This window comes from Labrus bergylta, chromosome 12 (assembly GCF_963930695.1).
Source record: "Labrus bergylta chromosome 12, fLabBer1.1, whole genome shotgun sequence".
Classification (NCBI taxonomy): domain Eukaryota; kingdom Metazoa; phylum Chordata; class Actinopteri; order Labriformes; family Labridae; genus Labrus; species Labrus bergylta.
In genome coordinates this window covers 26,049,335-26,106,498 of record NC_089206.1, presented here as the reverse complement: position 1 = coordinate 26,106,498, position 57,164 = coordinate 26,049,335, and the positions used below count along the sequence as shown (strand labels likewise).

The 57,164-nt window shown below is 41.0% G+C and overlaps 2 protein-coding genes across 2 annotated transcripts; both read left to right on the top strand.

The window, feature by feature from the left end:
* Positions 1-223: 223 nt before the first annotated feature.
* pard6b (par-6 partitioning defective 6 homolog beta (C. elegans)) lies at positions 224-23,840 on the top strand. The gene is made up of 3 exons (XM_020635372.3): positions 224-593; positions 2,896-3,118; positions 20,144-23,840. The coding sequence occupies exons 1-3, from the start codon at positions 531-533 to the stop codon at positions 21,100-21,102; spliced, it is 1,245 nt and encodes a 414-aa protein (XP_020491028.2). The 5' UTR covers positions 224-530; the 3' UTR covers positions 21,103-23,840.
* A 1,246-nt stretch (positions 23,841-25,086) lies between these two features.
* On the top strand, positions 25,087-53,931 carry arfgef2 (ADP-ribosylation factor guanine nucleotide-exchange factor 2 (brefeldin A-inhibited)). The gene is made up of 39 exons (XM_020635333.3): positions 25,087-25,412; positions 27,188-27,218; positions 27,683-27,806; positions 28,839-28,985; positions 30,868-31,047; positions 31,415-31,724; positions 31,846-32,004; positions 32,122-32,249; positions 32,731-32,864; positions 34,153-34,387; positions 34,532-34,631; positions 36,297-36,436; positions 36,712-36,820; positions 36,957-37,143; positions 37,236-37,347; positions 37,446-37,651; positions 37,798-37,882; positions 39,348-39,519; positions 39,735-39,886; positions 39,975-40,103; positions 40,297-40,455; positions 41,194-41,341; positions 41,533-41,629; positions 41,765-41,805; positions 41,961-42,130; positions 43,302-43,453; positions 43,675-43,847; positions 44,080-44,240; positions 44,364-44,494; positions 45,535-45,664; positions 45,813-45,948; positions 47,032-47,170; positions 47,362-47,419; positions 47,616-47,724; positions 48,495-48,634; positions 48,890-49,067; positions 49,819-49,957; positions 51,063-51,180; positions 52,279-53,931. Exons 1-39 carry the CDS (start codon positions 25,238-25,240, stop codon positions 52,441-52,443), a joined length of 5,559 nt encoding a protein of 1,852 aa, XP_020490989.1. The 5' UTR covers positions 25,087-25,237; the 3' UTR covers positions 52,444-53,931.
* The last annotated feature ends 3,233 nt before the right edge of the window (positions 53,932-57,164 follow it).

Below are 57,164 nucleotides of genomic sequence, written 5' to 3'. Positions count from 1 at the left end.
TTCAATAAAAGTACATCTTAATCTTAAATCTTATTTTGAAGGCAAGGGGGCGACAGAAAGACAGAGGTTGAATCTTATTTTGAAGGGTCGTGTCGCCTCTCTCTCCAGGCAGACACGCACGCACGCACGCACGCGCACACGCACACACGCACGCACGCACGCACGCACACACACACACACACACACACACACACACACACACACACACACACACACACACACACACACAGGGAGTCATGGGAAGAGGTAGACCGACAGTCACAGTACTCTGTAGTGGTGTAGAGAGAGACGCAGGCAGCGGTCAGTATGAGAGGAGATAAGTTTACAGGGTGAGCTCGGCTGGTTGGCAGCCGTTGTCGTATTCTTGGAGAGACAACCGTAAACCCGGTGGACGTCGAGGAGTCGTGGGACAGTCTGTGTTTAACGGGACGGAGGAAACAAATAGAGAATACGGACACCGAGCGGCGGCGGCGGCGGCAGGAGCAGGGCGAGTGTGAGGGCTTTGGCGGCGGTCCCGCTGCTAGCGAAACATGAACAAAAACCACCGAGTGCCGAGCAACCGATCTCTGAGTGCCGTGGAGGTGAAGAGCAAGGTACTTATTGAGACTTCTTTATGTTTGTAAGCCTTTACTCTCTACAAGACGACTACTCAGGCTAATTTAAGTTAGCCTGCTAAGTGGCTCGATAGCAACTTATGATGTCGCACAAATTACACAACTAACGTAAAAAAACAACACAGGTTATGTTTCACTGACTAACATCGCTGATGGCTTAACATATTTAAAACATTTATTCAAATTGAGGTGTAGTTAGATTGTAACTTGATATAATAGTAAGTTTGAAGGTAGTTATTATTGTCAGCTGACGCCGCAGTGAGGCAGTGTCACCTGTCACAGCCTCATCCGCCGCTCCCTCTGCTCATTTCACCAAACATGACGAAAAAGTTCAAGTCAAGTGTTTCTTACAGCTCAACCACATGTGAAGTGGACAACATGTTCAAGATATTGGCTTGAGATTTGGCCCGTTATGTCGTGTTGTTGTGATCTGCCTTTTGTGAGGGCGTACTCCTGTGCTTACAGGTGTCATACGGTTCATGGCTCCTTCCGCCACATGCTGCCCGCCTCCTGTCTGTGACACTGTGACACACACACACACACACACACACACACACACACACACACACACACACACACACACACACACACACACACACACACACACACACACACACTTTACCTAACTACATATGTTTACACAAACTGTGACCTTTCTGTTAGTGACACTAGCTCCTGAGTGAACAGTAACAATACAAGTTTTGCAGAAAGTTATAATATGCTCTTAAGACTGAGCAGTCCAGGGTCCTTTAGGATGTATTGTATTTTTGTATCCTTGTGAAATGTACCTATTTGAGACTATCCCTGGACCTAAACCTGTTATTGCTATAATTCTGCTCTTCACTAATGGACAAAGCTGATGAGAGTCCAGGCTGGCAGTGAATTGCAGATCATCTTTTGTCAGCACTGGGCAACAGTAACCACAACACTTGGTACTTTTAATCAACACCACCAATGGGACATAATGCTCTGTCTCAGCTAAACAGTTGTCTGAGGACTAGGCATTTGCAGCCATTCATCCAGACACACCACACTTTGTTACTCGAATGCCAGCAAAATGTTTGGTGGCAGTGCATATGTGCTGAAATTGAGCCTTTATTAACAACAGAAATAACTCTCTGTATGGTATCTCCAGGCACATGTAAAATGTATTCATGACGGCCGGATTTTGTGCTTATAAGGCAGAGATTATTTCCCAAAAGGGGAACTCGCTCGACTAGAAGTGTTTCCGTTTGGCAGTAACTGACGTGAAGCAAACTAGTGTCTGCTGAAAAACCTGTCTAAAGTCTGTACTTTGAGCAGCACTACGACTTAATTATACCAACATCTCAAAAAGAGGCACACAGCCAACACAGAAATGTGTGTGACACTGCAGGTTTTACTAGACAGCAAGCTGTAAACATCTGTTAAAATCAGCCAATGACAGCTTAATATCAGATTGTTAAGCAATTATTTTTGGTCATATTGCCCAGCACTAATGCCAATTTTGAAGTTTATGTGACAGTCTAAAATGTATCCTTGATCTACTGATCAATCAGTCAACAGGTAGAGCAATTTTTTTTCAGAATTTCTCAATTTCTTCTTGGCTGATGTGTGTCTCGAGAAAGTTAGGGAGCCTGTTCTTGGAAAAAATTATACATTTGTAACATTATTCAGTACCCGTCCGGGCATATCAAGGGTCAGTTACTGAGTCACTTTCATGCCAACTTAAACGTGTCTTTTTCTGTTCCAAACAGTTTGGTTTTATGTAAATTATTCTTATTCATTCACTTTTTTCTGCTTCACATTTCAATGCCATACTTTCTATCCTAAATTCCAACAAAAGGGACTTCTTTGAAATTTCATTTATTTATCTGCTTGTTTATTCATTTATTTAGTTCTATTATTTATGTTATTAATTATTCTGTTATTTTACAGGTTTTGGGAGGGGTTTAGCTGGACTGTTGTTGTTATAACCCTGGAAACACTTAAAATTAGAAAATAAATATTGTTTTTTTTTTTTTTTTAAGAAAAGAGTGTATAAACATCACAAAGTCCTCATTAATACTTCATCACATACAGTGTGTTAGCTGTTTTGAAACTTGATAAACTACTGGGACACTGCGTGCTTGTCTGCTACATCCCCAAATCTTCTTAATATTTCATACATATCTAATACATCTTAGCTCTCTCATGGTTTGTTTGGCTCTGAAATAAGTCGTTTCTGAGATCCCCACATAAGCATATTTGTTTTCACCATTATTCGCTCATGAGTAATGTTTGCATATCTACTCCTCTTCAGTTTGGTGCAGAGTTTCGTCGATTCTCTCTGGATCGATCGAAGCCAGGCCGCTTTGACGAGTTCTATGGCCTCCTGCAGCACGTACATCGCATCCCCAATGTGGAGTTGTTGGTCGGCTACGCCGACGTGCATGGCGACCTGCTGCCCATCAATAATGACGACAACTACCACAAAGCCATCTCCACAGCTAGCCCTCTACTCAGGCTGTTTCTGCAGAGGAAAGGTAAGCACAGAGGAAGTGTTTGAACTAAGAGTTCTGGTTTGTCCACCTGGTTGTTAGGTCGGATCCGCTTTCCACTGGAAATATAAACAAAGCATTAGCATTAGCTTTAAAGTGTACAGCATTGACAAATTGGATAGGCTGTTGTACAGTAGAGTGTGCTATTAAGCTTTGTTTATTCTGTCTTAATTAAAAAAGAAAAACAAGGTATCACCTCACCTTTTTAGTTTAGAAGGTTGTATATTGCCTAACTCCTTATTGAGTTGTCATTGCAAACAAGCTACTCAACAGCTGTGTCCTCTAGCTATATCCTTTGGTGTCCCTCTATAACCACACAGCTAAAGGTCAGGGACCTTGCTCTGACACAGTTTTGTGTATGGACAAAACTGATGAGGTCAAGATGTAGGACAGTGTAAGTTCAGACAGCACAAAAAGCTGTTGTTGTTGGAGGTTGCAGGGACTCGTATAGTTAGATGTGCACGTCCCATTTTTGTGATTGTGCTAAAAAGATGTGACTTTTCTTTACTCCTGGTCTTCACATGTTGGTGTTCATAAAACTGAGACACTTTTCCTGAAATCAGATATTTATTTTCTTTCTGTATTGGAATATATCGTAACATATCCTATGATATTTTGTTTCCTTATTTTTTAACCCATGTCCAGATTCACACTCATACACAGCATATTATTGTTCTGCTGATACAGAATTTGGTATCACTGAGGATCTGTTCATCTCTTCATTGGCTGAGGGAGGTAGTTAGTTTTACAACCTGGAACTGTTGGCTTAATTACCGTAATGTTTTGATTAACATGTTTTCTCATGAGTCAGGATTACTGTAAACTTATTGTCAGCTGACTTGTATAAAATTCTGATTTTTTTAAGTGCGTCCTTCACTAATGATTTGCAGAGTATGACCTGTTGCATTAGGGGGTCCAGAGGGTCTGCTGGTCAGGACAGGCCGGACAGCGGGGTCTGTTGTGTTTAAGCTGTCTCGCCGTGCCATATGACCCTATAGAAGCTAAGCCACTTTGTCAGGGGGAGATTAGTGGGGGTCACTGTGTAGCGCTGCATGGGACCATGTTTCAATTACACACTCCAGACACCAGCCCCTCACTGGGCTCACTGATGGTCACACACACACACACACACACACACACACACACACACACACACACACACACACACACACACACACACACACACACACACACACACACACACACAGGAAAACATCCAGGCAAGCAGGCATCACACATCAGTCACGCACAGCCTTTAGAAAAGATAGAACAAAGACAGGAGACACACACACAAGCTACAACCCCCTGCAGACCACGCCGCCCGCACCCCCCCTCCCATTCACCTTACTGCTTAGCACCAGTTGATCCCCGCTAAAAAAGCTTTGCAGTGTGCAGATGCAGCAAATTAGCAGCTTTTAGAGAAATTATTATGTATTCTCAGGCACTTGTAAATATTTCTACTGATTGCTATACATTGAGTTGTTCGCTGCTGGAATGAAGTGAACTTCAGACATATATATATATATATATATATATATATATATATATATATATACACGCCAAAGTCACTGGTATGACATTGTAGTATTAGAGTTTCTTACTCTACTGAATAAGATGTATATCGTGGTTGATGTGAATATGAAAGGTTAGTTAGAGGGCTGCCGCCTTATCAGTAACATAATTGAATTATATTCAGTGTTATTATACATTGTCAACCAATCAAAGCAAATATGCAGGTACCACATTTTGGGCTACTACAAGCCCAAATTGAAAGATAACATGGGCCATCTCATATATCGGACGGAATAATTGATACAATATGAAATGATTTTTAATAGAATTTGTTTTTATTATTATAAGACCTTTTTTGCCTCATTTATCATGTTGTTTGTATCCCCACAAACGGCCCTACACTAAAAGAAGATGGTCCATTAAGAAAAGCCTATTTTAAAGAAAAGATAAGATATACTTTATTCATCCCAGCAGGGAAATTTAGGTGTTCCAGCAGCCAGCATACATACAAACACACAACACAACACATATATACATACATATCCCACCCATACAAAAAACATGAGCCCACAAAACATAGCCAGGATAAAAAAAAAGTGGTATGGATGGTCCATGTGTATAAGTAGCTGATACTCATAGATAACAGTACAAAACACTAGCTCTGCCAGTGTATAGTATGACAGATAAATAAAGAATTGTTATAAAAAAGCAGTCAAGTGTGCAAATATACAGGTGCAAAATACAGTTTGATATATGCAGCTCAGGTTAAAGTTTAAAAGTTTAAATGTCTTCTGTCCTTACTTAAAGGGGAGTCGTTATAAAGTGCAATTGCAGTAGGTAAAAAAGTATTTTTAAATCTGTCCTTTTTGCAGCTTAGTTGCTGTAGCCTCCCACTAAAAACACTCTTGTTCACACACGAGATTGTGTAAGGGATGCATGTTATTACGCTGTTATGTTATCCTGTTATCCATGTTGTCATGTTACGCTACATTTTTGTTATCAGCAATGAAGAATGAAGGTCATAGTAGGAGTGTCATATTTTGTCATACCTGAACAACCCTACCATCGCCATCAGCCCCTCACAGCTGAGTAATTGCACAATCTCTGCTTATTTTTTAGAGCACCATGTTGTTTCATTCCAGTATTTATAAGCTACAATTAAAAGCTGCCTTTTAATTTTTTAGACCAATACTTCTGAATGTCCTTTAAAACTGTAACTCTGTAAGGTCAGCTATGATCTGATGGCCATTACTGCATAAGAGCAGGACTTTAGACTAGACCACAGTGTACACTCACAGTTGTTACAACACTTGGCCTTCATAGAAAAGTGCTGTGACACAGTTATCTTTGTGTTTGTATCTTAAAAACAACACTTGATCTGTGTCCTCAGTGAGTGTTAGCAGGTTTTGTTTGATGGGTTGATACTAGAGGGAGGGATGTAAGGCTGTGAGTTGTATTGTTGTGGTCTGCTTCTTGAATAATGCCCACATTGTTGTTGTTTCGGCATTAACGCTACACCACTGACCGGCCATTACTGACGTATTGTTCGCTGCTGAAAAAAAGTGGTCTAAGTGGTTGTGACTGTGTGTGGACTCAGTCTATGCCGGCCATTTTTTAAACTGATTCATTCATCACACACCAACACAAGTCCACTGCACTGGGTATTTCCTACATCTCTCAACTCTCCCCCGATCCTTGAACAATGTGGTGATGGCGATCGAGCTGGCAGTGAGGTGTCCACTGTTTACTGGTTGTCATGGCAGCAGTGAAGAGGCCCCGTTCATAGGTGGCTTAACAGTTATTGAGTCTCATTAAGGCTTAGGGAGGATGCAGAACAGGCCACGAGCAGTGTTGCAAACATTTAAAGAAATGCTCTGAATGTCTGTTTATTCTGTTGTTCTATAACTTTAGTTCATAGTAGGATATGTCTGATACTCTAATGTTGTTGCAGTTCATTTTGTGTTTGTGTCAGAGGTAAACCATCTGATTAATAATGACTAAAACCTCCTCCAGGCAGCACATTCAGGGATTCACTGATAGAAACAAAAGTGAGGACTAGACAAATGTTTTGAACAATCCTTTTCTATACTTAATGTAAATTTAGGAGAATTGTAGTGTTTGGTAAGCTAAGACAAAACCAGCCATTGAGTTATATGGATATAACCCCAGTATGGTGACTATTGTTTATTTTTAGATGTTGGTGAAGTGCACCTCGGCCTACCGCTTGTTGGATCAAATCTCCTCTACTTAGCTTGAGTTGGAGGTAATCAGATGTGATATTTGTTTTTGAAGTGATGATCATAAAGACTCAGAGCCTTTAAAAAATACTTGATCCTGAGAATCCAGGAAATTAAATACAATGATGTCAATGATGAAGCTTTTACGAAATGGTGCCTTGAAAAGAACAGAGTCAACAGTGATTGATTAGCACAAGTTACATTGCTGCTCATGATGTGATATTTTAGTTGGTCATAGGTCATACAGACCTTCTTGAAAGTTGCATCCCGGATATTGTTTCTGATCAAAGCACGACTGGTATTGGAGAAACTGTGAGTCATGCACAGGTGTATCTTGTGTTGCTTGCAAAAGCAGTTGTCAGATGATATTTTCTTGGTTAGAGTGACACCATGTTTGTCCTCGTTAGTCATCTAGAACATTCTTTGTGTATTCACACAAACTCTACAGGGTTTCCAGGTTGTCGTCCATGTAGCGGTGGCACCTTTTCAACCTTTCAGGGTGTGGGTTTGTTTGGTGACGTTGCTCATTGCTCGCTTAGTTTCAGCCCTGAATGGGTCTTTACTTATCAGCTGTAAGGTGGAGGGTAAAGGTATGGAGAGGGACAGGAATGCTTTTATTTGCTTATCCCAGCAGGGACTGGGTGAGTAATCAGTAACCAGTACATGAGTCATCCAACAAGAGAAAAGAAAACATACAGTGTGAAAGTACAGCATGGACAAAGTCTACACACCCAAGCAAGTATCAGAGCAGGAGTTAGGGAGCAATGATCTGAGTCTGTGAAATAATGAAAAAATAATGTAGCTTTAGAGAGATGGGCAAATAATGTGACAGAAGAGACACAATATACAAGTCAGAATGTGCCAGGGTGATAGAACATGTAAGAAAAAACAATTTCTATCGTGAGCTGAGATCTGCAAGATGAAAGGATTAGATCGAGAGAGACAAAGAGCTGGCAGGTGTAATAAATATCATTTTCCCCAAGGAGCGCAGGGGACAAGTTTTAGAGCACAATCTGATCTGAAAATCATACAAAATCAGCTGCTCCTGCTTTGAATTTCTTTATTTCCACAGAGCATGAATTATTCCCCTGCATGCTGCATGTAATTATGAGAGGGAACGACGGCTTCGTAGCACCAGAGTAGGAATGCATGGAGGAGGAACATATTTGTGTCTAATAATAAGAGATGGAAGGATGAAAAGGACAGAGTATTTAAGAGAGGACAAGGGAAAAGGCATTGTTTATGAAAGGCATCTAATTAAGGAAGAGTGGAACAGGGAGAGTGCAGTGTTAGTGTGATAGTAGTTCAACAAGAGAGGGAGAGGGAGAGAGGACAAAAAGTGGGAATATAGTATTAGTGAGGGAGGAATGCAGAGTGAGGCCCAAGCTGGGGAGGGTGAGAGAGAGAGAGAGAGAAATAAAAGAGAGAGCGCAAGAGATGGAGGTCGAAGGGAGTGAGGGAGTTGGCATTTTGGGTGGAATGTGGCCAGCCTCTGATCAAGTCTGCTGGCTAGATTAGACAGGACAGCAGGCCAGACTGGACCCCAGGCAGCAGAGCACTGGCTCGTTTAACACGGTGTGTTAATGGACAGGGAAAGAGATGGTGAACGTTAGGGGAGGAGAAGGAGAAAAGGCTTAATAAAGCAGAGAGCATTTAAGGAAAGAGAGCAAGAGAGAGAGCACAGCCTGGTTAAAAACTTGATCTTGAAAAACCTGGTTGGATGAGACTTTGTGCAGGCTGAACAAAGATGGAGGGAGGGCGGTGGAAGAAAAGTAAGGAGAAGACAGTGGGAATCCAGGCTCTTTGTTATAGAGACTGTCAGGATTTCTCAGCTAGGAGTCAGTTAGGAAGGATGAATGGATAGAGTTCATGGGGGGGGCTGTGGGCGCTTCTGTAAAAATAATAGTGAATGAGAAACACAGAGGAGGGATAAGCACTTTTGACCAATGTGGAAAGAGAAAGCAAAGAGGGGCAGGGGAGAAACTGAAATGTTGACTAGTAGCCATGGGTAATATATCTCAGTACATAATTCAACTAATGTTAGTTATTAATGTAAGACAATAATGTTACAGTGTGTACAACTAAAAGAGAAAGGGAGATAAAGTGCTGGCAGATGCAGCTCTAGATATTCTCTTCTTTTTTTTAAAAAACTAGGATATATAATAATATCTTGACATCAACAGGATTTTCCTCAAAGTGGGAGTAATATCAGAAAGATATCAATAAAAATGTAAAAAGAAAACATTACTGACCATGATCATATTTTTTCCATATCACCCAGCCCTTACACTTTTAGCAATAAAGAGAGAAGCTGAGAAATCACAGAAGATGTTTGGGGATGGAGGGAGGGAAAAGTGGGCCGTATTAAGCGAGCTGTACTTTGGACAAAGGCAACAAAGGAAAATGAAGCAGTGTATACCGATAGTGTCAGGTAGGTCATGTTTTATTGGATTTTTGATCTCTGTCAGCTATGCACTCAGAAACATGCCATAAATGCCAACCGATTTATTGCAGCTGTCGTCATTTTTTTCTTTAAGCATATGCCATTTGAGTTCTTGTCACTGGCTTTCAAAGGGCTGCTCTATGGGTGGTAGATTTCTCTGAACAAAGACACGAGTGTGCAGTCATTCATTTGTATCTGACAAATGAAAGTTGTGTATGTGTGAGCAGAAAGGTGTTCAAACAGATCAAATCATCAAAGAGTTGAATTGGTTTCTACCCAAAATAAAATATACATTATAATCTTTTGCTAATCAGAAATATTGTTTTGTTGTGGCTTGCATGTGGACAGGTGTTTCTTGCACATTTGTAATTAAAAAGCATACTTTCAGTCCCCCAGGCTTAGTGGAATAGTGTTATTCATGTGAAGCATGATAACTGATACGCTTATCTTAGAATTTCTTTCAGCACACCATTCCTTCATATTTACTCTCCTTGGCCCTGCTCAGACATGCCGCTCCTTTAACTGGCTCTGTTTATAACATGTATGCTCCTCATTCTTCCTCTAATCAGAGTCTTTTATGAAGCTATATAAAATCTCAATGATAAAGGATGCTCACATTAAAAAGGTTGATGTGGAAAGTGTTTTCTTTGTATATAGGCACTGGCAGTATAGACATGCCCTCATTACATGATTACAATACAAGTGATATGGAACAAAATCCACAGCCTTCATTATGGGAAAACAAAATATTTCACTATTTATCCTGAAGCTACTGTAATATGAGGCTTCATAAGGCAGAGAGATTGATAATTCTAAGATACTGCCTTTTTAGTTAAAGATTCCTGCAATGTACAGTTGCAAGAAAAAATATGTGAACCCTTTGGAATTTCCTAATTTTCTGCATAAATTGGCCATAAAATGTGTTCTGATCTTCATCGAAGTCTCAACAATAGACAAACACAGTCTGCTTAAACTAATACAACACAACCAATTATATGTTTTCATTGAACACAACATGTAAACATTCACAGTGCAGGGTGGAAAAAGTATGTGAACGCTTGGATTTAATAACTGGTTGACCCTCCTTTGGCAGCAAAAACCTCAACCAAACGTTTCCTGTAGTTGCAGATCAGACCTGCACAACGGTCAGGAGGAATTTTGGACCATTCCTCTTTACAAAACTTTCTCAGTTCAGCAATATTCTTGTGATGTCTGGTTTGAATCGCTCTCTTGAGGTCATGCCACAGCATCTCTATCGGGTTGAGGTCAGGACTCTGACTGGGCCACTCCAGAAGGTGTATTTTCTTCTGTTGAAGCCGTTCTGTTGTTGATTTACTTCTGTGCTTTGGGTCGTTGTCTTGTTGCATCACCCATCTTCTGTTGAGCTTCAATTGGTGGACAGATGGCCTGAGGTTTTCCTGCAAAATGTCTTGATAAACTTGGGAATTCATTTTTCCGTCGATGATAGCAATCTGTCCAGGCCCTGATGCAGTAAAGCAGCCCCAAACCATGATGCCCCCTCCACCATACTTCACAGTTGGGATGAGGTTTTGATGTTGGTGTGCTGTGCCTTTTTTTCTCCACACATAGTGTTTTGTGTTCCTTCCAAACAACTCACCTTTGGTTTCATCTGTCCACAGGATGTTTTGCCAGTAGTGCTGTGGAACATCCAGGTGCTCTTTGGCAAACTTCAAACGTGCAGCTGTTTTTTTAGACAGCAGTGGCTTTCTCCGTGGTGTCCTCCCATGAACTCCATTCTTGTTTAGTGTTTTACGTATCGTAGATTCGTCAACAGAGATGTTAGCATGTGCCAGAGATTTGTGTAAGTCTTTAGCTGACACTCTAGGATTCTTCTTCACCTCATTGAGCATTCTGCGCTGTGCTCTTGCAGTCATCTTCACAGGACGGCCACTTCTAGGGAGAGTAGCAACAGTGCTGAACTTTCTCCATTTATAGACAATTTGTCTTACCGTGGACTGATGAACATCAAGGCTTTTAGAGAGTCTTTTGTCACCCTTTCCAGCTTTATGCAAGACAACAATTCTAAATCGTAGGTCTTCTGAGAGCTCTTTTGTGCGAGGCGTGGTTTACATCAGGCAATGCTTCTTGAGAGTAGCAAACTCAAAACTGAAGTGTGTTTTTTATAGGGCAGGGCAGCTTTAACCAACACCTCCAATCTGGTCTCATTGATTGGACTCCAGGTTGGCTGACTCCTGACTCCAATTAGCTCTGAGAAGTCATTAGCCTAGGGGTTCACATACTTTTTCCACCCTGCACTGTGAACAAAAACATGAAAACATAATTGTTTGTGTGGTATTAGTTTAAGCAGACTGTGTTTGTCTATTGTTGAGACTTAGATGAAGATCAGAACACATTTTATGACCAATTTAATCAGAAAACTAAGAAATTCCAAAGGGTTCACATACTTCTTCTTGCAACTGTATCTAATCCTCTGCCAGCTAAACAAGAAAAGCTGTTTGCAGAAGTGTGAAGGAAATTTAGCTATAAAAAGGCTGGGGATGTTTCTATGAAGTCTTGAGTTGATCTCATCAGTTTAGAAGCCCCGGACTCCACTCACAATTTCTCTGTCAATTCTGTGTACTTTAAGCAGCTTCACTTTACACAAAGTGTTAGGCGCAACAGCATGGTGGCTCTAAACCACAAAACAAAGAGTATCCAAATGATGCCACTGTTTTTTGTCAAAACATTTTATTTTACCGGGATATTTTCAACAGAAGTTTCCTCCTCTCTAAATCACACCAGGTTACCTTAATTACACTGAAAGAAGCAATTAATTCTGTGTCCCTTTTTAAATTGGCCTTTGGGTGCAGCGAGTCAAGGTGGCACTAGCTTCGGTTCATCTTGATTTTCTGAGAACTTAACGATTCAGTTGTCCAGAAACTGGAACTTCGTTGGTGTTAAGTGACGTAAGCTCTATTAAGACTGTTTCAAGCACAGTATTTATTACTCCTCTGTGACTGTCACAGAGGCGTAATGGGGGATGAAGTAATCTCCCCTCTGTACCACCTTCAGAGGTACCTTTAAGAGAGTCTAGCTGTTGGGAAGGCAGCTAGCATGCATGATAAACATTGGATTTTTAAAGGTTTGTATAGGAGTAAAGGATAGTGCTGAACTGAAAAAGAAGGAATAAAAAGTCAAAGATTTAAATTGAATAGCCAGCTGACTTAAGTTCTGAGTAGGGTACAGCTCTTCAAAACACTGTTGATTAAACACTTTATCTTATGAAGCCTAATAATCTTGATATACATTTTTAGAGTATGAATTATCTTTGTATCTAATCTTACCTTTCATTTAAGATTTGGGTAAGTCATGGTTTGTACAATTTAATGTTCTGCAGTTGGTAATGCTTTTTAGTCTTTCATTGCTTTAGTGTCAATGCAATTTGCTAAAAGTTTATCTTGGCATTGATGGATTTGCTTGAGTGGTCAGATCTAATTACAGGTTGGCTGTGTTGTATCCAGAGGCAGATGCTGAAGGCAGGACAGAGTCAGAAGCACAGAGTCCCTCTAATCGACCCTCCCCTTTTAAGTCCCTATTTCGACACATGGGGGACAGGCTTGGGAGGTTGGACCTGGGTCCTCCAAGCCCACACAGAGGCTCCTCCCTCCCTCCTTCTCCTCCTCCATCCTCCCCAACAACTTGTCCTTCCTCTCCCGACTCCTCTTGGAAACTAAACGTTGCAGGGCTGCGTAGAAGACTCGGTTTATCAGACCCAGGTTTAGTCACCTCACCCCAAACCCAACCCCCTATAATGAAACCTTCATCCCCAAATGACATGTGGCTTTCCCTTACCCCACCATGTCCCAAGCTCAAATCCAGCCTCAGCCCCAGGGACATCCCTGCTCCTAGCTACTCTGAGAGCTTGACCAAGTACAAGCACCAGAAGTAGTTCCTCTACAAGCCCATACTACACGCCATGTGCTTATGCTTCTCATCAGCAGAATACTTCTCTTCTCAGTCCCACTCACTGTCCCAGACAGAGGGGATTTGTTTTCCCACTCAGGCCTCAAAGGACCAGTGAGTCCTGTGCTAGATTTACCTGTAATAGCAGGGGGTTCAAAAATCACAGCATTGAGAGGATGAACAGAGAGAGGAGAACTGAAAGGAAAGAGAGTGATTAAGGAGGCAGAAAGAAGAGAATCTGAAAGAGGTGGAGGCGTCTACTGAGTGATGGACGACTGACTGAGAGACAGATGAAGGGCACAGGAGAGGAAAATGTGTGGATAGGGAGGAGAGGAGATGTAACAGGAAGGGAAGAAATGTCTATGTCGGCACATTCAAAAATTGATGGAATTGCTTTAGTGCAGACTAGCAAATATAATGTGTTACAGGTACTAAGCCTCCGTTTAAGCTGTGTTGACTGTACGTTACATTAAAGCTGGTTTCTTCTACAGTGTAGATTTTGGTTTGGGTGTTTTTTGATAAGTAGCTCGTGTCAGGCCAGCCTAATAAAGCAAGAATGATGAGTGTAATACAGAATTCATGAGTGAGATTATTTGAGGAGACCTAAAGGCAGGGTAATGTTCATTACTGGGGTCTTTTGAATTATTCATTTAATAAGTAATTCCTCAAATTGTCATGTTAATCACACATTGAGGCTTTGTCTTTGCTCCAGTTTACCTCACACCTCTGCAGGTCTGTGCAGCATCTTACTTTCCCAAGCAGCACTCTCATATCAGTGCATCGTGTAGCGTAGCCTGCTGTTTTCTTTCTGCTCCTCTTCTTTTCCTCTAAGCAATTTGACCTCCCTCCTTCCCTTTTTTTTTTTTTCTCCGTCTTATCAGCAGCATTAAAGCACTTTTATCTAGGCTGTGCCAGGGAGGTATGCTAACCAAGCCAGGAATAGTAACACTCCGGGAATTTACTCCTTTAAAGTTTTTTCTATCACCCCCTCCTCCTCCTCCTCCTCCTCCTCCTCCTCCTCCTCCTCCTCCTCCTCCTCTCTCTTCTTTTCTTCTCTATGCCCTGTGTGTATATTTGGTAAATATCAGTCCCTCCTGTCTGTTTCACTTCTCTTTTTTTTGTACACCACCCCTGTTTTTTCTCCTCCACACAAGCTGTGTGTCGTCTCCCCCCTCTTATTGTTCTGTGTCAGGAGCACCATGACTCCGACTCTGGGGTAAATTTCCCGGCTTGTCATCACAGAACCTGAGTGTTTCCAGAACACCACAACCATCAACCGCTTCACTTTTTTTCAGTTTTTTTTTTTTTTTAAGCTCAGATCCTTGAGACATTTTATTTTTGGACTCTCATGACTGAAGGTTTTATGGGCAACAGTTTTATTTACTATAAAAAGGTCCTTGCTTTCAGCTACAGCACTACACATGCATATTTTGGTACATTTACTCATAGTATTTATTTACAGATTAATATACAGCATCTGCTCTGACCACTCCAGTAGTTGTAATAATACAAGTCTTGTACAAGATATTGAGCCTCATAATTAAAGATTATTCTACTTTTTATTAGGGGCCGAACGCTACGGGAGTTCTGTGGCTGATGCGGATATCGATATTAGGAAGAGAAAAATCTGATACCGATAAATCAGCCGATAATATCTTTCTTTGATCTATGTTTGATCTTTAGAAATTGATAGATGTAGATACACATTTATTACATGTATTTATCAAATGCAGTTATCAAACACTTGTGGAAAAGATATCCAGTAATCTATAGAGCACACTCTGCTGGTGACAGCCAGAAATCTTTATTGCTAGTGTCATACAATGATACTTAGATTAAATGCATTTTGACTGATGAATAAATCTAGTAATATCAGTGCATATCTGCGATAAAATTAGACGTTACCGATAGTAACTTAATATGCTAATATCGGCCTATATTATCGGCTGGCCGATAAATCGGTTAGGCTCTACTTTTTATACATTATATCACTTCAAATGCATTCATACCTGAAATATTGATGAATAAGTAGTAGTATATGTAATAATTAAAGTTGTAGCACTTCCTCAAAGTATAGTGGTACTTATACAGTTGTTATGTTCCTCCTTTCGATCTTGTTGTTTCACCTGCTCATGGTATCAGGTTTCCCTGACACAGCTCCCAGTGCAAGTACCAGGAAGTAATGGATTGTTGGTGTGTTACTGTCATCAGGGATCATTATGTTACAAGAAAAACTCAGTCATTGTCGTCCTACGCCATTGTAATAGTAATGATGCATAACCATTAGATGAGCTGTGACTGAGGAAGTATGTGTTGAGAGTCCCACAGCAGGAACATGCAGAAGTGTGACTAGAGAAGGGAGTACATAAAAGTCCAAATGTATGCATAAATCAATACATGCAATGCTCTGACAAAAAGAAGAAGACTACGGTTTTTGTTTGTGTCAATGTCGAAGGCCTGCAATAATCCCTTCCAATAACATTTGGCCAGCATGAAATGCTCATAGGTTGTCATCTGTATGTCTGCTTGTGCACACTCATTGCTCCTGCACTCATTGGGCATAGAGACCTCTGTGAGATAAAGCTATAAAGCAGTCACACATGAATGGAAGAGAATTTCTGTTTGATTCTGATAGTGTTGACAATGCTGCACTGTGCTGCTCTTCCCATCCCTCTCTTGTGGACTTGTCCTCCACTTAACACATATTCTGACACTTAATGGGAATTTAATATTTGAATAAGTAAGTCAATAAGTTCTTCTGGAGCCTTCTTCTCTGGCCTTCGTTGGTGATAAACCGTCAATCCTGCCATCATCTTCTTTAAACTGAAACTGTGAATTTAGAGTTAAAATGCTGTCATTGCTAATATTGTACGGATGTTTTGGTGTAAACATGAACCAAGTCCACTTAAGAGACAGTGAGTCGTACAGTTTCTAGTCATTTGGGTCGCTTTAAAAATCCAGATAATTTATCGTGCTCTTTCTCCAAAGTTCACCTAAACTTAAATGTCCCCTGAGTAAGAAATGATCATGTTAGCATGAGATTTGTGCCAACATGATAATGAGATGAGACATGTTTTACCAAGCATCAATTAATGGTTTTACTTAGTGTATCCTTTATGCCTCTGTATCCCACTTACTGTGAGCCATTAACATTGGCTCTTTAAAAGCCGAGATGGATCATAATGCATCCAGCGTGTGTAAAGAAGAGCGCTCTGAGGAAGATGATGTGTTCACTGTTCACCAGTTTGCACAAGCGGTTTCCTCTCCTTAGGCACAGTTGTCTTAGTCCGTATAACGGCAGGGTAGAGATGCATTAGTGTGTGTGTGTGTGTGTGTGTGTGTGTGTGTGTGTGTGTGTGTGTGTGTGTGTGTGTGTGTGTGTGTGTGTGTGTGTGTGTGTGTGTGTGTGTGTGTGTGTGTGTGTGTGTGTGTGTGTGTGTGTGTGTGTGTGTGTGTGTGTGTGTGTGTGTGTGTGTGTCATACTACAGGCAGGAATGACCAAGCATCACGGCATGTGTCCTCACTTGTGACGATGTGTGTTGGGTTGTCATTTTCTCCTCCATTGCTTCGCTTCCTTTGCCTCCTCACTGACTCCATTCAAATTGTGGGAAATCAAAGCAACCACTGCATAGTTTGAATACCTGACCTGTACAGTGCCATGACAAGTGCATGGTTATTATTTTTTTATTCAGGGTTACGCTTTTACAACCCTTTTTTAGAGCAGGTGTATTTTTTGAAAACCAGTATAGGTGGAGATTTTGGTTCAGAACATTTTAATTAGACCCTCTCTGTCTGATAGAGGCTCACATCTTAAGACTGAAGACTTTAAAGTTTTTCTTTATGCCTTAGCTGTAATCTGTTTTTGCAAGAATTTGAACTCATCCATTTCACTCTGAATTACACTGTGTTGAAAACAAGATGCTAATATATCAGATTGAACTTATGTCCTACGCTAGACTGTCCCTGTACTGCTCTAAATTTGATTTCTGTAAGTTTACCAGCAAGCAGGGTGGGATATTAACTTTATGGTGCAGAAATATGTCAGTCACTGACAGATTAACCAGAAGTGGATAAGAAAAACATGCTTGGGACTATTTATGATTCGTACCAAAATAGGCTGCACAATATGGCAGGCATAGTGTAAAGTGGTTGCATTTTCTCATAGGTTCTTTGGGACGATTTGAATGAACTAAGTGACTTTTTTTTTTGTAGTTGTGCCCAAATTGTACTCTCTGCACTAATTCCACTCCCCTTGTCCCCCCTCCAGTCCACATGGTGGCAGTAATGCATCTCTTTGCTGGTGCAAACACTAAAAAAAGAATCCCCATCTTAAATATTTACAAGGAGAACCAGAAAGTCATTACAAATGTGTGAAGGGCTTAGACGAACTGAGACACTATCAGGGGTTAATTGAAAGTACATTTCAAGCCAGATCCTTGAAATAAGCTCTGACAATTTGGTGTTTAGTAAGTCTAGTCCATCAATAATAAAATGTAATATCATAAAGATTTCTTAATTTGTATCCAATTAAAATCTTACCTTATCTATCTATCAATTCATTCAGAATCTTTTATATTGTATCTATTACCACACAAAATGAAGCACAGCTACACAATTTAACGCATCCACTAACTGTCACTGGGATTATTTGGCTTGTAATATTATTTTTCCCTTTATGTAAATAAAAAAGCAGAAACAAAGAATGTTATGTCTCTTCCACAAAAGAGGAAATGTGTGCACATGTGCGTGTGCATGTGTCTCATATCATGCATTGCCTATAGGCCTTTGTAACCAATTAGACTGAGAGCTTTGCTTCTGTGCTATAATGAGCTGTAATGTAGCTATGTTTTGTTTTCATGGTATTGGGTTACTCAGAGCTGCAGTTCATTAGAACTCAGGCATCACCACTAACCAGAGATCTTAAACATCCATGACGTGCACTGCTGTATGTGTTTTAATTAACGCCTGCTTGTGTGTGCTTGCAAATGTCTCTGTGTGTGACTGTAGGCTTACATGTGCAGCGGTAAGGAAGTTGCATGCATAAACAATTTTCAGCCGGAACAGCATCTCTTTGCCGTGTGTGTGCCTGAGAGTTGCCCTGAGGGACTGTCTTACTCTCTCTCCTCAACTATAACTCTATTGTTAGCTCTGTCTCTTCCTACACTGGAGATAGAGGGATGGTTGAGAGAAAGAAGTCTAGATTGAATGGCAGAGATGAGATGTGGAGCATCGCCTACTTCTATGCATGACTGCACTGCATGAACAACTCTTGTGTCAGGGGATGGACAGAGGTGTGTGTGTTGTTGCTTTTTAAATATCCATCTGTATGCTATTTTGCATAATGCTCCTCTTTATTGCAGCATTAAAAAAGCTGATAGGAAAAGCAGGTAAAGCTCTAACAGAATTCATGTGTCACCTATTTTGTACTCGCACACTCGTAAGAAGCCATTTCTGCCGTTTATTTTGAACTTCTCATGAAGAGTTGGCCCATTAGATAAGTAAAGTGAAGTTATTGTAGTGTCCATACACACTACCCTCGTGCCTCATGGGAACTGAAACGTGAGACTGTCGCTCTTTCTCGGGACAGTTGATCCTTTGTTTTGGTTTTAGGGATGGAGAGGGTGGGGTACGTACCTGAACATGAGAGCCGGAATCTTTGTCAGCCACATGAATTGATATTTTAGCGGGCTACAGACACAAATACTCACTCACAAGGAGACAAACAGTGAGGGGGGGGGGGGGGGGTACTCAGTCTAAAATTGTCAGAGCTTTATTTATAGAGCACTTTCATCTAAAAACAGAGTGCTCTAAAAACAACAAAAAGTGAGGAATATGGTAGAGGTGAAAAGTTTAGGCATATTTATAAATGGAAGTTTAAAAATAACACCAGAACTATAAAGTGTAACTGAAGAAGAGTAGATAATCAAAGTCATAGAGTTAAAGTTTAGCTGCTTGTGGTTTTTTTTTTTGGTTAACTATTAGAGAGCCAAGGTCCAGTTTGTCCCTCCTTTACCTGGCTGGCCCTGGTTCTAGAGTTATCATCAGCCATGTCGGGTTAAAGTCCATAGTGTCATGATGGTGATCACTTCCTCCTTTAGGTGAACACATAAATGGGCAGGGTTTAATGGCATCCTGGTGACTCATGCAGCTAAATCTGGACCACTTTGTAACTGATGGTTGGACATTTTATGACACGTGAGTTTGTGAATATGTATGTAAAATATGAAGCAACAGCCCAGAGACACTTAACCCAGCTTTGATGAACTTAAAGCAGTCTGACACTGATTCATCTGCATACCAGTAACTCATGAACAAACTGTTTTTTTAATCCATACCATTCATTCGTTGCATGCTTCTTGATTTTAATGTCAGACTTGGGATTTAAGGATTGACATTGGCAAGCTGTGACACAAATTTAGTGCTAATCTTTCTGTGAAACCCCATTTCTGATCACCATACTGATCACCATACTGATCGCCCTCCGCTGCCTCTCACAGAGACGGGTCGCAGCATGATGGCTGTAAAAGCCTGATAACATGCTGTAAATTGGACTTAAAGCTCCCTTGGCTAGTGTGGCGTTTTGCATCAGTCTGACTTGAGGGGAGATCTGGGGATCGATGGTGTGTGTGTGTGCGTGTGCGTGTGCGTGTGCGTGTGCGTGCTCAGAACAGACACCCTGCAGGGATGCCTCAGGCGTAGAGCTGCTCCATTGCAAAGAATAATTCTTTCTTCCAAAAGTACATGATGCAACAGAATGTCATCCTGAATAACAGCTTCATGTGTAATGAGGGTGATGATAATGAAGATTTATCAGCTTTTCTTAACGTATTTCCTCTTTATTTCTCTCTTCCCTTTTCCCTTTTGTCCTCTCTTCCTCTTCTCTACTTCCTGCAGAGGAGGCTGATTACTCGACGTTTGGCACCGACTCGCTGACGAGAAAGAAAAACACAGTGCTTTCCGCGGTTCTTCTGCGGCCTGACGCCGCCAGGAAAAAAGCTCCGGTGATCATCAGCCTCCCTCGAGACTTCCGGCCCGTCTCCTCCATCATCGACGTGGACATCCTCCCCGAGACGCACCGACGCGTTCGCCTTTACAAGCACGGCCAGGAAAAACCGCTGGGCTTCTACATCCGTGACGGCTCCAGCGTGCGGGTCACACCACAGGGTCTCGAGAAGGTCCCGGGGATCTTCATCTCCCGCATGGTGCCTGGCGGATTGGCGGAGAGCACTGGTCTCTTGGCGGTCAATGACGAGGTGCTGGAGGTGAACGGTATCGAGGTGGTTGGGAAGTCTCTGGACCAGGTGACGGACATGATGATCGCCAACAGCCACAACCTCATCATCACAGTCAAACCTGCTAACCAGCGAAATAATATTGTTCGTGGTGGTGGAGGAGGAGGAGGAGGAGGAGGAGGAGGAGGGGGGACGGCATCCGGCAGCTCAGGACGCTCGTCAGACAGCGGCGCCAGCTACTACGGATACTCATCACACGGCGGGGTAGGTGCTGCTGCCTCCATGCCAACACACATCATTCAAAACTTTCCTGTTGGGGATCTGGACAGCGATGAGGATGATGAAGATCTGGTGATCGACGCAAGAGGCGAGGCTGAGCCAATCAGACGAGCCGCCTCCAACTACAGCATGCCCTCGCTGCCTCGCTACGAGCCGCACTTAAACCTCCGGGCTGCTACCAGCTCCACTTCCGCCCTCTCCATCAATGCCAATGGGACCCTGCCAGCCAGCGGCAGCAGTGGATCGCTAAGCAACACCAATGCTACTTCGAGTACGCCCTCTCCTGACAGAGCAACAGAGAGGAGGAGTCTGGAGGAAGATGGCACTGTTATAACTCTCTAGACTGGGCATTTACACTTTAAACACTGGGAACCACCTTAATACTACTACACACACTTGTGGGAGTCACAGATCAGAAAACTAGATGAGGGAACATCCTGGACCATCAAACTGAGAAGCACAATGAAATGTGTACATATTTAGCCTAAAAATTGCGCTGAAACCTTTTTTTTTTTTTTTTTTTTTAAACAAACTTACATGTCAAACACTTCACCCTATGCCAATGACCACGAGTGTGCCATAGTGGTGACGCCCCCCTGATCCTGCAGGCAAAAAAAGATTAGTGAAAAAGTATAAAATCCTCCAGAAGCACTTATTTTTACTTTTTACTTCTTAAACTGTAATTATGTTAGCCTCCACTAGAGGGCAGTGATGACAAATAGTATCCCAAACATTTCCACGCATCAGTCCAGTCCCATAAATATATGAAGGTGACGATCATGTGAACAGGTTAATTCCACATCCTGTCGTACTCACTCCCTGAAACATTTCATCTCACACATTTTACGACAATCTCTGGTTGTTTTTTGGCCTTATCCTCCCACTCTCTCAGCCCTGCGCCGTACTATGACCACCTCCCTTCCCCGGGTTGACAACAGCAACGTGATTGGTTGCACGGTTGCGGTACTTTAAACTTGATGGAGTGCCACAACGATTGACCAAGTGCTGAGATCTGCAATAATAGTGTAGCTTTTTCTGAGGATAAACCACCTAAGAAACAAGTCTGGGTCCATTTGTGGCTCGGATGCTTTTAACCACTGTTGTTAGCTTTTTCCTACTTTTACTTGTGTTAATGACTGATTGATAATGAAAGGTTGATATTTTCCATAATTATTGGGAGCAATATAACCCCCCCTACCACAAAGCCTGCGTTTTATGTTTTGTTTTTTTAACAATGCATATACAGTATAACACAAGTGACTGTATGACCAGTTTCTATTCGACCAATTAGAAGAAGCGATCCATTTTAGAACCCTTCTCCTACCTGGGAGGAAAACAGATTAGTATCAATTCTCTTTTCTTATTTCCTTCACGTTACACTCTCCTGTTCTTTCACTAGTGAGGGCTATCTCTTCTTCTGCACGTGTTCGATTGACAAAATGTGAATGTGATATCGGTTGTTTATTCTCTCCCTCCTTCACTCTGTCTAGACTGTGACTCGACAAACTGCATCTCATCTCAGTGATGTACATTATATTCATCTGTGATTTTCTTTTTCAGCCCTGAGTTCACTTGGATGTGTTCTGAGACATTCACAAATGAAAAGTGTTCTATCCAGTATTTCTGCAACATGTCTCATTTTTTGTATTTCCTTTCTTATTGATTTAAAAAAAAAAAAAAACACTGAATGAGAATGTAAAACAACTGTACTCTGAATAACTACTGTATATTGACCTCGGGTCTAAATGGCTGATCAATAGCTGGACTGAAACACTCTAAACACAGAGTTTTAGAGTAATTAAGTGATACATACAGTGATACTTGAGAAACTGCTTGTATGTCAACATAAAGGCCGGTCTGAATGAGGAATATTTAAACAAACACACATGCAGGTACGAATGGATTCACGTTCTGTATTTGATAAAGGTGAGGCAGGTCTGTATGACGTGGCTCTGCACTGTGATACGCATTTCAATTAAATCTTTCTCTATTCTTGAAAGGTCCCCCAACGAGGCTGTCAGGAACTTCCTCTTGCCTAAAACTTGCTCAACTTTTAAAAATGTAAAAAAAAAAAAAAAAAAGTCATTATTTCTTGTCAAAGTTGAACTTTGCATTTTTTTAAATACTGAATTAAAACTCCTGACCCCTTTTGAAGTATTTGATTTTAGACTGTATAAATTACACTGACTGGACTCATAGTGTTTTCAGAATTGGAGTTAATCTGAATCTGAAAACATTTATTATTTTAATGCACCCCTAAATCAAGATTTAACCCAATTAAATTGCTGAGGAAGTTACTCAGCACCTCTTGTATTTCTATAAAAATCATGAATTTGAACATGTATAAGGTTTGTTCTATTTTGCCTTTCACGGTACACTGGATGCTGGTGGGATTCTGTCGTCTTTCATTCCAAACAGTAGGCTGATGACTGGTACTCTGAATGGAAGACTCTTTAGAAATCATTGTTAATTTATTTGTCTTTATTTCTAACTTTACCACAGGACACTGGGATTGTAACCACGGCTACATTGTTATTTATTCTCTAACCATGTATCTACATATTTCTGTCTCCTGTACACATATTATGACTTTATTTTTTATAACGGATGTGTTTTTGTTTATTCATGTTTGCTGATTGGTCACATGTTATTGTCCAATAGGAGATGATCTCTGCAGGTGATTTTACTGTTCTGGCTGAGGCAACAGGAGGATTGGTGCACAACATGACTCTTTAGTTTTTTTTTTACATACTGTGAATTAATCAATATTTGGAATCATATTGTTTTTTGTGGGAGGGAAACAGTTGTATTAGCACGACCTCAACACAAGGCTCCATGTTTTGCTTTGTGTTACTTTTTTTTTTTAATGTGATCTAGCAATGATTTTTGCTTGCCAGATAAAATCTTATGGTATAGATTTGTAATGAAGATTGTCAGTATTTTCATATCGATGATATATATGATGTACATTTTTATCACATTTAATGAAAATGTTACAACTGGAGATGTATGAGTGATTTGTTGTACACCTGTAATTGCTGATTGGAGGACCCTGATAAAATAAACTAATATGTAGCAATTTTTATTGTTTGGTGTCGGTCGATGTCTAGAAAATCTTAAATTTAAAGGTGGTGTTAACTTTAATAAAGTGTGCTCCAGAGAAGTTCAACAGAACAGTTCTTTTTTTAACTAGTGGTGTTGAGACGCCATCTGCTGGACATTTTTGAGACTTTCTATTCGCGAGGGCTTGATTTGCTACATAGGTGAAAACGAGATTTTTGTCCTCAAGCAATTTACAAAAGTAATATTACTTTGCAAAAGTACATAAAGATTCCGGAAAAAAACAAACCACATCAATGTGCAGGAAACAAAATACATTGTGCATCTGAGCTGGTTACAGGTTCCTCCATCTCTAGTCTTACCAACTGTCTAATTTTTAAAAACTTTATATAAGTGTACGTGAGTATGGGGTGCCTTTTCTCATTTTACATTTTTAAATATGAAGATTACCATATAGTATGTTAAAACTTACAATAAGTTCATTGTTATGTATCATGTTTGAAATTCATAATTACATTCAATGAGAATATTATATTAAGTTTTACCCAACATATATTCCATCATCATTTGAGCCATTTAATCTATAGTGTTACAGCAGCAAAGAGCAAAGATTGCAAACAAAAAGTGAACACAGTACAATTTAAATATAAAAAGAAAAATTAAGAATGTACAAAATAATAAATACTAAAAAATAGATAAAAAGAATAAAAAATAGATCAGCTATTTGACAAAAGTGTAGTCCGTAATATTCAGTGTAACACAGACATGCACACAGTGCACATAAAGTGTAACATGTTATTGCACAAAGTGGTTTGATAAACATAATATAACATTAATATAACATTATTATTGCATGTCAGGGTAAATTGTCCGGTTGTGTGTGTGTGTAATATAAGTAGCTGGATTTTTTTCACAAATATTTTATGTTGAATTTTTGCATTGCATAATATTCGTTACCTCAGTACTAGCAGGTTTAACCCTCAGTGATGTTAAATTGCAAAAAAAAAAAATGTTGATCAACTCGTGTTCAATTAAGCTTTGGGGTAAATTTGACTGGACAGTAAATACCATAGATGTATGTCCGCCAAGGGCTTCCGTAGGAATCGTCAATACACGATGCATAGGCTATATTTCTGTAAGTTGACGTTTCGGGTCAGGTTGGGACCTACCTGGTTGGGACTAATGTTACCTGTACGACCCCCCACTGTGCTGTAACGTTAACGGTCAACACCCAGACAGCTGAGAGTCACGTGACACGTGACGTGTAACCAGCATGGCGGCGCTGAGCTGAGGTAGCAACTCTTACTGGACTGTCACCGATAGCCTGGCGTTTCGTTAGCTTCCCTCGTCACCTGCCTGTTTGCAGGGCCAGGCCGATGAGGACGGCCTGAGAGAGGAGCGGAAACAAGACCGAGAGATGCAGCAGAAACAACAGCGGCCTCCACAACAACGACAAAACTCACAGCTGACGGCGGAAAACAGCAAAACTAAGAGCATGTTTCTGTCCAGGGCGCTGGAGAAAATCCTGTCGGACAAGGAGGTGAAGAGGAGCCAGCACAACCAGCTGCGCAAAGCCTGCCAGGTGGCGCTTGGTAGGTGGCATTGTGTTGTATAGTAGTTTACCAGACCCTCGTGTTTTATGTTGTGCTTCAGTGAAACATTACGGTCGTGTCTGGATTGTAAAAAGGGGACTGCTCACTTTGCTAGCGTTAGCTTTAGCATCTGAATGGCCTCCATCGTCTGTTTAGATGCTCGTCTGCGTTACAGGTAGCTAACTGTGTGTGTGTGGGGGGGTATCACATTCACACATTGATTTTTATTCTTACTTTACACAATCCTCACGTCTGTCAATGACGGCAGGTAAACAAGCTATCAGGTAGCCGTCCTCAGCTAGTTATGGCTAGGTTAGCATGATAAACAGACCAATCCCTGTGTTGTACGTAGCACTGTCATCCAGCCAGACAGCTCAGTCCTGCTCTGCACCCAGACACACAGGATCCTCTGACGTCCGTGCTTTTCCATTCAACACAATCACGGATAGTGTTACACACACACACACACACACACACATCATCATCAGGTTGATCACTTAAATTCTGGTATTGCTGCTCATATTTAATCTAAAGCAGCCATGACCGTTTGTTATCATCCACCTGGTTGTCATGCTGTTATTTTAACAACTAAATGATTGTCACACAACATCATCTTGTATTGTGAGGCATCAGACAATGAATGGACACTTATTGTATGTGATAAGCTTTTACATGCTCAGTGTCTTTCTCTCTCTTGTAATGTGCTTGAGATGAATGCAGACAGGTAGTGTTTGGTTGTTGGGCTGCAGCAGGATTTAATGCAAGGAGATAAATGTCACTGAGAAGTGGCCAAACAAGTCTGTGTGTGTGTGTGTTTGAGCTGCTTTTGTCTGTCAGCGACACCCTCTCATTATTCATGATACTGATAGAACACAACACCCCCTTTTCCACTTCTCCTCTCACTTAATGGACACTATCTTATGTGTGTCTGTAATGGTGCTTTTGGTCAACATCCCAAAGCTAAATGTCGTGTTTCTCTTTTCAAAGATCAAAGTTGTTACGCTGTGGACTGATCTAGCCCGTGTCATCGGCTGCCTCCATGATTAATCAGGCATGCAGTTGAAGGACACAGTACTTGTCAGGAGCTGTTTTAAAGTAAAAAAAAATAGAGTTTAGCAAGGCGCTTGGATAAGAAAAAAAAAAATGACTTACACTTTTCTACGTTCAGCTCAAGCCGTAGTTTGAAGAAAGGAACCAAGCTGTCGTTTTTATCATTACTATATCATTACTATTACAGTATTGCGACATTTCTAGGGACATTTCTTTGCACAATCTGATTTCCTCTGTGAGGTTCTGTTATATGGCGGGTTTGTTAGAATTGAGTTCAGTTTGCATTTACTTCCACGATGTGTGTGAAAGTGATCGATCTGGTCGGTCACGTCTGGCTGAGCGCACACCATTAGTCACTGTGTACATAAATATGTAACACTGGGTGGTGTGTGTATAAATAACATTGAACAGATCGATTATGGATATAAAATGATGAGGGAGAAAAAGTATTAAGTAGGACTAATCATCTGAAGGAGAGGGATCAGATAAGACAAATTGTGATGAGACATAGTGAAAGTTGTTGATTAAATCCTGCCCAGTATACAATACTCTATTTCTGTAAGTAGATGACTTGTCTACCAACGACAATGCAAGAAACAAGACAATATATCCTTCTGCTTATATTTGATTTGACTAATAACCATACAGTCAATGTGAAACTGCTGTGAGCTGAAAGGGTCAAAGATCAGACTTGGATAACATTTTATCTATCTCTCCCTTCCCAGATGAGATCAAGGCAGAGCTTGAAAAACAAAAGTAAGTATTGTTATGCACACACCTTCCCCTCTGAATGAGTATATGACTGACTGAATGCACAGCAGTAGATTCAGACTTCTTTTCCCCGTTTCCTTGTGATTCGAGGCAGGAAGTTGATGTAAGGTTTTGCCCTGAAGCCGTCAGCAGTAAACCCCAGCTGCTCTCTTTGATTTGTGACTAAAGTGATTTGCTGCTGCTATTACTGCGACGTTAGTATATCAGCAGCACTTCAAGCAGCCTTCAGGTTATACTTCCGCTGCTTCAGGCAAGCTGTTACCTCCACATTAAGGTTAACCGCTCTGTGTGAAAATGTACGGTGTGTAATAATAGAGTCACATCATCTTGTGGAATAATGATTAAGTTTTAATGTGAGTTTTAGTGCATTTATATTAAAAGTGTTTACAGCAAGCTGCTGCAGTCATTTCTTTTTCCAACAGCTGTTTGCTCTCCTTCCCTCGCTGCAGGGATGGCACAGTGGTTCCACCCAGAGCCAACTACATTGAGGCTGACAAATACGTGCTGCCCTTCGAGTTGGCATGTCAGTCAAAATCCCCTCGGATAGTGAGCACCTCCTTGGACTGTCTGCAGGTAAATATTCACAAACACACAAACACACCCACAGTCAAATCTTCCACACGTCTCACTTTCTTTCGCGGGTGTATTCTCCACCTGGTTGTTCAGGGAGATTAAATTGTGCTCCGCCTGTTTCACACGTCTGAGGTACAACTAGAGTAATGTACATATCACTCACATGTATACACACTCTACTCCTTCGTAGTAATCTCTAAGTAGCTTTGCATAGCAGCTTCACACGTGGTCAAATATGTAACGATCCACATGTTACATTCAGGGTAGATTGTGTATTGTCAATCGCCTCATTTTGCCTGTCCCATAGTTCAAATGTCTTATCTCTCATATTTGAATGATGATTTGTAGAGCACCATGTTTATTGAATTCTAAAAGGCCTAATATCATTACAGGTTATTGATATTTATATGTTGTTATTCATGGCAGAACATTGCTCAGATTTTTAACACCATGTTTAATTTGCTTATCATTCAAACTATTATTCTTCACCCTTGAAATGTGATATGTCACGTTACATCTGCTCTTGCTTTGAGACTTGAAGTTATTAAAAACAAGTATTCAATTTAAAAGAGTTTGAAACAGCTGGGCATTTACAGTATCCTCCAGGAAGGCTAATAAAATGCTATGAAGCTGCATTTTGTGAAGCGTAGGATCGAGTATTTCTTGACTCAGCAGCCACGGCCTTGTATTTCAGGACTTTTCTTTCAAATCTGTTTGAGATCTTCAACTTAATACAATTCAAACTAATTGATTGCCAATGTGTCCCTTTAAAACCGTGCTGAATTTGGTTAAAATGAGCACCAAAACATACTTGCACACACTTACATCTGTGCATATAATACACAAGTTACACTCATAGTTTAAACACATCAGGTTTAAAAACAAAAACAGGGAATGCACTTTGCGTTGAATCATCTGCATCCTATCACACAAGATGACCCCTAAAACAACACAGTGCTGCAAACTACTCAGAGAATGACACATCCACTCTTCTTCTGCTGCCCTCACTTTTTCACCGTCTCTCCACTGTAGAAACTGATCGCATACGGCCACATCACTGGCAACGCCCCGGACAGCAGGACACCGGGGAAGCGGCTGATCGACCGCCTGGTGGAAACCATCTGTAACTGTTTCCAGGGCCCGCAGACCGACGAGGGAGTCCAGCTACAGATCATCAAGGTATGACCGGTCCATCTGACAGCCTTCTGATCCTCCAGCTGTCAATGACGTTGTTTATTCCAGACCTGATCAGATCAAACGGTGATGACTGACTGAGACAAATTGTCCTCTGTGGTTGAGCGCATTCAGTCATAGTTCACAGTGGTGGAAGAAATCCATTTTGAATGTTACATCTAAAGCTGTTTTCAAACATGTACGCTCAACCTGGAAATCTTTAGTTTACTTATGTCCCTCAAGCGTGAAGTCGTTCTTGTCAGATGGAAGGGGGAGGGGGGGGTCTCAGGAGTGAAGACATGACATTAAAAGACCCGGCAGTGATCTAAGATGTCCAATAAAGAGACATTGTCTGACACTGTAATGACAGTAAAACAAAAAAAAAGGATTAAAACACTTTATGGTGTCCATGACGATCGCACCAGTCACGCACCAGTTGTGTGATATGTTGTATACAATAAACCATCAACTGTGCCTGGTCACTCTCGAGTGAATTCTCCTGAATATTTCCTACTGCGTTCACACAACGGCTCACCCTGACTTCACTTGAATATATTACAAGGGGGCTGGCAGGAAAAAGGTGGCTAAAGTTGGGCTGATAATGTTACTAGGGGATGCTCATTCTCGAACAAAAAAATGCATACAAAAACAAAGGCTGGCTGGTGGTGTAGGGTGTGGGCTCTCCCCCGGTCAGCAGTCGCCCTCGAGCTCCGACCGTCAGCTGTCACACACGCGGTTGTGTTGTTGTTAAAAGAAGGTAAAACAAAAACGTCCGTCTACTTGTTGCTTCGATGTCAGGTCACACAATGGCTCAACGTCAAGATTCCCCCGAACGCTGTTACTTTACACACTTAACACACCTGGGCCACTGTGTTCATTGATAAGCCCCACCCACTACCGGCCAGCCAAACTCAAAAAGAGGAAATCATGCCTTCTCAGAGACTTTAAACCAATAGACCAATTAGAAACAATAAATGGATGAAGAATGGAGTTCTCTCAAAAAGTCTTAAGGAGATTTGTGCATGTGGGGAAAAAACCAACCTGTCACTATTTAGATAAAACTTCAGTTGTATGCCCTTGTTCATGCCATCTTTGATTTGATTGGACATTTGGTTTTCTATAATAACTAAAATGTTCTGTGGTTCTTTTAAGATTCACCTAGTCTACTTCTTGCTGCAGGATTTTATGAAAGAAGTGTTTTTTGTCTGACTTACTGAATGTGTAAGACCTCATATTTTATGAACTATCTTCCCATTCTAGTAACACTTAACAAAGTATCCAGTTTCTGCTATTATCAGTTTTTAATTTGTGACAAAATATGTATTATTTATATTGTTAAGTAGCCATTTAATGCACCTTATTTATTTAACTTTCTTACCATATTTCACAGACATTTTGTAACTTATCTGCACACTTCCTGCTCCTTCTTGTAACTTGATAACCTGCCTTTTGTTTGTACAGTAGGTATGATTCATAACTGCTGACTACTGACACTTCCTCTTCGTGAATGAAATACACATCCTGGTTGGTTTGAGAAGACAAAGTCTCTCCTGTTCAAAGGCGCATAGTCTTATTGCTGTTGACAAAGGGTTTATAGAACAGATTAACAACATGTGTTTGGCCTCTAACTACCACACTACACTTGAACACAAATATAAGTTGACAACATTAAAAAAGGCAAACAAACGACTGAATTCTGCACCAAACATAACGTTGCAAATGATTAGAACCAAACATCTGCATCTTCGGGCCTTTTTGTTCCACACATGGAGGAAGTGGAGTGGTGATTCAGCAGAAGCAACAAACTCAAAAGCAGGCATCTTGTCTGATAAGTCTTGACTTCTCTCTCTCTCTCTCTCTCTCTCTCTCTCTCTCTCTCTGTGTTCAGGCCCTATTGACTGCAGTGACCTCCCCGCACATAGAGATCCACGAGGGCACCGTGCTCCTCACTGTCAGGACCTGCTACAACATCTACCTGGCCAGCCGCAACCTCATCAACCAGACCACCGCCAAGGCCACGCTCACTCAGATGCTCAATGTTATCTTCACACGCATGGAAAACCAGGCTGTTAGTTAACATCAACATTTTTACTGTGCATTGATGTTTTATATCTATCCATGAAACAGAAGGGGGGGGGGGGAATCAGGGCTTCCTTCTCTGCAATCTGGTAATTTGTACATTTCAATTAAAAATTAAATGAAAGTCGTATCTGTTGAGAAGAACCTCCCATTGCTAAAAAGTGAGGAGGAAGGCCTTATAGCTTCTGTGAGCTTACTGAACATCAGATGGGAATTTAGTGATTCAGTTTTATTGACCTATTTTGGAATCGCTGGCCGATCACCGGGGAATTTGCTTGTCAGAATTTAGGATATCGTTCCTTGAATTAAACGACTCCTATTCATGTCTGCCTGTCTGTCTCTTTCTTCCTCCTCAGACCCTCGAGGCTCAGGAGCAGGAGAAGGACCGGCTCCGACTACCACAGCAGAACCCGTCCCCAGTCCCGGGTAATCGGAGGACTGGCTCCCCCCGGTCTGACCGGACACCGACTCCAGAGCTCCAGAACTCCCCGTCCCCAGCAGCAAGTTCTCCAGACCTCACTGCCACCAATACTAGCTCAACGCCCCCACCGCCAGCCCCTGACTTGGACCAGGACCAAGGGACTGATACCCCATCAATCAATGGAGAACCCAAGGAAGGCACCGCTCCTGTAAATGGAGAAGCAGAGCAGGTCACACCATCAAGTGGTATGTGTAAACAACTGACCTCAAGCTTTCAGTTCATCAAGTCTGTAGGTGAAACTGGAGATTTTCCAGTATCATAAAAGAGCTTCTTTTATCTTCATACTCTTTTTTTTATTTGCATCAGATTCAGTGTTTGAAGATGAAGGAGCAGAGACTCTCCCTGAAACGGCTCAGCCAGCAGAAGAAGGGGAGAAACTGGAAAGTAGTCCCAATCCAGCAGACTCATCTGTGACTGAAGGAGAGGGGGAGGAGTTACAGTCAGGCCAAATAAACAGTGGATCAGGTCAGAAGTCACTTGTTTAATTTATAATGTCTCTGTTTTGTTGTGTCAGTGCACTTGTTGACAGTGGTCTCTTTTATGGTCCTGACCTGTAAATGTTCGTTCTGTTCCCTTCTGTAGGAGATGAGAACCAAGTGCATCCCGTCACTGAGCAGACAGAGGTGACGCCCCCTAGAGGGAGAGCAGATGGGCAGCAGATGAACGGCATCATCGAGGACCGCTCTTCTGTTTCCTCCACAGATATGCTGGTGAGCAGAGTGTTTGTGGAGACTTGTTCTTGACTAGGGTGGCATCATGATTCAACGTTTCACTTTTTTATTGTGATTTCACCTTTAGGAACTTTAATGTCCCCTTTACTTAAAATGACCAATTTGAAAATACCTCTTTAGCTTCATGTAACTTCTCAGTGTGTCACCTCTCTGTCAGGAAGCTGATGTTTATTTATTCATCCAGACCTGACATCATGATGTTGATTGAAAATAGCTTGCTTGTTTAGCATACGGCAAAAAGGCACTTCTTCAGCAACCATAACAATGGAAGCTTTACCAACTCGCTCATTACCATAATGTGGAGCAAACTAAGGTCCCTCGGTTATATCCTGATCTCTATTACAAACCTCCAACAATATTAAGTGCCTAAAGCAGAAACACAGGACAAATAAGAGCTGTTCCTATTTGTGGATTTGTTGTTGTATAAAAAGTAACATTGATGTTTTTCATCTCTCATCAGGATGCCGAGGCGCTGCAGGGACCCTACAATGCCGCCCGTTTCTCCCACATCCTGCAGAAAGATGCCTTTCTGGTGTTCCGCTCTCTGTGCAAACTCTCCATGAAGCCTCTTGCTGACGGACCTCCAGACCCAAAGTTCGTGTTTTTTTATTCCCCACCTCTGAATGCACGATAATTTGCTGTAGCACTAATTACCTGTTATTAGTCTGGTGTTATCTTAGTCAGTTGCAGTTTTTTTAAATCATGAGAAAATGTTTAAAAGATGTCTAAAAGGAGCAATATGTAACTCTGACACATGGTGTTTTAAAAATACAAAACATATACAATACACAACTCCTCTATAGAGTTGACGAGCACTCAGGGTGCCATGTTGTGGACACGGAAGCTTCAGTGTTTAGCCAGCTTTGCGTCACTCTGGAAACCTTTCTGCATTCTAACCTCTCTCGATTTTCAAAAGCATCTCCAATATTGATCCTAGTTTTGCCTCATTTCTTGTTGTGAAGCTTATTAGAACAAATGCAGATGCTTTTTTTTTTTTTAGGTCGGGTAGAATCAGTTCTATCTGAACCAGTTCGCTTGCCCGCTTCCATCACTGCAACACCTGTTGGTTTGCCATTTGGCTGGCAAACTGAGGGGCATCCAAAACCTGTGTGGGGGTGCCTTAAAACCACCTACCTTATCTGGTCAAAACCAAAAACAAACCAATCCACACTGGAATCTAAAGTTAGAAGGAGGACATGCTGCTGCATTGATGACAGAGAAACCAGAACTTCAACATAGCATGTTTCCTTAATGTCTGATGATATAGTCAGGTCATTTTATTGTTTAATTCAGTAGATATCTTAAATATTGCTCCTTTCATATCCTGACATCATGATCTCGAAGAACTACCTCCATGGTAACGAAGGACATGCCGCTTAAATCACCAACACACACGCTCTGAAAACCTTACTCGATTTGCTTTTAGTCCCCTACGAGGCAGCCTTTTTATATCTTCCTTCAAAATAAATAAAGATGCCTTCGGCTTGTGCACAGTATTTAATTTGTGTCTCTGCAGGTTATTTGCCATTTTCCATGCCGGTTGTTTCTCTGTCATCTCTTGTTACTGTAACTCTAGAGCATGGAGCAGTCCATGTTAACAGGTCATAGTAAACTGAGCCCGGAGGAAGCTAACAAAGAAGACTTTCCAGCCTTCATTTAATAAATACCACATTTAAATACCATTATATCAAAGTGACTTGTGTTTCCCTCTACTTAGAGTAAATCAGAAAACAGTTTATTAGAGTAAATCAGAAAACAGTTTATTGATGCTTCAATAAGGGAAATTGTATTTCTATTGATTTATCTTCAGTGTCTTTGTCCATGTTTTTTCTATTTGAACCTGCAGTGTTACTGATGCCCACTCAATCCCTCTCCTCTGCAGGTCCCATGAGTTGCGCTCCAAAATTGTGTCTTTGCAGCTGCTGCTCTCAGTGCTGCAGGGTGCAGGGCCGGTGTTTCGCACTCACGAGATGTTCGTCAACGCCATCAAACAGTATCTGTGCGTAGCCCTGTCCAAAAACGGGGTCTCCTCTGTGCCTGAGGTTTTTGAGCTCTCCCTGGCCATCTTTCTCACCCTGCTCTCACACTTCAAGGTCCACCTGAAGATGCAGATCGAGGTACATAACAGAGTCACACACTTGGCCTTAAGGGGGAAATGTACCGATGGTGTATTTTTTTTAAACATTTGTTCTGACATTTATGTCCGTGAAGCTTATTTTTTATATTTGACATTTTGTCTCCTCTCGGCCTCCCTGCCTCAGGTGTTTTTCAGGGAGATTTTTCTGACCATCCTGGAGACATCAACCAGCTCCTTTGAGCACAAGTGGATGGTGATCCAGACACTAACACGGATCTGTGCAGGTACCAACACTACTTCTCATGCTTCAAAAACCCAAACTAATAAATGAAACAAACAAGTTCAAACTAAAGCTCTTTGTAGACATGGAACACTTTGTGCGTTTGAAGTGGTTATTATTCTCATGCTGAGATACAAGGAGGTGACTTTTACACGTGTGTTGGATTCAATGATGATTTGCATTTGTAGTTTTAATTAATGACCCCTGTGAGCACGAGGACACTCATCTTTTCTCTTTCTGTGAGTCTAAAAATATCACATGAATTTAATAATTGATTTTTACAGAGAAGGCTGCCTATTTTATAAGGTCTCAAAGTGCATAAGCATTGAATACCAAGACGTCAGGACTTATTCATTAATCAAAGCAGTCTGCTGAAATAGGTAATTTGTAAATCATGAGGAAGACACCTGTTGGCCTGATGACAGCTGTGGTCATACCCTGGTTATTTATGACCTTTTTCTTTGGTCTCTAGAGTTTAACATCCTTCTTTTAAATTGATCTGACAGGAATGTCTCCATAAGAACTTACATTTAACATTTTTTTTACTTTATAAATGCATTTTCTTTTCTTTTTGCAAATAAGATGATTCTTATTAGATAATATTAGTAAAGTGAGTTTGGGAATTCAAGAGAGATGCGCCTTTCCACTTTTTTCGAGTACCAATCTGATTCCGATACTGATTCTGATGTTTTTATTATCGTAACTAATAAGGTTATTGTTGTTTTTGGTATTATGTGTAAGGCTACACAAAGCTGTAGTAAACCTGGCATTGCTTTGACTTCACATACAAACAGGAAGCAGCAACAACTTTCAGGTTTTCAAATTAAATCTTTTAAACTTAAGTGTAAGAGTTGTACTTTTGATCACATAGGAGCTGTTCCATCTCGTCTGAACATCTTGATGATGATTATTTGTGGACACTTCTTACAGTTCAGTCTGAATATCTTCAAAGTGAGACTGTGCGAGTTGAGAATGTTTAAATTGCCCAACTATCTTTCTTGATCAGTGACATGGATCTGCGCCGTCAGTCCGATATCCTACCTGTAAATCATGTCCGTATTGGACCCGATACCAATATAAGATCAGATCAGTCCCATATCTAAGTTCAATGCAATATTCCTGTCATGCTCTTTGAGCTTGTCTGTCAGCCAGAAGGCCTCTGATACAAACTTTTGGTTTTCATGTCCGGCCTTGAAAGGTGGCTGTTTAATATAAAAGTGACTCCAGAGCTAACTCTTATTTAAGAGTTGCCATCTTCTTGTTTTCTAAATCATGTAGTTTGGTGCATGACTGAACGGGACTTCGTGTCACCTCAGTTGTAGCCACTTCATAAATCAATAACTTCTCAGGACTTTGTTGAAGTTGAGACTTTCAAGCACTGGTCAACAAATACCTGTTTTGGTGCATACCAAGGGCACGGTGGTGACGTATTAAAGATTTCTGCTGACTGCAGTAACCGGCCCGGTAGTGTGAGTAAAGGTAGACAAGAAACAGAGTATATTCAAAAACAAGCTTTGCAAATGTTGTTGGATACTGATCCTTGAGTGAAGATGTTGATTACCTGCTGCACAGGCAGTGGTGGAGGTGACTGAAGTGCTGTCAATCAATTCATTAAATTAAGTGTATTACCATAAGAAATACTCAGACACTTTTCCATACAACCTTGCAGACGCCCAGTGTGTGGTCGACATCTATGTGAACTATGACTGTGACTTGAACGCAGCGAACATCTTTGAGCGCCTTGTCAGTGACCTGTCAAAGATCGCTCAGGGCAGAAGTGGACAGGAGCTCGGTATGACTCCTCTGCAGGTAAGAGTATTCTCCAGGACTCAGTGTCCCTGTGCTGCATCTTTTATGGCTTAACAACACTGCATCATTACTTTTGATTGATTAGGTTTTATCTCACTAGGACTCATCAGTCTTTCATTATTTATATTTACGTTGGACATCGTAGTAACTAGCCAGTCCTCCTAAAATTAGCAGTACCTTCCTGTATTGTTGTAAAGGTTTACCTTCTTTGGTCAGCTTCTTTGGAATATAACTGAGATGTATGAGTGACTGTGTAAATGATTTGGTTTCCAAAGGAGCTGAGTCTGCGTAAAAAAGGTTTGGAGTGTCTGGTGTCCATCCTGAAATGTATGGTGGAGTGGAGCAAAGACATGTACGTCAACCCAAACCTTCAAGCTAACCTGGGTAAGTATGCTTAAAAAATATGAATGTTTTAATTCTTCATACATATGTATTGAAAATGTATACAAATGTATGCAAAATGCACAGGACAGGGGGGAGTCTAAGCAGGTTTTTTAATGTGTGTGTGATTTGTGTGCAGGCCAAGAACATCCATCTGACAGTGAAGCAGGAGAGCTGAAGCTGCCAGAGCAATCAGGACGTCGAGACAGCATCAGCTCGCTAGACTCCACTGTCTCTTCAAGTGTTCAAGCGTCGCAGGCGGACCACCCGGAGCAGTACGAGGTTATCAAACAGCAGAAAGATATCATCGAGCACGGCATCGAACTGTGAGTCAACAGGGTTAGGATTTACTGTTGAATCAAATAGGTATTGGAACAGTACCTGACCGTTGATGTTTTCCATCTCATTTCTTCTCCAGCTTCAACAAGAAGCCAAAGCGAGGAATCCAGTACCTGCAGGACCAGGGCATGCTGGGGACCACAGCAGAGGACATCTCCCAGTTCCTGCACCAAGAGGAGAGACTGGACACGGTGAGGGGTCACTCATGCGACGCTGAATTCTCAAGGGACAGAAGAGTTAATTCATGTTCTATAATAATCACCTTACTGTTGTACCTCTGCACCCACAGACCCAGGTGGGAGAGTACTTGGGTGAGAACATCAAGTTTAACAAAGAGGTCATGTACTGCTACGTGGACCAGTTGGACTTCTGCGGGCGGGACTTTGTCTCTGCACTGAGAGCGTTCCTCGAAGGCTTCAGACTTCCTGGTGAGGCGCAGAAGATTGACAGGCTGATGGAGAAGTTTGCTGCTCGATACCTGGAGTGCAACCAGGGGTAAGACCCGCCTCAGATTTCTTATTTAAAGAAGATGAGATAAGACAGAGTTATATTGCTTTTCAGAATGCGGGTGAGGTCAGTGATTTGATTAGAAAACAACATCACTCACTAACTGTTGCCCTGGTGTGTGTCGTCTTCTGCAGACAGACTCTGTTTGCCAGCGCAGACACTGCCTACGTGCTGGCGTATTCCATCATCATGCTCACCACAGACCTGCACAGTCCTCAGGTGAGAATTCACCATTGTTTTATGCCCTGCATCACTATGATCTTCATGTGTTTGATTTTGAATCACTAATGATATAACTTAGTGTTGTTTCTCTACACACTGAAGAGTTATTTTTTCATTTTTTACAATAAACTTGAGTTTTGCAAAGGTTAGAAAACAGCAATGATATTAAAGTCTCTTGTCTAATGCAGTATGCATTTTAAATGGGAAATCTTTTCTAGTCTTCTGACTACTCAAAGCGCTTTTACACCGCATGTCACACCTTCACATTCACACACTGATGGTAGAGGCTGCTGTGTAAGTGACCATCAGTAATAACTAATACATTCATACACATTCACACACAGCTGACGTAGCAGTAGGGGCAACCTGGAGTTAAGTGTCTTGCCCAGGGAAACATTGACATGTGCTTGCTGGTCGCTGGACATCAAACCCCCAACCTTTCAATTCAGAGACGACAGACTCTACCACTGAGCCACAGCCGTCCCCATATTAAAGGGGTCATATTATGCTTTTTCTGGTTTTATATGCCCTTTAATGTGTTTTCCAAGTGTCCTGTGCATGTTTAGTCACATCTATGTGCAGAAATTCAAAGTCTGCGGAAACGCGGCTTCTCCTACCTCCTCCTGTTAGCTGCATGTAACGCTCGGTTCTAGCCCACCTCGATAAAAATTTGTCAGTGTGACGTCTTGTCAGTGTGAGATCACTGATCTAAGCCCATTGGCTCGTTGTGACAAGCCCTGCAGCTCATGTTGAAATTTCTGAGATGCGTGCTGAGCAACTGACCAATAACGACAGAGCGGATCGGCAGACCAATCAGAGCAAAAAATGTCCTCAAGAATTGATAAAATGTTGTATAAAAACACAATTAATAATGCCTTAAACTGCAAATGTCATTGTTTTAAGAGAGAGTATATCTTTGTTAATACTTTGACTAACAGTACAAACTGATTATCACATAAGCATCATAGCATGTGTTTGCCAACTAAGCAAAAATATACATATATGCATCTCTTTAATTTGATTAATTCAGCCATAAAGTCATCTTTGTATTTGTAGTTACATGTGAGTGCCTAAAGATGGCAACAGCAACATTTGAAGTGTCAGTTATATAATAATAATAATAATTGACTTTGACTAAATGATCAACACGTTACTGCAAATGTTTCACTAAACGAGGCCTTGTTCAGAAATAGAGGCATTATGTGAAACACTTGTTGGAAATGTGAAGTTTTTATTACCAGTTAATGTTAATAGGTCAAGTTAAGTTAATAGAAAGTGTAATTTTCCAACCGTGGTTAAAGCTGACGCCAGATTCTGTTAAGAAATTGTGCTGCTTCAGTGTGTTTGTTAATTGTTCAAAAAGCTTTACCAGGATTATTTTTAACTGTGTTGTCTTCTCACACTCTTAACCTTTTTCCCATTTTGATTCCTCCTACTGCCTCCCTCCACTTGATTATTATAGGTGAAGAACAAGATGACGAAGGAGCAGTACATCAAGATGAATCGTGGGATTAACGACAGCAAGGACCTGCCTGAGGAGTATCTATCTTCAATTTACGACGAGATCGCAGGCAAGAAGATCGCCATGAAGGAGAGCAAAGAGTTCTCAATCACCCCAAAGTCCACAAAGCAGAGTGAGTGATCTTCTGTCACTCTGTCTGGATTACTCACTCTTATAAAACTGTTTTCTCAGATAGTTCCTTCTGGACAGCACATCTCACATCGGCTGGTAGACTTAAGGATGTGTCATTTGGTATTTTCTAGGCTCAGCTTCTCACTGACATGTTTCACAGTTCACTGAAGCAGATAAACAAAAAACATGACTAATATTTGTTTTGTCTCCCTGCAGATGTAGCCAGTGAGAAGCAGCGTCGTCTGCTCTACAACGTGGAGATGGAGCAGATGGCCAAGACTGCCAAAGCTCTGATGGAGGCCGTCAGCCACGCTCAGGCTCCCTTCTTCAGTGCTACACACCTGGAGCACGTCAGGCCCATGTTCAAGGTATTACTTATCTAGCCTGTTCATTAACATTGACTCATATGACCAGATTCAAATGCACACCCACCTACCAATATTGTGTGTGTTGCAGCTGGCGTGGACCCCCCTGCTGGCAGCGTTCAGTGTGGGACTGCAGGACTGTGACGACCCGGAGGTGGCCTCTCTTTGTCTGGAGGGCATTCGGTGTGCCATCAGGATCGCCTGCATCTTCAGCATGCAGGTCTGTTGATCATATACACAAAACTTGAGCCTAAGGTTTATAACTGTGAGCAGCTGTAAACAAGCAAGTCATCTTTAAATCATCTGTTTATTCTAAACTAGTAACATTATACCTCAGTGATGTTATTTTTTATTTCCACTTCTTGATGCTTGAAACTTGAACTGTGTAGTAACTGGGCCTTTCCTGTCTGCAGTTGGAGAGAGATGCATACGTCCAAGCCTTGGCCAGATTCACCCTGCTGACAGCCAGTTCAAGCATCACAGAGATGAAGCAGAAGAATATTGACACCATCAAGACCCTGATCACTGTAGCTCACACTGATGGAAACTATCTCGGCAACTCCTGGCACGAGGTGAGCGTACACCGAAAAGGATTTACGAGCATCAGAAGCACATAGAAAAATATGATTAAATGTATTGAAACTTGTGCAGTGGCTGTGATTTATGCTGCAGTGTTTAAAAGAACTCCAGAAAGTAACGACTTCAAATGTGCACTCCCATCATTCCTGCTAACTGTGATGTGGATGAATGCCCCCCAATAAAGCCTGGCTCAGACTACAGGAGTTTTAAAATCCTACCTGATTTGTAAATTTGGTAGCATCACACATATGAGAAGAATCTTATCAGATATTCTTCTCCATAATCTCAAGAATGCACAAGTTTGGGAGGGCACGGACAACGTGGATTGTTTATTCTTCAGGTGTCCACCACACCTGTGTGGGTTGCGTACTACCGCCGGTCGCCACTACTGTTCACTTCTTACTGTCCTCCCGTATCTCTCAAAATGAATGTAATCACACACGACTTCCACTACCTATTAGTAAGGGGTAATAGGAAAATATGATTGAAAGATTTCAACCTGTGATTCACTTGGGATGGTCACATTTTCACATTTATAACCTTGTTTTTGGTCTTTTACCTGTCATTCATTTGGCTATAAACGTTTAGCCTACTGATTAAATGGTTAAAAAAAATCCCATTATGTATCAAACACAGATTGTTTTATACCACATCTTAACTTCACCATCAGATTGGTCAAAGATGTCTTTTCCTTGTGAAAAAAGTATAAAGTGTATGGATGTGCGTTGCAGATCTTGAGGTGTATAAGTCAGTTGGAGCTCGCCCAGTTGATCGGCACCGGAGTGAAGACGCGCTACATCTCAGGTGTGGTCCGGGACAGGGAGACTGGCATTAAGGGCATACCCTCCAGCACAGAGGAGTTCATGCCCCTGGGGCTGGGTAAGATACACAAACACACTCAACACAACTTTTCCTCTACAGTAATATATACCATGTTAACTTTAATTGAGCCAGTAATGATTTAATGTTACCTTTAAAGCAACTAAATTAAAAAGAAAGTGTTGGACTTTAAGCTACAGTAAAGAAACACACAGACTGTATCATCATGTTAAATGTGTTTAATGTTGCAGGGAACCTGGTGGGAAGTCAGGACAAGAGACAGATGGCTCACATCCAGGAGTCAGTGGGAGAGACCAGCTCTCAGAGTGTGGTGGTAGCTGTTGACAGGTAAAAGAAAAGTACTCGGTTACATTAGACATAATAACATTTAAGCAAACATTTAAGCGACCATGTATGTCGGCTTTTTAATTGTGTCTTTTATTCTGTTCCATACAAATCCTGAACCTATTTTTACATTTTCAGGATCTTCACTGGCTCCACCAAACTAGATGGAAATGCAATTGGTGAGTCATTCATCACTCTTGTGGACTGTTGCTGTTTGTGTGTGCTGCACAGAAAGCTGCAACATTATTCAGTATTCTTCACTCTGATTTTGTCATTATTCTTGTGGTTTGGTTGCAAAATGATTCACCTTGTGTTTCTGTTTGATTGTTTCCAGTGGACTTTGTGAGGTGGCTGTGTGCGGTGTCCATGGATGAACTGGCCTCGGCACACCAGCCGAGGATGTTCAGCTTGCAAAAGATTGTGGAAATCTCTTACTACAACATGAACCGCATCAGGCTGCAGTGGTCTCGAATTTGGCAGGTCATAGGAGACCACTTCAACAAGGTTTGTTTGACCAGAGAGAGTTTACTATCCTACAAAGTGAAGCATTTAGCATCAACGCATCAACGGGGCATGACATTCCCCGCAAGAGTTATAGAACACCAGCATCAGAACTAACACAGAGAGTATTCATGTGACTGTAAGTCGCCAGGTTGATTAAATAGTTATTTATGACTGCTGGAGGTGTAAATAAGCAGCTGTCTGTTAACAAATTATATAAACTGATGATGCGTCAGTACTGGGATTAAGAAAAAGAAAGACTTCCGGCCGTTAAGGGGCAAAGAAAAAGAGTAAATGCAGGTACAAACATGAGTGTCATCTACTGGGATGCACTAGTTTATCAGTTGAGCATCAGTACCGGCCAATATGGGCCACGTTGACCAACATCAGCCCGTCAGATAATAATGTGACTTGAACTGATGTCAGTTGCGGATGTGTATCTGTAGCGTCGTATCAATTTAATGCTGGCAAGCTAGTACACCTACCTGCAAAACTCAGAGAAGATAATTTTTTAGGAAGAAGAAGTCACCTGTTGGACAAATTCTGATTTGTTTTCATGGTCAATTGTGAAACAAAGTGACATTTCTAGAGGAGGGACACCTAACAGCAGTTAAAATGCATCCAATCCCAAAGCTCATTTTAAAGAAACATCAGATAGGAATCAGCCATCTTTAAAGGTGCACTTTGTAGTTTTGGTACAGAAATGTGAAAGTTGGAGAAGTGTACAGATTCTGTGGTATATGTTCATAACTCAATACACAAACTATCCTCAGAAGGAAATGTGTTCCCTGTAACACAGTTTGAAGATAAAATGCTATGCGAGAAGTTATGGTGGTGGGCCCTCAACAGTGAAACTGTAACTCTCCTCGTAGTTTTTTAGCTAACAGTGTTCCAAGGACCAATTTTTTTCATTCAGTAAAGTTTGTATATTCATTTTAGAAAATATAGCATAGAATTGTTTCACTTCTCTAACCTTCAAATTTCACTACCAAAGCTCCACAGTGCTCCTTTAAAAATGTTCCTTTAATAATTGCTATCGGATTCGGCACTGATTTTCACAGTCGGTACATCTCCACAAAGTAAACCTACAGACCTAAATATTTAGTAACACAGCATTTCAGTGGATTTGATGGACAGTTGAACTCCATTGATGACTGATGTGTTTTTCCTCTAGGTGGGATGTAACCCCAATGAGGATGTAGCCATATTCGCCGTGGACTCACTGAGACAACTCTCCATGAAGTTCTTAGAGAAAGGAGAGCTGGCCAACTTCCGCTTCCAAAAAGACTTCCTCCGGCCTTTTGAGCACATCATGAAGAAGAACAGGTAAAGATTATTGTAATTTTTTTTTATTCCAAATTAGTAAGCTAGATAATACCCTAGGATACCCTAAGAAGGTAAAGGCATGCAAGAATAGGATGTAATAGACATTTACCTGTAAAATATGATATACCGTGAACATTATAGTGTAGACTTTGAGATGTTTTAATAACTCTGTGTTGTGATAACACAGCATTATTAACATGTTGACACCCATCCCCCCTCAGATCGCCCACCATCAGAGACATGGTGATCAGATGTGTGGCTCAGATGGTAAACTCGCAGGCGGCTAACATCCGATCAGGTTGGAAGAACATTTTCTCAGTGTTTCACCAGGCGGCATCGGACCACGATGAGACCATAGTGGAGCTGGCCTTCCAGACCACTGGACACATTGTCTGTGAGTATGACGGTAGCTCACTCCTCAGGGTGGGCCATTTTGTTTCAGGTGTTACCCAACCAATGACAAAATGTTGTGTTGTGTCAAACAGCTCAGCCTGACTGTTCAACAGCTCCTTGTTTGACTTGTCTGAGAGTGTGAGAAGAAAAATATCTCTTAAACAAAACCAACCAAACAATTCAAATTGTTTAATTCTGTGTTCTGTCTTTTCTTTTTGTCAATCCTTCCTCAGTGAACACCTTCCAGCAACACTTTGCAGCTGCTATCGATTCGTTCCAGGACGCAGTGAAGTGCCTCTCAGAGTTTGTGTGCAACGCAGCTTTTCCTGACACCAGCATGGAGGCCATCAGACTCATCCGGCACTGTGCTAAATACGTCTCAGAGAGGCCACAGGTGGGGAAAAAGTTCTGACAATACTGGTTCAATCAAAACAGCAAACTTGTGTCAGAATGATTGCACTAATGTAGAGATTGTAAAGTAAAATGTTATTTCTGTCCGGTTTGTTTCTCGGTGCAGACCCTGAGGGAATACACCAGTGATGACATGAACGTTGCCCCCGGGGATCGTGTGTGGGTTCGTGGTTGGTTTCCCATTTTGTTCGAGCTCTCCTGTATCATCAATCGTTGCAAGCTGGACGTCCGGACAAGGTAAATGAAAACAGCTCAGCATAGAGTGTAGCTCCACCTCTCATTTTATTTGATTGCATTTGATTGTTGATTTGACAGAAAAAGTGAAGACATCTCCCTGGTCAATCGTTAGATTTGATAGCCTTTATGTTTAACCATTTATGAGTCTTTTGTCCATCTGTTCTGTTACAGATACTGTTAATACCTTTATCTGAAATCTAGATTCAACTATAGCTCTATGCAGACAATATTTACGTGGAGATTTGTTAAAATGCCCGCTGTTTCGCAACTGCACCAAGAAAAGGGCTTATGTAATACAACTTCTAGCCGTATAAAAAAAATGTTTTACCTGTATTGGTTATTTGTCCGAAAAAACCTAAATAAACTTATATCAAAATTAATCAAATAACCACTGATGCACCATGGGGGTGTGATGTACGCAGGCAAAAGAAGTCCAATGTCCATGCAAAAGATCTGCTTTTTGAAGGTTTATTTTGTCGTAAGAAAGCAAACAAACAAAAGAACAAAGAAATCATGAATCCTGCCGCCTCTCTTGCGCTGGTAAAAAACCATAGGCCCACCCTGGTGCATGCTGGTCCTCCTACCTGGCTCTTACCTAAATAACCTCCGGTGCTCACAGTGTTACCCACATACCTGATAATACTATTGCAAAGCTAAATTGACTAAACAATTAACTAGCAAAAGAAAATATTACCCAAATATCTATTCTAAATAAAGAAAACGTGTTGAATAACTTAATAAACAACACCACCCAAATATTAGTAAACTAAATACCAAACTAATTCTAACAACACTAAATAGCTCCTACATTACCATTGAAGGCTTTTACATCCAAAATAAAATTCTGTGTGAACTAGATTACATTTTGAAAATGTCTCTTTTAATACCTTAAATGATTTCTAAGACAGTAAACAGCTTGCTACCATTTTGGCATTTACAGTATATTCACGATCTTCTACTAAATGTGAAACCCTTTCAACCATGTTTTACAAAGCATATATGTTGCTCATATTGTCTCTGTTTGTCTTTTCCCCTGACAGAGGGCTCACAGTCATGTTTGAGATCATGAAGAGCTACGGCCACACGTTCGAGAAACACTGGTGGCACGACCTCTTCCGAATCGTCTTCCGCATCTTTGACAACATGAAGCTCCCCGAGCAGCAGACAGAGGTCAGAGTTCACTGATGAAAGGACGCTGTGTCCCGTTGTTGTTTGATGTTTCTGACAAGCCTCTGAAACTATTTGAGGGATATTCTGTCACCCTTTTATCCACACATTCATCATTACCTCCCTTAAATCTCTTTTTTGTTTCTTCCAGAAAACCGAGTGGATGACGACGACATGTAACCACGCTCTGTTTGCCATCTGCGATGTGTTCACCCAGTTTTATGAGCCCCTCAGTGAAATCCTGCTGGCTGACATTTTTACACAGCTGCAGTGGTGTGTCAGACAAGGTGGGTGTTCAAATTCATGTTCAAAGGTAGAAGAGAACACTCATAATGCTCACCTGTCCACAGAGACATACTCTCATAAACTATTCTTCTTCTAGACTTGAATATGATAGGAGTTGATGCATCCTTTTTCTCACTTATTAAGTCTGCATTAAGGGGACCTTATAACCACATTACACACGCCCATTTACAATACAGAAGGCAACACTTGAGGGACGTCAGTGTGTGAGCAGATTCAACCACCACAGCAGCCATATTCTACACATCTGTCAGACCACTTGACAAAAAAACAATTCTTACCATCTTTTGACCTACCAATTGAATATGTACTGTACTCTCACAATCATAATATTCCACCGCTGTATTTTATTTGTAATGATTTATTTTTATGATTTAATTTTTTCTGTCAACTACAGCTCAAAATACCAGCTTCAGTCTGACCTTTTGACGGACACCTTATTGGACGTTTGTCCAATTAGGACCTTTCATTCACTCTTCCTAGCCTACTATATAATAGCCAATGAGAGCCTGAGTTGAAAGGAGGGGCCAGCCCCCGTTCTGTTCCTGCCGCTAGGGGTAATTTCTTCATGCACACACTTAGGAGATAGATTTTCAGAATTGCAATAAAAGTATTAATAGATTAATATTTATATCAAGATAGGATATGAGTCATTAATTATTTGGAGAAAACAGACAAATCTCTGTAAAACTGGAGTTGTTCTTGACCAAAGAAAAAAAGCGACAACTATATTTTCCCCAAATCTAAAATTAATTTTACATTATTGAGCAATTTAGACATAGCCTCCAAATCGCACTAAAGCTAAGAACTGCTATTTTAATGCTCCCCTACAGAATTCACAAAATGATGCTAGATAAGACCATGCTGTAGCCTGGTAGGTATGAGAATGAATAATGACCTTTTAAATCTCAGAGGAGACCAAAGTTTCCTTTATATCCTAAAAGAACTCAAATATACCCTCCCGTCAAAGAGGACAAATATTTAACTGTACTCCTTTATGAATGATTAAACAGTGAAAAATAATGTGCATGACAGTGGATTAAACAAAAACACCTTATCTCTTCCAGACAACGAGCAGCTGGCTCGCTCGGGGACAAACTGTCTAGAGAACCTGGTGATTCTGAACGGGGAGAAGTTCAGCCCTGAGGTGTGGAAGATCACCTGCTCCTGTATGCTGGAGATCTTCCAAAACACCAGCCCTCACGCGTAAGTCCTGAACCACTGAACACTGAACCAGAGACTCTCTACTCAGTGTCCATACGAGCAGCTCCAATCTTTTTTAACTGGATTTATGTTTAAAGACAAAACAAACTGCTTACTCAGTGGGAAGAAATCTGGGGATTAATGTACTTGAATTTTTTTTTTACACCTATCATTCTCTTTGCTTTTTTCACCAGTTTGTTGACTTGGCGACCAGCTGGTCAGGAGGAGGACACAGCAGATGGCAAGCATTATGTAAGAAAAATAACAAATGAACTCATTGACTTAACAATAATGACAGTAAGCACAACAGCAGCTCAGCAAATACTTTACAGTTTTTCTTCAGCAGCTGATAAAAGGACTGTGATATTCCACATGTACCGTTCCACCATATCAGGACCAGGACTCTAACCTATGGTTGTCTGTGGTGTTTGTTGCTGTACGTTTCCAGGATGCTGATTTCGACAGCCAGTCTCAGAGCAGCTACGACAGAGCTCTGTCTGAAAGAGGACACAGCCAGATATCCAGCGACGACACATGGAAGGGAAAGTCTGGTACAAGTGAGTACTTGTGGAATCTTCCTGAAAGTTTTACATCCATTGTTTTGTACTCAAGGTCTTCCTCGTACCTTTGATTCTTTGTGTCAGTATTAGGTCATGCTCTATGGGTTTTTTTTCTGACAGAAATTATGAAAAATGAACTTTTTTCCACATTAATGTGTCGTTGTAATGTAATATTTCAAAATCAAACTTGTCCTAAATTCTGTAATTGAAAAAATATTATTTCCAATAAATTACAAAGTTCCCGGCAAACTCAAACCGAGGTGGAAATTTAATTTAAAAAAACGAAAAGGCAGAATAGAGAAAACTGATTTCAACTTTTATATCACACACTGAGCGGCTGTGGCTCAGTGGTAAAGCCGGTGGCCTCTCCACCAGAAGGTTGGGGGTTCAATCCCCTAGTCCTGTAGCCACACGTCCGATGTGTCCTTGGGGATGACACTCAAGTGCTGTGTTGGTGCTATGTGAATGGATTAGTTACTGCTGATGGTCACTTTCCACCTCTGCCCTCAGCGTGTGAAGGTGTACGTGTGAATGTGTAGGTGTGAATGTGTAGGTGTGAATGTGTACGTGTGAATGTGTAGGTGTGACCTGCGATGTAAAAGCACTTAGAGTAATCAGAAGACTAGAAAAGCGCTATACAAGCTAAAGTCCATTCACCGTTTACATTTTTTGTTTAGTGTCACGTTATAACAGGAGGATGCTCTTGAAAGTCAGTTTAACTCCTAAATGGCCATAACTCTTCCCCTCTTGTTGTTTCGGTTCTACAGGAGTTACCGACCAGAAGCTGTTTGCAGGCCTGCTGATTAAATGCGTGGTACAGCTTGAACTGATCCAGACTATAGACAACATTGTCTTCTACCCAGCAACCAGCAAGAAGGAGGATGCTGAGAACATGGCTGCTGCACAGGTCTGTTACAACAGCCTCTCTATGGATGGACTGATATAATCCCAGCTAAATGATTTAACTTTGATCACCCTTTTTTATTTCTGAGGGAAATATATTGAAATTGAAATGAGAGGAAAAGCATCTAATGTTGATTGGGTTTCTCAGATATCCTGATCTCTATTCTGATTTCTAAGGGGATGTGATCATGCTTGGATCAATTGTCAGCACAAATAAACAGCCAGTTTGAAAACCTGTCTAAAACTGTCCTCTCTACAGCGAGACGCTCTTGAAGAATCGGAGACTGACGGCGGCAACACGCGTGCAGATCAGGGAATGTACAGACACATGACTTCTGCACACCTCTTCAAGCTACTCGACTGTTTACTGGAGTCACACACCTTCGCCAAGGACTTCAACTCCAACAATGAACAGAGAACAGCTCTCTGGAGGGCAGGTAAATGATAGAAACAGTGGTATCCCTCTAATTTCTACTTTCTCTACAGGTATAACAAGGAAGTAGTGATTGTATGAAACTCTAGATTCACATTTAATAAATGCATCATAACATTCAAAATGACTATAACTATTAGGTCTCACCCTTTTCTATTAACCTACAGAAATCTTCACATGCAGGCCTTCCTCTGTTGTTGATGTTTCTTGTTGGTGTTTGTTGTTGTTTAGTGTTTCGTGGGCATTTTCTGTATTTCTAAGTGATGTGACAGTGGAGAGATGACAGGATATGAGAAAAGAGGGAAGAGAAGGACATTGCAATACAGGCCAAACTTACTTCACTTAGGACTTTCTTTGCCTACACTTTAAAAATAAATTTTACTTAATAGATGGTAGACATGCAAAAAGGAAGTGAGAGAGCAGTGAATGGTAACAGTAACAAAGTAACAGCACGCACAGCTTTTATTCTGAAACGGTAGATTGCATGCAAAGGGCAAATGGATTGAACTCTGACAGATAAATGTGACAGGGATAGTGTACTATGTGAAAAAGACATTTTGTTAAGATTTACTTTTGGGCCTTTATGCCTTTCTTTAACAGGACAGTGGATAGAGCAGGAAATCAGGGAAAGAGAGATTGGGGAATGACCTGAATGACTTGAATCTGGCAGGCCTCTGTACTTGGGGCGCAACCTATCAGCTCTCTTGTTGATGTTTTTTAACTAATGTTTGTCTTTGTTGTTTTTTTTCTCTCAGGCTTTAAAGGGAAATCCAAGCCCAACTTATTAAAGCAGGAGACCAGCAGTCTGGCCTGCAGCCTGAGGATCCTGTTCAAAATGTACTCTGACCCTCAGCTGCAGGACTCGTGGGCCGACATCCAGACACGCCTGCTGCTGTGAGTACAACACAGGACATGATCATCGAATATTTGACGCGGATAAGATGGCCAGGTTTTTTTTACTGATTACATCAGGCTGGTTACTCAAACGTCCCCGTAATACTGGAGGCTATTATCAGCAACTGATTTGATGCACTCGGTGAGCGTTTCCAGCAGCAGATGCCGTTTGTGAGATTGTTCCAAAATGTCACCCTGTTCAAAAATCTGGCTGTGTTTTTTCATTGTTTTTGGACAAAAATGGAGCTCCAAGGCATAAAGACGTAGGCTGAATCAGACTTTAGATAAACAAACAATACTTTATGGTTGGATTTCTTCATTGTTTATTTAACAATGGGACTGGCAGCAGAAGTGACAAAGAGAATCAAACACAATAATCCAATCAGGGTCGAATTTACGAGATTATAAAAAAGCACTTGTTGGGAATTAAATGAACCTTTTTTATAGTTTTATCAAGTCTAATTGCTTCTTTATTTCTTATTATTTCATGTGTTTCCCTTTAGTCCTTTGTATCATCCAAGTTAATAGCTTCCCATGTTCAACTGTAATTAAATAAAGATAATGTTATAAGAAAGACTATGAAATAGTTCCCAACCATACATGTAAAATAATGCTTATTTAAAACAGACAAAACACAACAGAAATGCATTTTTTAAAAACATTGTTGACTCTTTGGTTTTTAAAAGAGCTCATTTAACCGTCTCATAACACTGCGAGTATGTAACTGACAGGCTACCTGTTAAACCTTAGATAGCGAAGCACCAGCTGATCCACTGCTTTTAGTTCTCTTCTGACTGAGCTGAGTTTTTTAAAGATTTTTTTGCCCTTATCATAGAGATAGGACAGTGGATAGAGTCGGAAATCAGTGAGAGAGAGTAGGGAATGACATGCGGGCAAGTGGACTGAGCCCCAGGACTGAGCTTTTTTGAAACAAGCTCATACCTCATTGTATTTTGATGAAGCGTGCACTATGTTTTTTCCTAACATTATATTGATTTGTTAGATGATTCATATATTTCTTCAATAGAAGCTTCTTTCTTATTCAGTGATGCACACACAGTTTGGTGTTTTTCCTAATCCTGTATGTGTGTTTGGGGTCTCTCAGGGTGTGCAGTGAAGCTCTGGCCTACTTCATCAGTCTGACCTCAGAGAGCCACAGAGAGGCCTGGAACAGCCTCCTAATGCTGCTGCTCACCAGGACACTACGGCTGGCCGATGACAAGGCAGGAACACACACACACACACACACACACACACACACACACACACACACACACACACACACACACACACACACACACACACACACACACACACACACACACACACACACACACACACACACACACACACACACACACACACACACACACACACACACACCACACACACACACAGTTCCAGCTACTTTTTAAGTTGAAGAGTTTTACTGAGGGAGGACTCAAACTTATATTTGTAGACATCAATGTCGCCTGGATCATAACTATGTCCGGTTGAAATTAAATCTGAGGCAGGATCAGAAATAAAAGATGGCCTCAGCTCTAAAATACCACAAAAAGGTAATAAATTGTGCCTTTGATTAAATGACTGCCCTCCAGATTTTATATATTCAATACAAATATGAAATCTTATAGTCTTAATATTTTTATTTATTTATATATTTATTCAATATTTGTGTCATTTTAACACTTTGATGAACTGTCACTGATGAGTCATCCTCCCTCTCCCTCTCTGTGTGAGTGCATGATTCACGGATGATTCATGGCAGCTCATGACTCAGGCTCTCCTTCCAGGGCAAAGCTATAACAGTTTTTTTTTGGGTTAGAAAACAACCCAGCATGGAGCCTGAAGCAGTGGGTAATGTGGGTGCCCAGCAGCTAGCTTTAGAGGAAAAACACGAGTTCCACACAAACCATTGCATCAACAGAAATTAGAACAGTGTTGTGAAAGTGGGCTGGCTGACACGATCCTCTTGTGATCGTTATGCTGTGACTTTGGGTGGAATAGTTCAAGCAAATCTTCAGGCTACAAACTTCATGAACCTGATGGTATGAAATCAATCAATGAAATGTATAAACAGCACACACATGTATCAGTAGGGACATAATGACTTGTAAATAAAATGTCCTGCTGTGAATTCTGAGAGATGCCAACAGCATCCACACACCCCAGAGCCACCGCCCTTCCTTTTCTTTCAGTATTCTAAATATTTCCAAATACGCAAGTCACATCTTCTGCAAATACTCATGTTAGCAAATCTGTTTGTAAGTTGGCTGAAAAATACAGCAAATCCTAATTTTTCACTTGCCTCTTTTTTCCAGTTTAAGCCCCATGCGTCCTGCTACTACCCTCACCTGTGTGAAATGATGCAGTTTGACCTGATCCCAGAGCTACGGGCCATCCTCAGGCGCTTCTTCCTGCGCATCGGCTCCGTCTTCCACATCGCTGCTCCGGAGGGGGCGCACGTCCTCACTCCTGCATCCTAGATTGAGGTTGGCGACAGGTGGAGAGAAACAGAGATGGCAGCGTAGATTGATCAGAAGTGGACACTTGAGACACTTTCCCAGTCTTTTTTATTTTTTTGGGACTGGAACAGAACAACAAAAAGGGGTTCTAATGCGAGGAGGAAGACGATGAAGACTGTAGCTTTTCTGTCTCCCTTCAGGACTCATTAAAATGTTCCGCTTCTTCTACTACGCTGAGCTTGTAGAGAAGTCTTCACCCTGTCCTTCCTCTCTTCTTCCCTCTGGGAGGAACAGCACTGTGACCAGCAAACTCTGCTGACTGTGGTCATTCATCAACCGAACCCCCCCCCCCCCCCCCGACTCTCATCTCAAACTGAAATCACAAAAAAAGAACTGTAAACAATTAATTTATTGATATTGTTGCAAACCCTGTACCTGTAATTTTGTTGGTTTGGTTTTTCTGTTTGGTTTTTTAATACTTAAAAAAGTATAACTTCACGCTGAAAGTAAATGGACAAAATTAATGAATTTGGTGAACCTTACTTTTACCCTTTGTGAACGCTCTTTTGGCCACCTGTGCCTGTTAGAAAACGACGATGACACCATCAGTGTCGCTCTTATTGTGAGTTTGTTGATCTCATCAAAACAAATTGTAATATCTGAAGCCTCATGTATCGGTGCCCCACCCAAAGCAAAGCTACTTTAATGTTCTCGCTCAAGTCTTTGTCCTTTGGTAGGGGGGGCTATTGTTAAAGAGGTTGAGCTGCAGGTGAAAAACAGTCTGCATCCCTTTCAACATTATCAAAGATCTTCTGCAGCTGCTGTGTTGTGAGGTCTTTTTTTCAGGTTTACATTGAAAAGACTGGCTACTCTTTTCTGTTATCACTGCATTCCTTTTTCTTTTTTTTGTTGTGTTGACCCACTAAGCCTTACTCCAAAGGACTTTTCATGGAGTCAACTCCTCCTGGCATTACAAATACAGCTGGCTCATAAGACCCCCCACTAATCCATCATTTGGCCCTATGATGTACTGTTTGTTTCACATTCTGTTTTGCACATTACATGTATTAACACCACCCCAGTGTACAGACCTGCGAATGGTTGGAATCCCCATCAGTGTTTGGACACATTCAAGAAAGGTGCAGGAACAAAGTGAAACCAAAAGTCACGTCTACAGAGGAACTGGAATCTTTGCATCCTGGATCCTCCACAGTTTGTTCCATGCATTGTTTTTTTGTTTTTTAAAGAAGGATGTATGTAATTATTGACATTGCATTTGAATATTTTTTTTGAAAAAGCATTCCTTCCCCTGCAACTATGGATGTCTACTTTTCTTCCCTCAAGCTGGGGAATATATAAATATATATATAAATATATATAAATGACAAAATGATGACTGTAAAGTTTTCAATGTAAGATACCTAAATATATGCTATTCTGTTCTATACATAATATTGTGATGTAATCTTCAGAGCATTTGGTGAAGTGTCAATAAAACCTTAATTCTGAGCCACTTCACTGACTTTTGATTCACTTTTATGGGGATAGCAAATGAAACTGGTGCTAAAAACTGTCTTAAAGTTTTATGATCACATGCATCATATATATTTATATTATCGCTTTGATTGAACAATCCACTTCATTTCTATATAATAGCAAAAAAAAGGAGAGCACTTTGTCTCTGTTCTTTGTAGGGATAAAGTTGAAAAGACAAAAAATGCTTAGGAAATTTAAAGTTTTTGTAAAACTTATTTTAATGTTCCTTTTTTACTTTCTTTTTATAAACTAATGTCTGTGTGTATCTGTCTGTTGACCTATAATCTTGCATACTACTGCACCAATCAGCTTGACATGTTATGTATGCATTTATGCTTTTATGCTCAACATCTCAATTGCAGAGATTTTAAATCTTTGAAATACCTATTGAATTGACTATTTTATACTAGCATTAACTGTAAATCAACATGTTGCTACGGGCAGCTGTGGCTCAATTGGGAGAGTCGTCCGGTTGAGGGTTCGATCCTTTAGCAACATGTCCGATGTGTCCTTGGGCAAGACACTTAACCCTGAATTGCTCCCGCTGCTTCAGTGGTGTATGAATGGGATTAGTTACTTCTGATGGATGATACTACATAGCGACCACTACCATCAGTGTGTGAATGTGTAGGTGTGACCTGCAGTGTAAAAGCACTTTGAGTAGTCGGAAGACTAGAAAAGCTCAAGTCCATTTACCACGCAACTCTTAAGAGCCATCATAAGTTTTCTTGCTATAACATAACCAAATTGTGATTTTTTTTTAAATGGCTATTAAAACAAATTGGGCCTTATACTTTAACTAATACTAGATGCTGCTCTCTCTGTCAGCATGTGTTGGTCTAGCTGACATCTCCCAGATGTATATTTACAGTCTTTCTATATGAATATGTCCACAGGATGGCACTGTAATAAAACTGGTCGTCTGCCTGGGATGTGTGGGCTCTGAGAGGATGTCCAGGCTTGTCCTAAGTTTTTCAAAGCATTGTGAGATTTAAAACAAAAAAAAACATTTATTACTTATTTTGTCCCAACAGTATATACCTCTTTATCAATTAAACAGAAAAAACTACACATTTTCTGACACTAGGCTGTCTCATACTAATTAAGAAATGTAAAAACAATCAATTTGATTTTAGGAATGTTTAGGAATGCGTCATGCTAAAATACTTTTGACATTGTATACTTAATAATCATGTTTGGGATAAAGCAAGACATGCACAGATACTTTACATTCTAGAAGAAGCATAATAAAAATGTGATAGTAATACATAAAAATATAATTCATTTGAGTAGAATTTAAATAATGGAGTACCATGTTTCTTTATGACAACATCTGGGATTGAGAATAGTCTTTTTACAACCTTTAATTGCATGATAAATATTTACAAGGTTAATGCAGACCCTGAAAAAGGCAAAGCGAACAACAAGAAGAAGGAAGGGGTACATCATCTTAAAATGAAAGATAGTTTTTCAAGGTTTGTAAATGTCAGTAGTCCTGCTGGCTTTCTGTAGGTCAGTCCTCCCAGCTTTTCAAAGTGGCCTACATTTTAAATTCATTTTTGAACTGGTATTATTGGGTTTCCTTTCAGACCATTTGCATTTATAGATGTAGGCCCTAACACTTGCCATGTAAAAGGAGAAAGTTTAAAAATAAAGACAGTATTTCTGTCCATATCCATATTTTTTTCATTTTTTTTCTGTAGATTAATTTTAGTCTCGCATAACATTTAAAATATATGTTCAAAATCAATCTAGAAAAAAAGCTTTCAAAGTTCCCACATTTTCACAATGACGCACGTTGACGTAAAAAATATGGGCGGGGTTATCTGGGAAGCTCCGCCTTTCCGAGGGCCGCATCCTGAACTGCTCTATGGATTTTGGGGTAACAAAGGTTACCATGGAGACTTCTCACGTCCTTTGTCCTGGCAAGTACAGTGGAACGCGGTCTATCAGCTGCTACACTAAACCCTGTTGTTAAGACATAAAAGTAACTCGATAGGCGAGAGAGAGAGAGAGTTGCCCCATAACTATCAATTTACATAATCCTTGGAAGGGCCAGACGAAGGCCCCCAACCTTTAGACAGTGTAGTTCAACATAGTGCTTCACTGTTAGCAAGTTAGCTCTTACATTAGCCAGGTGCAGCTAACGCTAGGTAGGACTTCATAACAGCCTACCGTCCCAGCTAGTTATCACTTAAAGTGTGCAGACAAGAAGATTGCATTGTCTCCCCTGAATTGCCTACTCTTCGCGGTGGATTAACCTGTCATCTGTCTGTCTGGCTGGCATGGTGGAGTTACGTCGTGAACGTAGCTGTGGGCGGATCTGGGCTAGCCAGTAGCTGACTGTTTGGGTGAGCACCGTCGGCGTTAGCCACACAGGCTAGGACGGAAAGGATAACTCCAGCCGGGGTCTGGACTGAGAGCTGCCAGACATGATTTTATGGAAACCTCCCTACAAGTAAGAGTTTTATGGTTGGCTCATGACAATGCAAATGACTGTGTCCGATGTGTTGATGAAATTACGAGGAGAAAATGGTAGAAAGGGTGGATTTCCCTTTCTGAATCCAGCTTCTTAGTGAAGGAGGTCGACAGATTTGTTAAGAATGCGGAGCCATCATTTAGTTTCCTGCTTTGCTTTCCACGACACATTTCAGTGTGTTTTATGCAAACTGCAATTAATGATTTGCAAAAACGTTTTTTTTTTTATCGATACAGTCAACCAATAGGCGACAACTCTGAGACTCTTGATCTGACAGTGACAGCCATCTTCAGTAGCCTACATTACACTGGTAGCCGTGTCTCTGTGCTGCTTTTCTCATCAATCACTTTTTCTAATACTAATTGCGATTGAGTCAGAGTCTATGCGGAGCTGGAAGAGAGGGTGTTGTCGCAAAACACCTTTTTTTTTTTTTTTTAATGCGGTTGTGATTAAAGGTCCTAGCCCAGTGTTTTTAATGACAGGAGAGGGGACTGGCCTGTGATGCGTTCAGGAGCTCATGCTAAGCCCGTCCCGACCGTAGTAATTTCAAATTGTGAATAGAGCTTTTATTGTGAAATTGAATTTGCCTGTTGAACGCACCCCTGGACTTCCCCCCCCCCAAAAAAAGTGCATCAATGTTGTCGAATTTATTTAAGTTCATGTGGACAACTAGTGTGAAAGGTAAACTACACATCCTGTGCTGAAAGTCTCAAAATAGAAAATGTTA

Excerpts from the sequence above, each read along its gene's own strand:
- pard6b (XM_020635372.3), top strand. The coding sequence starts at position 531 with ATGAACAAAAACCACCGAGTGCCGAGCAACCGATCTCTGAGTGCCGTG. Across the intron at positions 594-2,895 it reads CCGTGGAGGTGAAGAGCAAG|TTTGGTGCAGAGTTTCGTCG; the intron begins GTACTTATTGAG and ends ACTCCTCTTCAG. Across the intron at positions 3,119-20,143 it reads GCTGTTTCTGCAGAGGAAAG|AGGAGGCTGATTACTCGACG; the intron begins GTAAGCACAGAG and ends TACTTCCTGCAG.
- arfgef2 (XM_020635333.3), top strand. The coding sequence starts at position 25,238 with ATGCAGCAGAAACAACAGCGGCCTCCACAACAACGACAAAACTCACAG. Across the intron at positions 27,807-28,838 it reads CCTCCTTGGACTGTCTGCAG|AAACTGATCGCATACGGCCA; the intron begins GTAAATATTCAC and ends TCTCCACTGTAG. Across the intron at positions 41,342-41,532 it reads GTTCATGCCCCTGGGGCTGG|GGAACCTGGTGGGAAGTCAG; the intron begins GTAAGATACACA and ends TTAATGTTGCAG.